The sequence below is a fragment of the Rattus norvegicus genome, chromosome 3 (assembly GCF_036323735.1).
Source record: "Rattus norvegicus strain BN/NHsdMcwi chromosome 3, GRCr8, whole genome shotgun sequence".
NCBI lineage: Eukaryota > Metazoa > Chordata > Mammalia > Rodentia > Muridae > Rattus > Rattus norvegicus.
In genome coordinates this window covers 181,118,071-181,189,856 of record NC_086021.1, presented here as the reverse complement: position 1 = coordinate 181,189,856, position 71,786 = coordinate 181,118,071, and the positions used below count along the sequence as shown (strand labels likewise).

At 46.8% G+C, this 71,786-nt stretch overlaps 2 long non-coding RNA genes across 4 annotated transcripts; both read right to left on the bottom strand.

Moving 5' to 3' along the window:
• Positions 1 to 19,547: 19,547 nt before the first annotated feature.
• LOC120101814 (uncharacterized) lies at positions 19,548 to 26,053 on the bottom strand. Of its 2 annotated transcripts, none has more exons than XR_010065535.1 (4): positions 25,966 to 26,053; positions 24,356 to 25,670; positions 23,709 to 23,825; positions 19,548 to 21,324 (listed from the first exon to the last, which is right to left on the bottom strand). It is a non-coding gene; the product is annotated as an uncharacterized LOC120101814 (long non-coding RNA). The 2 variants fall into 2 exon arrangements; XR_005502802.2 differs by having other exon boundaries at positions 25,908 to 26,023.
• An 11,937-nt stretch (positions 26,054 to 37,990) lies between these two features.
• Positions 37,991 to 43,953, bottom strand: LOC120101813 (uncharacterized). 2 transcript variants are annotated; one of them, XR_005502801.2, is made up of 4 exons: positions 39,020 to 43,953; positions 38,852 to 38,937; positions 38,639 to 38,719; positions 37,991 to 38,228 (listed from the first exon to the last, which is right to left on the bottom strand). It is a non-coding gene; the product is annotated as an uncharacterized LOC120101813 (long non-coding RNA). The 2 variants fall into 2 exon arrangements; XR_010065534.1 differs by having other exon boundaries at positions 38,852 to 43,953.
• Positions 43,954 to 71,786: the final 27,833 nt, after the last annotated feature.

Here is a 71,786-nt window from a genome sequence, read left to right as displayed (position 1 = left end):
TGTTATCGGCTTTCAAGTTACTAGTTTTGCATTGTTCAGATTTGACTTCATGTAAAGGAATGTCCAATGTTGCTCTGGGAATAAACCAGACAGAAGGAGAGTAAGAAGGCTAGGATGGGAGGCAGAGAGTTTCCTGCATGATGTAGGGGCTGGGAAGGCACTGGCTGCACTGTTAGATGAAAGAATTTGGACAGATCCATTTGTAAACAAATGGAAAATTTCTGGACCTGTGTGCTAGAAATCTAATACAGGTTGCCTTCCTGCGCCCGGAGAGGGAGAGCAGGGGTAGGGAATCGATCTAGGGTCAGGGGAGAAGAATGAAGATTATTTGTTCAATCTTTTCATTTTTAGAGGATGGTTATATAAAAAATATTAAGCATAAAATTAACAGTGAAGGGGTAGTTCTAAGGCTAAGGTCCTGTTCCCCAGTTGGTTCTTGATCGGTCAATCCCTGTGCACGGCTGGAGCCAGGGGCAGCAGCATGGCTCCACAGTCAAGCTTGTCCACTAATCCCCTCCCACCACACAGTCCAGCCAATCCTATTCTGCTTCCATGCATTCAGGCACTTCCCCCTCCATAGAGTATAAAGATTATTTCAAAGATATTTTAACTATAATTGCTTATCTAATAAGTGTTTTTCTTTCTTGTTGCAATTCACTTCCGATGTTGTTGCTTGAATACATTACTTTAAAAATTAATTGAAAAGCAAGGGTCGAGTCCTCCATGGCCTTCTGGTTCTTTTCAACACGTGACATTTTCTGAGGGACTGAATACAAAATTCACCCATCCTACTAGTCACATCACTACCAAGGCCAAGGCCATAGACCCATAAAACCAGCCTGGAAGGGGCTACAGGGCAGGGAAAGCAGGCTACACCCACCCCCTTTCTTCTTCCTTTCTCCTATACCCTCCCCCTTCTCCATCTCCCTCCCCCTCCCCTTCTTTCTCTGCACTAGTAACTTTGGTTAATGTAGTAGAGAAAATACAAACACAGACTTGAAGGAGGGGAGAGAGGGGAGGAGGGGGGGAGGGGGGAGGAGAGAGAGGAGAGAGGGGAGGAGGGAGGGGAAGAGAGAGGGGAGGAGCAAGGGGAGAGAGGGGAGGAGAGAGAGGAGAGAGGGGAGGAGCGAGGGGAAGAGAGGGGAGGAGAGAGAGGAGAGAGGGGAGGAGGGGGAGGAGAGAGGGGAGGAGGGAGGGGAAGAGAGGGGAGGAGAGAGAGGAGAGAGGGGAGGAGGGAGGGGAAGAGAGAGGGGAGGAGAGAGAGGAGAGAGGGGAGGAGGGAGGGGAAGAGAGAGGGGAGGAGAGAGAGGAGAGAGGGGAGGAGCGAGGGGAAGAGAGGGGAGGAGAGAGAGGAGAGAGGGGAGGAGCGAGGGGAAGAGAGGGGAGGAGGGGGAGGAGAGAGGGGAGGAGAGAGAGGAGAGAGGGGAGGAGGGAGGGGAAGAGAGAGGGGAGGAGCGAGGGGAGAGAGGGAAGGAGGAAGGGGAGGAGGGAGGGGAAGAGGGAGTCTCCTGACTCTCTTTGGTCCTGACCACATCCCTTACCTGTTGGGCCTGTACTTACCCCACACTGTGACCACAGTGAATATCTAGTGAGTGGGGTTTGCTATGAGGGTAAATGAACTTTTGTAGGTAAGGTGACTATCCTTCCTTGTGCTGACAAGTGACGATATCCTCTTGACAAACCCCATATTTTTGTTCATATTATTTTCTTCTGAGGAGAGGCACAGAAGAAATTGAACAGCCACCTCCCTGGCTTTACCTTGTAACTGTTTTGTATGTAACTGTTTGGTTGCCAATATGGCTTCCAGAGCCCATGGTGCTTCAGTCGCTGGGAAGCTTTTTTTCCAAAAGGCATCAGAAAGGTTCATAGAGTGTGTTCAACTCACAAATGGGCAGCTGTTGCGTTACTCTCTGTTTCGTATCATTTTCCTGTCTGGAAAGGACGCTCGTGCCCTAGTTCAGGATGGAAAAGCATAGAGTTCCCTCGAGATGCTGAGGTTCACTTCCCGCAAATAGCACTGTCAGAGTGAAAAATAGGGGTGCACATTCGCTCTCTGCTGGAATTCTGTGCTTGCACCCAAAGTGATAAGAGAGAAGAGGGGGTCACCCTGACTCCCTGAACCTGCATACCAGCCTCCTTTCCTTTGCCAGAAGGCCAGCTCAGCCTGCCCCTGAAGGAGATCCCCCACTACCTTTCCTTACATTCTAAGAATGGAACTTCAGGGAAACATTTGCATATTCTCTCCTTTTCAAAATATCATTATTCCCTCTGTCTTACAACTTCTGGTGTCCCCCTGCATTGGGAGATGATATTACAGATGCCCAGGGACATCCTCAAACATTAGCGACACAGGAAACAGCAAATGGCGCCGGCCTTCTGCCTGGTGTACCGCACTCATGCAGGAGACTTGAGCTGAACGTAGGTGGTTGTTCTCGTTGCTGTTACAGTGTTCTTGGTGTTGACTGGCATCTTGCTAGCCAGGGCACGAGGTGGAGAGCAGAGGTGGGGGTTTGGAGGAGAGGGCTCCCTTTCAACTCGAATGCTCCTGACAAAGCTTGACCGCTCAAGTGGCTCCTGGATCTATGCGCTTTTTGAAGAGGGAGGGAAGGGAGAGAGTCGGAGCCCAGGTGACGTGGGGTGTGCAGGCAGCTTGTCTTAGCTGGAGCACAGGGGCCGCGAGGCAGGGCTTTGCAAGCATTGAAGTGGGCGTTGTGGGTCATGGCTGAGCCACGGAGAATCTGAATTCAAAACTCAGAAGCACTGGATTGAGTCCCCGGGTCAGTGGTTGATAAGCGTCTTCTGTGATGACACGTCTGATGGATGGTGTTCATATTCACAGCCGTCTGTGGGGAGAGCCAGCATTCTGCATGATCCCGAGTAATTCCATTCTTTTCTCTTCTATGTGAGCGAGGAGATCGGATGATGAGAAATCGAGTTTGGCGCTGCCATTGTGGTGGATCCCACCTGGTTCTACATGGACAAGTGCATATAGAAATGCAAATTCAAATGCAGAGGCCGCAACTACCACCCGCATGCTGGCCATTATATTGTGTTTCTGGAGATGACGCCAGGACCCAGACCGCCTGGGTTCCAGTCCTGACTGCTGACAATCTTGGGCATGTCATTCAATCCTTCTTTGGCTCCGTGCCCTCACCTCCCAAATGGGGAAGGGCAGACTTCTTCATCAGACGGGCATTGAGAGAGTAAATAAGGTGCCGTATATTCCGCACTTAACATGTTATAAAAGCGTGAACTGCCTAAGTCTGTAACTCACGGGGTGTTAGGACCCAGTGATCTCAGCAAAGGGAGTCACTGCAGCTTTGTGAACAGGAATATGGAAGGGACAGTGTGGGAGGATAGTGCAGGACGGAACACAGACACAGGCTGTCAGGTTTGGTGGCAAGCTCCTTTTTATACTGAGCCATCTTGCTGGCCCTGGTCTGGTTGAACAGAGCTGTTGAGCAATAACCATCCCCATGTAAGTTTCATTGCCTGATACTTGTCACTGTCACGTGATCAATCTCAGACTCTCCCCCAGAGGCCTAGGACAATGCTTGAAGCAATTGTCATCCATAGGATACGGCTGACTCCTAAATCCCACCCCTCAGAGTGTATAAAGCAGATTTATAGTGAAAGAAAATGACAGGGAACAGCAAGGCTCACGGGGGAGGAGCAGAGCTCACAGGGAGGAGGAACAGAAATCACAGGAGGAGGAGCAGAGTTCACAGGGAGGAGCAGAGCTCACAGGGGAAGGAGCAGAGCTCACAGGGGAAGGAGCAGAGCTCACAGGCGCTGGAGATGTGAATCAGCAGGTGCTCACTAGAGCGGAATAGATCACAAATTTAATTATGTGATGATTTATGGAGCCCCCTTTTTTATATATGTCTTTGCCACCAAGACTCTTGGCTACATAAAGGGAAGGGCGTGTGCCTGTCTGACTCACTTATAGATCCCCAGTCTACTACAGAAGGTTGGTGCAGATTAGAGATCAATAAGTAGTTCTTGAATGAATAAATGAAGCTTACAGTTTGTTGGGTGAAAACAAAGGTAAAAGGGGATGAAACTCCGAGTTAACTTGAAAACGGCAAGGAAGACAGACATGCGTATGTATGCTCATGGAGGAGCTGTGGGATTTACACCATAGAAAGCTTGGCAGAGCCTTTCAGGGAATGAAAGATGGTGCAATGGTTAAGAGTATTTGACTCACAGACTTAAGGACAAAGTGTGGATCCCATTGCCCGTGTAACAGGAGGACATTTGGTAAATGACTGTAAGCCAAGCTTTGAGGGGGAGGTGAGACAAGGAGGCTGCTGGCTTTTGCTGAGTTCCAGCATAGCTAAGAAACTGGGCTCACGTTCAGGGAGAGACTCTGCCTCAAATAAATAGAAGACACACACCTCAAATCACACACATACACACACACACACACACACACACACACACACACACACACCCCAAATAACTATTTAAAAACAAATTTCAATGCCCAAACCAGGATCTTCCACATCTCACTACTAGATTGCAGCAGACACTCACTCCCACAGCTCTGTGACTGGTGATACATGTGACATGTCAGTATTACATACTTTAAGAAGAACAAGAGAGAAGCCATTATAACCAGCACAGGAGCTGAGCTGTCAGCCGAATTCTAGGTCTGGCAGCTTCAAGGGCAGGGCAGCACGCTGAGATGCACAAAGAGCTGAGGCAGGGAAGAGGAGAGGTTTGCCCCAGCACCAGGAAGGATACTGTGTGTAGGAACCTGAGTTCTCTGGTGCGGGGGATCCCAAGTGATAGGTCTTCAACGTCAGAGGGCCTGGACCGATCTCCCCACTGCTGGAAAAGAAGCAACAGGACCACAAAGCATCCATACAACCTCCCATGTGGTGCCTAGACTGTACAGCATCTACAAGACCTCTGTGTGTGCTCGCCACACTGTCTCATGTGATTAGAGATATCTCAGGATGGGATGCAAGCCATTTTCAATGGAGTTTTAGAAATAATCGCCCAGATAAAATCAGACGCAGTGCTCGTACTCTCTGTAAAAGCATAGGCTACTGTAAAGACGGTATGCTGTCTTGAGAGTGAGTCATATGTATGTGGCTCATTGCTATAAACACTGGACTTGACCTGTTCCTGTCATGTGATACAAATGCTACAAGAACACGCTCTTTGAAAGGACACACTAGTGTGTGAGTGATGTCAGCACCGCCGGTCTTGTGGAAAAACGATTCAAAACTGCAGTGACACAGCCTCTGGCCTGGTCAGAGTAGCAAGGCTCAAAGAAAGCACCCCGCTCACACTATTTTAGCACCGCTCACAAGATCTAACACAAGAAGTCAACCCCAGTATTTGTAAGTGGATGAAAGTGTGACAAAACGCAGCTTACACATAGGAAGGAACAGCCTTTAGCAATAGAAGGGCAAATGATAGAGGCTGTTTATCAATGTGTGTATTAATTTCCCAACTTATAGAAGAGCCGATTGCTGGTCACAATGGGTGCCCTGCTACCTATGGATATTGATGTAGGTTTGTTTCATTTTGTTGATTCGTTTTTTGTTCCTCTTGTCGTCCTAACATGGATTCTTCTCGGTGAGGTCAAAATAAAGCCGACATGCGTGACTCAGACTGATCTCAGAAGACTTTGGGTTTCAGTATACAAGGGCTAGCTTTATCGGTTTTTGCTTTTTGTTTTATGGGAAAGAGGCAGTCAGAGCAAGGGCGTGGAAGGGTGAATGCCTGTGCACCTCAGAAGCGTCTGGCAGGCCAAGGATGTTGGAAAGGGGAAGACGGTGAGGGAAGAGTAAGACGGGGCCATTCTGCAGGGTCTGTTGAAGACCAGATGGTGATGTCCGAATTTCAACAGTGTGTGCTGGGGAAGCAGCAATGCTTTTAAAGTGATAACTAGCAATTAATAATAACACTGAACTAATGTAAAATGACATTTAGTGAAAGCTAAATGAGAGAAACAAGCATCTTAATTTTCTCCTCTTTGGAGAAAGAGTCTCAACCCATAACCCAGGCTGTGCTAGCACTCCCTTGTTAAACAACCTAAGCAGGCTTCGAACTGGTGGCAATCTTCCTGCCTCAGCCTCTGCTGTGGTGTGATTATGAGTGGGAGCCACAGCCCCAGGCTCCTAATGATGTATTATCTTTGCTCAGGCCTCTCTGCCTAGGGGGCATTTCTACACATCTTTACTTCTTTTCTTTTTTAATTTAAATTTATGAAAATCATCACGCAGGAGAGTATGTGTGTTTGCATATGTGTGTGTTTACATGCGCACGCGTGTGTGTGTGTGTATGCGTGTGCTTGCATGCATGTGTGTATATATGTCTGTGTTTGTATGTATGCACACATGCATGTGTTTGCATGCATGTGTGTTTGCATATGTGTGTATTGTGTTTGCATGTGTGTGTATGTGTTTGCATGCACCCATGGATGGCAATCAGAAGATAACACGGAGGAAAAAATAATCATCACACAGAGTAACATGTTTCACTGTGGCATCTGCACACATGTGTCCTTTGTGCGTCACCCACCCTGTCATCTCCTGTTCTTATCCCTTCTAGTTAATCCCCCTCTTTTTCCCAAAAAGTCCCTCCCGATTTCATGTCAAATGTATTCTACTACTCTCTCCTGAGATCTCTGTCTCTTTTCTACTTTCATGCCCTTGAGACTCACATGCATTTAAATCTATGAGCCACTGGACAGCATTTGTCCATCTGCCTCTAGCATTTTCCACTTCCCAGTGGCTTCTCGTTCCAACCATTTTCTTGCAAATGTCACATCATTATTCTCTTTAGGGATAGGTTCCCATTGTGTCTGTGAAACACATGTGTCTTTCAACTGCTCTGTGGATGGACACTGCTGTCTGTGAACCACATTGTATCTATCTATCCCTCTGTGGATGGACACTGCTGTCTGTGAACCACATTGTATCTATCTATCCTTCTGTGGAAGGACACTGAAGTCTGTGAACAATGTTGTGTGTATCCGTCTCTCAGTAGATGTCTGTGAACCACATTATATCTCTCTATCCCTCTGTGGATGGACACTGCTGTATATGAACCACATTGTATCTATCCGTCTCTCAGTAGATGGACACTGCTGTCTATGAACCACATTGTATCTATCTATCTATCCATTGCTCTGTGGATGGACACTGCTGTCTGTGAACCATGTTGTGTCTCTCCATCCCTCTGTGGATGGACACTGCTGTCTGTGAGCCATGTTGTGTCTCTCCATCCCTCTGTGGATGGACACTGGCTGGTTCCGCCCTCTCAGCAGCAGATAAGGTTGTTGTGGTCTGGGCACTCCCTTCATTCACCCTTGTTTCCATGACTAGGATTCAGATCTCATTCCTGGTCTGGTGCGTGTTTCATTTCTCAACCTTGCACTGTGTTAATGGAATCCTCCAGTGCCATTCAAGAAAGGCCTGGCCACACCAGGTTGAAGAGCTCTGCCCAACTTGCATGGTCACCAGGACACTGAGGCTCCATGACTTCTTCTGATCTGGACAATTTTTCAAACTCTCCAGGGGACCCTTATCACCCAACAGCACAGGATAGAAGGCCACAGTCTAAAGCCCAGAATGGAGGCCAGGTTGGTAGGTCCTAACAGAATTCAGCCCAGGGTCATAGATCCAGACGTTTCCATTCAGATCCACCAATTTTTTGGGAACCAGAAGAAATTCAAACAAGGGGGAGTAGTTGGTTGTGAATGACAGTGGTAAGCAGACAGATATGAGTCTCTGGCTCTGAGATTTAACACCATTGTTCTACAGTGAGTTCTATAGCACCCACAGCACACCCCAGATCTCAGGGGCAAAGAGGAGCCTGACTTTATATCCCCTAACACTATAATGAGATTGGTCTTCATTATCTTTCATTTCTTTTGGTTTTTTTTTGTCATCAAATATTTTTATCCTATTCAGAACAGAGTATATAACTTACATAGTCACTCATTCATTTTGGGGGAGAAATCTCTGCTGAGATTTGCATAACATTTGCCAGGTCATTTCCATAGCTGTCAGTCACTTCGAGGGAGCACTCACAAATCAAATCAGTTTAACTCTGTGAACCTGGCTGAGTGTTACCCCTTACTTTTCCTTGAAAGACTGAAGAAACAGCAAGACTTAGAGAAGCCTGAGATGGTGACTTGGCCATGCTTATCTCCCAACACCCCTGTGCTTCCCCATGAGCCAGGAGCAGAAGGTATTTGCTGAGCTTGGGTCAGCTAAGTGACCAGCCCAACCACCCAGGCTAATAACCACAACCATTAATAGCCCTTTTCTGTCATTCTCTTCTGGAGCAGAACATCAAGGGGCCGCTCAGGAAACAGTGAACTGACACTTTAACTTGATAGTTGGGGAGGCAGGAAGTGTTAAGGCAAATTTCTGCCTATAATTTGCTATCTGAAAACCTAAGGAGCCGGGTTCAGGATCCCACCCTTAGACACTTTCCTTAGCCAAGATCCCTGTTACGTTCTATGATGATATCCCTACCCATACTTCTTTGCTGTTAGGCTTTGTCAACTCAACAGAAACTAGAGTTACCTGGAGTCTTAGTTGGGATTTTACTGCTGTGAACAGACACCATGACCAATGCAACTCTTGTAAAGGGCAACACTGAATTAGGGGCTGGCTTACAGGTTCAGAGGTTCAGTCCATTATCAGCGGGAGCAGGAAAGCATCCAGGCAGGCATGGTACAGGAGGAGCTCAGAGTTCTACATCTTCATCTGAAGGTGGCTAGCAGAACACTGGCTTCCAGGTAGCTAGAATGAGGGTCTTAAAGCTCATACCCATAGTGACACACCTACTCCAACAGGGCCTCACCTTCTGATAGTGCCACTCTCTGGGCGGAACATATATGAACCATCGAACCTGGCAGGAAGGAACCCCACCCGAGGAACTGACCCCATCAGGTTGGCTCCTGGGCATGTCTAGGGGACATGTTATTGATTAATGGTGGATGTGGGAGGACCGGGCTGACTCTAGGCAGAACTGTCCCTATGTAGGTGGTCCTGGACTGTATGTCAAAGCTGAATCAACAAGCCATGGAAATCAAACCAATAAGTAGCATTCCCCCATGGTTTCTGCTTCAGCTCCTGCACCCAGGTTCCTGCCTTGGGGTCTCTGGATGATAAACTGGGACCTGTAAGCAAAACAGATGCTTTCCAAGGTGGTCCATGGTATATTTATCAAAGCAACAGAACGCAAAACTGAGTATCCATCTTTACTTGTTATTCCCTCTTCTCTCTCTGAGGTATCAGTAAAGACAATTGGCTTCTACCCCACTGCAAACCCATCCTCCTCTCCTGACCCGGGCTTTCCTGACAGGTGTAACCTCTGTGGAGTCAGTACGATTGTGCCAGCTCTGCCATGTGCACAGGTGTGGGGAAGGAGGTTGGTGCCCAGCCTTCCTCTACCCCTCATGCTGCTCTGGCGATGGGGTGAGGCTGAGGCCCAGCCTCTGATGAATCCATGTAGCAGAGAAGGAGGCCATCAAAGAACAGAGGTGCTCTCAGAGCCCCTGCAGCTCTGTGGCTTTATCTGAGTGCTGATCTGCTCCTGTTACGTTACCCACAGAATGTCAGCCAGACGGCCACAGGATTTCTGTCTGTTTTGGTCTCTGCAGCACATAGAGTGGCACTTGACACACAGTAGGTGCTTCCAAGTATCATTTAAATCAATCAATGAATTTATTTGTTAAAAAAAAAAACCCAACCACTATGTGGGCTGGGGAGCTGGTTCTGTTAATGACGGGTTCAGCAGGAGGACCTGAGTTTGACCTTCAGGTAAAAAGCTGAGGGTGAAGGTGCCTCTGTGGTTCCAGGGCTCACGAGGCAGGGACAGGCAGATCCCTGGAGCTCACCAGACACCCAGCCTAGCCAAATTTGTGTGCTCTAGGTTCATTGAAAGAGTCTGTCTCAACGGGAAGAGGACAGTCCTGGGGAATGACACCTGAGGCCGAGCGCCGGTCTCCACAGGTGTGCACACACCCCTGTACACTCCAGCCACAAATCCAAAGCCATAGCTCTCGGCTTTGACGGCCTTTCCCCCTCTCCTTGTTTAGTTTTTATTTGTAGCTTAGCGATTCAGCTCTTGAGGTAAATTCCCGGGGATCCTGGGATTTATTCGCCGCATTACGGTTTTCATCCCACTTCACTCTCGTTTAGAGATATGACAATTGGCTGCGGCTCTTCCTGGATTCTCCTTTCAAGGCCGTGCTCTTCGCCATGCATCAGATTTAATGGAAACGCTAATAAAGGGATGGAAATGTCTCTGGGTTATTTCATTACAATAGAAGAGACATAAAAGCCCACACCTCTACCCAACTTAGATAACCCTGAAACTCTAACTCAGAGTCTTGTGTGGGAAACCTCGTCCCTGAGGGCTTTCTTTTAAGTTGAAGTTTGAGGAGAGCACCATTGCTTGACAGTAAACATTTCCCAAGCAGTTTTTGATGCCTAGCCTGGTCAACTTTTGCAGATACGAAGGATTTATTTATTGCTTCTCATTTTTATTATTGTTTAAATGGTATCTTCTGTGTTTCAAGATGGCGTCAATGTTGCTATGCTGCCGAGAATGACCTTGAACTTCTGAACCTCCTGCCTCTGCTCTCAAGGGCTACAATCCCAGCATACGCACATCTGGTGCATGCCGGGTTGGGAATCACAGGAAGGGTTCCGTGAATGCAGGGCAAGCACTTTATACACTGAGCCACACCCCAGACCTCAACTACTTAAAAAGTGTTTGTTTGAGAAATCCAATCTTCCTGTCACCTTTTCAGTTTGGCATGATTCATAGCAGCTCCCACACTTACGGACATGCTCTATACTGTCTACTAGTGTTGGGGAGTTGGGGGAACCCTTCGGTCTTTAGCAATGGCTTCCCAAGACTCTCACCACTGGGGCTGAAGTGTGGATGGGGTTGGTCAAGAACGACACTCCTAAAACTGAGGCCATCGTGCAGCCCTGCTGGCCCCACTGCCCATGAGTTTCCTTCCGAGGAAGCAGGATGCAATTCCAGAGCCCGGTGGCTGGAGACTTAAGATTGCCTTGCAAAACCAGACTTGGAGCCAGTGTAATCCAAATCCCCCTAAACTGATTACTTCGGTGTCTTTTCAAGTTTGGGGCTAATTTAATTGACTGCTGTGTGGAACCCCAGGAAAGGGGGTAGGAAATCCACTGAAGTCCTTGCTGTTAAATAAAATCCACCGACAAATGACCAGCCGCTGAGGGCTTAGACAAACCTGGGTCACCAGCCAAGAGCTCACTCTGAGCAATTGTACCCCATGTACAGCTGAAATAAGAGCGTCCAAGCTTCCCTGGTGGGCACCCCCTCCCTGTAGAGCGTCCAAGCTTCCCTGGTAGGCACCACCTCCCCGTATCTATGGCTCTAAGACACCCACACTGATTTTATTTTCAATGTTTTATCTGAGAACAGTGTTTTGCAGCATTCAGAACTGTCATGCGTTCGTATGTGGCTGTTCTTATTTGATTTGATCAATGACATTGATTTCCCTTTAAATGCAAAGAGTCAGCTTTAATTGTGGATTGGGATGCAAGGGCTGGCTCTTGGAGGCAGTTGTTTTAGTTTTCTTCTCATAAATCAGCTGCTGTTGGTGAGCATGGGTTGGGTCTGACCTGCCTTTGTTAGCATCTTCCCCCTTTATGGAGGGCAGGGCAGCCTCTGACCCTGCAGGGGGCAAAGGGCAGAAAGCTTGTGCAGTGTGCCCTGTCAGCGGAAGGAGGTGTGTCATCATTTACTATCCTAGTGAGGTGAGTCCTAACTGAGGACTTGAGCAGGTTAAACCAATGCGGCCCAGGGAGTAGTGTGTGTGTGTGTGTGTGTGTGTGTGTGTGTGTGTGTGTGTAGTTGTGTGTAGTGTACAAGCCTATGCCAGGGGCTAACCTCAGGCTCTGTCTACTGTGGCTAACATTTTTGGGAAAAATGTGTAGATCTGGAAATTATTGTATTATGGGAGGTAATCCAGACCAGAACAGTAAATACTGCATTCTTCTCAAACTTGGACCCTCGCTTTCATGTTTATGCATGTGTGCCTGTGGCTCTAAGTCATAGAGCTGGAAAGGAATGGTGAGGTGGGCGGGTGGGGGGGGCAGGGTGGGTAGGGGAGTTGGGGTGGGGGTAGGAGATAGGTTGAGAAGAATTCCTGTGCCTTGGAGGCAGGGGTGGTGGTGGTGGAAGAGCACTGGTGTTGGGGGCAGGGTTTCAGGGAGACAGAGAAGGGGAATCACAAACAAACAAACAAAAATGGCTTAGTGAAACCTGATACTTTGTACGCTAATTATACAAAAGTAAAAACAGACAAAAAGGCAACTGTGTCCAGGGCTGTATCCTCACAGCAGGGCTTCTGTTGTACACTTTAGGATTAAGAGAGACAGCTCAAAGAAAGCTCTAGAGGGCAGAACTGTCAGAGAGCAGTGTCAAGACAAATGCCCCTGGAGCTCTTGGCCCTGTCCTCACTCAAGTTCCGTTTGCTTCGCTGATGGCTGCTTGCCCTGCCCACCTCCTCCCACAGGTGGAATTGCTTTTATTCTGTGGAGTGCCATCCCAGGCTTGGAGAGAGACTTTTGTTGTAAACACGAGTGATAAGTCATCCTCGTAAACACACCCAAGCTTCCAACAAAGAAGGAATGGCGTTTGTGGGGAGGACTCTGGATAATGTTTCAGGAAACTAACTTTTCTGTTCCCAAGGTGGTGAAACACCGTTCGTCATTTGGGAGTCACAGAGAGTTGGTCCCTTTCACACTGGGCCCTTTCAGATGACATGGGTCGAGTGCTGGCTTCTGGTCACCCTGATCTCCAAGAGACATGAGCTGTATTATCCTGTACGATGCACAAAGAAATCATGAAGAAAGTTCAGGAATTTACCTTCCATTGTTCTTTTGTTGAGAGGGTGGGAGTGTACTCATCTTGGGAGTTCTAAGCTGAAAGTCTAATGGGGTGGTGAGGTGAAGGTTTGGGGGGACCCAAGGGCACTGAATGAATTATGTATTCTATCTACCATGTCTTCATGATTCAAGCAGGCCTGGCGAGTGGTATGTAGTAGGGGCTTAATAAATCGTGGGGAAGTAGACGTGTGTTTGCTTGGAAAATACATTATTAAGCTTCTGCCAGATGTAAGCCAATAGAAAACCGAAAAGACATTCAGATGCGCTGTGCTGCAGAGCCTCCCCAGGGCGGCGTGGAGGCACAGACCTAACACACAATATGCTATCATGGTGCTTTATTAGCTGGGTGGGTGACCTGACAAACAAATGATGCCCCTGCTGTGTGGATCCACTAAGGTGCTAGAGATCTATGAATGACGAGTCACTGTGCCCCAGCTCCTTGGAGCTCAGTTCAGTGCAAGGGGAGAAGGGCAGAGAGTGGGAGGGAGGGGTGAGGAGAGAGAGTGGGAGGGAGGGGAGAGGGGAGAGAGTGAGAGGGGAGAGAGTGGGAAGGAGGGGAGAGGGGAGAGAGTAGGAGGAAGGGATGAGAGGAGAGAGTGGGAGGGAGGGGTGAGGGTAGAGAGTGGGAGGGAGGGGTGAGGGGAGAGAGTAGGAGGGAGGAGTGAGGGGAAAGAGTGGGGATGAGGGGAAAGAGTGGGAGGGAGGAGTGAGGGGAAAGAGTGGGAGTGAGGGGAAAGAGTGGGAGGGAGGAGTGAGGGGAAAGAGTGGGATGGAGGGGTGAGGGCAGAGAGCAGGAGGGAAGGATGGGTCCTCTTAGCCTAGGGTAGTTCTACCTAAGGAATATCTGAAGAACTGGAAAGCTGAGCTTGAATAAAATTGAGCAGGGAAGTTTCAGATTGTTAGATGTCAGGGTGGAAATGTCATTGCTCGCCAGACAGGACAGGAAAGAATGAAGAAAATCAAGCTGGGGACATTGGCAGTGGCCACGTGGGCATTTGGTCCCTGCTGGATTTAGGTATGGGGGTGTGGAAAGCCGTTGGAGGGGTATAACTGGAGTTAGAGCCGATATCTGTGAATGGAAGGAGGCTTAGTTGGTAGACTGCTTGCCTCACATGGGGGAAGCCCTGGGTTTCGTCTCACCTCACTGGAGACGGCAGTATGTGATGGTAACCCCAGCGTTCTGGGGGTAAAGGCAGGAGGATAGGACATTCAGGGATATTCTTGGCTACATTGTGAGCCTGAGGCTATCCCGGTTTATATGAGGACCTGTCTAAAAAGCGAAACCAACCATAAAAAGGGGGAAGGAATTGGTTCTCATTACCTGCTCCAGGTGGGGGACTGAGTGGCCTTTTCAGTCCAGGAGGGAAGGAGAAAGAGATCTATTAAAGAATCATGCTCCCCCTTTCCTTACTACAAGAGCTGGGCTAACTTTCCACTCTAGGAGTGGTAAACTTCATTTCCCCTTTATTTCTTGGTAGTTACGGTCCCATCAACTAATGAGGTGTGCGAGTGGAGCTTTGTGAGAACCTTCCAGATGTTCCTTTAAGGGCTTACTCTTCAGGGTAGAAGGAGACCATTTTTACCTTTCCATTCCCCCACCCCCATGTTCCATGAAATACAGACGTGATAGTCCGACTCCGTGCAGCTGTCTTGTATCAGGCATTAAACAGGACAGTGGAAGCCGTGCGCTGTGAAGACGGCAGAAAGAAATCACCTCTGAACCCATGAATGGCTGTGGGTATTTAAGTTGTTGCTGGGAACTTTTTCAGCAACCCCCAAACACTTGCAAGTGAACTAGATCTGTCTTTCACTTGCCTTGGTAAGCTTTAGTTTTTCTCTGATAAGCAAGGGAAGCAACAGCACCCCTGGTAAATGTTTGTGGGGATGAAGATTGCTGGGGCTGGGGAGAGAGTGAAATCAGTGGGGTTTTGCCATCCAATCATAAGACGCTGAGTCTGGTCTTAAAAGAAAAAAAAAACTTTGTAAAAAAAGCAGGGCATGCCATAGTGTTATATACTTCCAATTCCATGATTGGGGTGGGGGGCAAAGGGAGGGTCCGTGGGGTTCCTGGTCAGCCAGCCCAGCCTACTCAGTGAGCTGCAGGACAGTGAGAGATTCTGTCATGTGAAAACAAGGAGAAAGACTCCTGAGGAAGGCTACCTGAGGTTGTCCTCCAGCACCCACAGGTACAAGGTATGACTGCATATACGGGAATTAAAGGTCCCCTGCATAGAGAGTAGTTAGGGCATTATCTATTGCTTAAAAAGCTGACTTACACAGAGATGCTTCAGTCGTTTATAGATGGCTGTGAAGGAGCCGGTGAGAAGCGGGAAGGTGGACATGGTGCAAATGTGAAAAAACTGGGTCGCCATCCAGTAGAGAGGGAAGGCCGGGTGTGAGAGGCCTTTCTTCAGAAATGAAGGCATTAGAAGAGATGATGGACTAGAAGAAGAGCTAGTTAGTTAGTTAGTAGGGTCCCACTCACATCCAAACTGAAACTATACAGACTGTGGTGGAAACCGGGTGGGAACTTCAAGTATGGCTAGGCAAGGAAGACAAGGAAAGAGATCCCAGCGTCCTTAGCTCTTGCTTGGGGGGTGGGTGCTACCATTGGATTCTGAGATTCTGTAGTGGGGAGCAAGGACTGGGCCCAAGAGTCTGCAAGAGTTAATAAGTTCTTGACTGCAAGCCAAATTGATCATTGCCTTGGTTGTGGGTGGGAAGTTGCTTGTCCGTGTCAGAAGTTGCTGGTTGTTGCCTAGAGTGGTCAGGGTGGAGGGGCGGCCGGGTCCGCTATCATCATAAGACATTTATCTGTAGGGTCTAATGTTCCTGGAACTCTGGTAACTGCAGGACAGAATGGTTCAGCTCAGCAAAGGCAGCTACAAACAGAGGCGGACAAGCTAAACATTATCTGCTTTCTGTTACCCACCAGGCATCTTGCAGCTGCCAGCCCAAGTGACAGCCAGTATCTTTAGCAGAAGCAGTCTTGAAGTCATTGGCTGAGAAGACCCGGAGAGCTTCAGAGCAGCTGGGAGTCTCATGGAGTCATTAGAGTGTCACCCAGAGTCGTGGGTGGTGGGTGAGGATGCTGGTCTTCATATAGCTCCTGGGTGGAGGAAGGCCTTGGATGCTGCCAAGAAGTTCACAGCAGGCCATGGGAAGTACTAAACGGCTCAGGTTTGGCAGCAGCTGCTTGGACAACTTCAGCAGGGCTTATGACATAAGGGATCACTTGGGTTTGTCTGGGACACAGACCTGGAGTGGTGAGATCCGGGAATGGGCTGGCACAGGAAGATCATGAGAATACGGATTTGATTGGATTTGTCTGCATTTGAACACATACCCAGAGGGGCTTCCTCCAAGGGAAGAAGGGGGTTTCGTGATGAGGAACAAAGGAGCCCAAAGCGAAGGATTTGGGCCTTAAGTCAGTATTGTTAAAATGGCCGCCGCCTACAGCAGCAGTTTGTGGTCAGATCCACGCTTTACCTTTACCTGTGGGTTTCATTTCTACCGTATTGTCTACTTACCACCAGCGATTTTGTTCACATGACTTCGCAGTGATTTTTTTTTTTTTTTTGCTTTATAAGTTAAGTTTGTTTTACAAACTGCGGACAGATGGACACACTGGCACCCACGCCGCAGCGCAGTGGATGTGTGTGCTGGTATCGAGGGGTGGGATCCCAGAGGTGGGAGGCAAGGGCCCAGAGTTTGAGCTGAACAGCAATAGTTTCATCCCTGGCATTGCCTAACACCCTCCAGGTTCTCTGCATTCATTGCTATTCGATAGGCACGGGGAGCCCCTGGTGATAGACCTCTGGTCAGTTCCTTGCCAAAAACAAAAACAAAGGAGAGAGAACAGTCTGTTTCAGAGGTGCCAGCATTTCAGGGGATTCCAGCCAAGGCAGTTTTAGCAACCATCACCAGGCGGTCCATTTGGATGGGTTCCTACATCTCCGGTAACCTCCTGGGAGTTGCCTCCTGCATATTCTCCTGGGGCCTCAAATGTGGCAGATAGAGAAACAGGTATGGGGCTAGCTTCCCTCCACAAGCCCGTACCTCTTCCTAACTTGCTGATATCACTCCCGGCTGGTTGGCCACAAACTTGGAGGGTTCTGGCTTACTCATCTCCAGCATCCTCTCAAGGAATCTAGCTTTACTGGATTCCAAATAGATGCCTTATTAAATCGAGCCATGAGTGTGTCTGCCTCTGCCCTTCCTCCCCTCTCATGGTGACCTGGTCCTCTGAGTGCTTGTCTTTCTCCCTTCGTTCCACTCCAATGTGCATCTTCAATCGGGTTATAGCCATCTCCTGCCTCTTCTCTACCAACTCTTCCAAGAGGTGGTTGGGGAGGGTGGCAGTTAGCCCTTTATAATCTCTGATGTGTTCATGGGCTCAAGTAAGGAAATCCTCTTAGTCAAAACGGAGTGGTTGCACACAGACCCGCGCAAGCCCCATTCTCTTAAGTAGCCTTCCTAATAGCCACTATCTTCCTATGTAGAAAGGTCAGACTTCTGTTACTTAGTCTTCTGATTATTGTGACAAAAGTCCTATCAAGAATCGTCTTAAGGGGGAAGCGTTTATTTTGACTTAAACATGAGACAATGCCATTCCTTCGTCCCAGTGGGGAGATGCGGTGGTTGGTTTAGGAAGTGTGTGCTTGGTGACAGGAAGGTTGTTAGTCACATCGATCACATCTACTGTCAGGAAATGAAGGTAACAGCAAGTGGGGTGAGGGTATAAAACTTCAAGACCCTCCCACTCTCCTCCAGTGGGGCTCCACCTCCTGTAGCTTCCACGACCTTCCTGAACAGTGCCACCAGCTGGTCCCAACTGTTCAACTCACGAGCCCAAGGGGAGGCACTGCACATTCAAACTAGAACCAAGATCAATCTCACCTGTTGGCATCCTTTAAACCCATCAAAAATAGTGCTTTCTGTCTGGACCAAAGTCACTTCCTCGGTCATTTGAAACACTCTGTTTCTTAATTTGTGTACTTACTTAATCGCGTGATGATCCAGTATGAAAAAGATGTTTCAGCTGTGAACTCGGAAGAGGTCAGAATGTTCCTTCATCACCTGTATGTGGAGCCCGATTTTATGATGGAAAAACTTGAGAAGCCAAGCAGTTGCATTTTGCTTTTTGCTTCTTCTGTGACCTGCGTCCTCCCTCCTCCAGTTAATTTGCATTAGGATGCATCAAGCATGCCTGAGGTCCTGGACCACTTACTGGCCTTTATAAAAAAGATGGAAAGGGGGAGAACATCTGTTTGCTTCTGACACTTAAGATTCCTGAGGTTTGAGTGGGGGTGGGGGTGGTGCCAGCTGTCTCACGGAGTCTACTTAGGGAAAGGATTTAATGATCCCAACTTAAGCAAGGCTGACAAGGACACGAAAGAAGAAGAGCCCTTTGGATAAAAGGTAGGGATAGCTGCAGCTTTCTTGTCTGAGGAGAAAGACTGCTTCCCTCCCTGCAGCCGTAAGGAGAGTAAAGAGAGCCAGGGACTGGGTGAGCAGAGGCAGGAATACACAGGATGACCCTGGAGGCGAGGGTCAAGCTGACCTAGGAAGTGATCACTGCTCTTGGGTGCAGAGGACACTAGAGAATGCCTAGTCTTGACTTTTAGTAGACAAATAGGTCGTTTTCTTTTATTCTTTTATTTGAAATGATCTCATGCAGTCCAGGTTCTTGGTTTCTTTATGTAGTCACGGATGATCTTGGATTTATAAATCTCTTATCTCTATCTAGCAAGAGTTGGGATTACAGACCTGGGCCACCACAACTAAGATGGCAACTTTACTTCTTAAACAATATTTCAGTGCCATAAACTCCACACTGAAAGCAGTTTTGACTAGTTTTAACAGATTCTGCAATATCGTAGCACAGCGGTGTACGTCAACTGTCCTTTAAAAGACCATTCCTGAATTTTCTGTAGCCTGCTATATCTACTTCTATAGTTTAAATCATGTCCTTCCTTCCAAACTCAGAGCATCAAGACCCTAACTCTAACCCTAACCCTAGCCCTAGTCCTAGCCCTAACCCTAACCCTAACCCAACCCCTACCCTAGCCCTAACCCTAACCCCTACCCTAGCCCTAACCCTAACCCAACCCCTACCCTAGCCCTAACCCTAACCCAACCCCTACCCTAGCCCTAACCCTAACCCCTACCCTAGCCCTAACCCTAACCCAACCCCTACCCTAGCCCTAACCCTAACCCCTACCCTAGCCCTAACCCTAACCCAACCCCTACCCTAGCCCTAACCCTAACCCTAACCCTAACCCCTACCCTAGCCCTAACCCTAACCCTAACCCTAGCCCCAATCCTAGTCCTAACCCTAGTCCTAGCCCTAACCCTATCCATATCCCTAACCCTAACCCTAACCTTAAACTTATCCCTATCCCTATCCCTATCCTTATCCCTATCCCTATCCCTATCCCTTACCCTAACTCATGAGAAGTCCATCTGGTAAACACAACATACGTAAAGGGCATAATTTAATGGTGTAACTAGCCTGCAATCACCCTGGCTTATGGTATTTGCTTTGTTTACCCCATAGATTTTTTTTCCACCTCTTTCATAAAGCAGGTTCTTCAAGGTCAAAGAGGATAGTGTTTAATTCAGTGCCTTTTAGAAAGCATCCCTCCCCTCCAATCAAGATGCTAAATGTCAGCTCAGAAATTCACAAATGTTTCTGATCTATTCTACAATGCTTTTGCATCTCAGCTAAGTGTCATCTGGTGAGGTCAATTAGGTCACCAGTCATAACCAAGACCCAGAACTTTCCACACTCTCTAAATGCTAGAGTCAGGGATTTTGTGCTTGTGCTGAGTGTTGCCAAGGCAATGGAGATTTTCTCTAGTAGGAGGGGCCTGGTTAAGAGGGGGTAGCCCAAGGGGGCCAACACTGAAGCCAGGAATGCTATGGAGTAAAGGGGTCAAGTTTGCAAATCCTCCAGGGGGAAAAGAAAAGACAGTGTCAGGAAAAGGTCGAAAGGAGAGGTGAACTCCTGTGATTTCTACGAGCTGCAGGGTGGTAGAAGGATTCAGACATGGAGTTACATGGGTTCTACTCTAACAGAGCACAAGGCACAATCTGAATATATCAGGAAGCCACGGAACGATTAACATCTGAATGTGTCAACTTCAGTAGACAGGAGGCAAGGATCGAAGGGAGACTGAGGAGGAAGTTCTTCCCCAGAGCAGGCGAGACCTGAGGTGGCTGATACCAGCTCCGGGCAGTGAGGATACAAGATGAGGTGGACTAGGGAGAAGTGTTCATGGTCCAACCAACAGAGACGTCGTGGAAGAGGAACTGAGATAACAGAGAGCCATCAGCCAAGAGTGGCTGCCACTCTGCCACTTTTAGGATGTGGCCATCCTTTACTGAGTTTGGGAAAATGGAAGAGAAGGGTTGGGATGATCAGAGGTTTGTGGGAAAACTCTGAGGTGACTTTATCACAGTGAGGATGCTGCAGGGGAGTACCCTGCAATGAGCAAGGCCAGGTCTCTGTGCGGGTTCAAAGCCCCCCTGTGAATGCAAGCAGATGGCTAATAAAAGGTGTGCGAGGCCTCATGTACCTCCCAGAAGGGATGAAGGGGAAGAGAACAGAATGGGAGACGATCAAACTAGGTGAAGTAAGCCAGGCTCTGAGGCAATGGCACATTGTTTGCACAGACGATTTAATACATATTATGTTTACATATGTTGCAATCACATGACATAAAAGTAGAAAGAGAAGCTGCTGGGGCAGAAGGGTTGGGAGGGATAAGCGAGGGTTCACTAGGATGATCAGAGAGGAGCAGGAGGTGGACGGCCAGGATGATGAATGAAAGAAGTGGTTTGGTTTGCTGGAGGGATGGCTCAGTGGGTAGGGTGCTTTCTGAATAAGTATGTGGACCTGAGTTCAGAGTCCCAGAACTCACATAAATGTTAGCTTTGCCAGTGGGTCCCCATAACCCCAGTAGTGGGTGGGTAGTGAAGACACATGACTGATGGGAGCTCGCAGGCCAGCCAGTCTAGTCAAGATGGTGAGCTGGGCTCAGTGAGAGACTTGATCTCAAAAAGATACGGAGTGTGGCTGAGCAGGACACCTGAAGTTTACATATGCACAAAGAGGCAAGCTAATGGGCACATATATGTGTTCATACACGCATACACCACTCAGACACATAAAAAGTTTAAAAATATGTTTATATTTTGAAACAAAGGGGTGGCTTGTGGGGGTGGAGTCACTGAGGCACACGTAGGATGGGTGATCTGGGGCGTGTGCAGCTGTCTACGTGGCACGAGCCCAGAAAGGCCATGTGTTAGATGCCATGTCGCCTCATTCGGGATATTTCTACCATGAAGGTCACGTCTCAAGGGTTCTCTGTAGAACGCAGATTCCATCTGGGCGAAGGTATCGCACCTAAAACAGCAGCACTCATCAGTCTCATTGTGCAGGCTTTTCTTTTCTCGTGAAGAGAAAAGAAAGTTGATGATAATTTCCTCACAAGATACCACAATTCTGGCAGGCCTGTTTGTGCACAGGGAAAACGTTCAACGGAGCAATGGTGTTTTGAGGAAAGATAATTGCACTGTGTGTGGGATACCGCCAGCCGACTGCAGTAAGATTTAAAAGAATGAAAAATTAAATCGGCAAAAATAATATAATTCAGTCTATCAACCTGTTTCTTCTTCTTGGTTTTACACTGTGGAAAGTGGCTGGGTTTCTTTTTCTCTGTAGTGTCTTAGTTAGGGTTTTACTGCTGTGGACAGACACCATGACCGAGGCAACTCTTAGAAGGACATCATTTAATTGGGGCCGGCTTACAGGTTCAGAGGTTCAGTTCACTATCATCAAGGCAAGAGCATGGCAGCACCCAGGCAGGCATGGTGCAGGAGGAGCTGAGAGATCTACATCTTCATCTGAAGGCTGCTAGCAGAATGCTGGCTTCCAGGCAGCTAGAATGAGGGTCTTAAACCCCACACTCACAGTGCCACACCCACTCCAACAAGGCCACACCCACCCCAACAAGGCCACGCCCATTCCAACAGGCCACACCTTCTAATAGTATCACTCCCTGGGCCAAGCATACACAAACCACCACATGCAGCACTGTGCCCACCACACAGGATTTTTTTTTTAGCTGGGAACAGTCTGGGGTCACCTTTAGTCACCTTCAGTGTTTCCTTGCTACCAATTTCTAACTTCATCAGTAATTCAGGACTAGTGCTTAATAATTAAAAAATCAAATCATAGCCGATTTTTCTACTCCACACTCAACTTATACCATAGGTGGTGTGTGTGCTCACTAGGCTGTGTGTGTGCACACATGTGCAAGTGCACATGCACATATGTGCGTACGTGTGATTTCTTATTCCTATGTACATGCATGGGGGTCAGCCTGCAGAGTTTTCCCCGGTTGCCGTCTAACTTGTCTCTTCAGATTTTTAAAAATCATCTCTAACTATGTCTCTGTGTAGCTAGGAACGCATTTGTTCAGGAGCCCACAGAGGCCAGAGGCCTTGGCTCCCTGGAGCTGGGGTCACAGGCAGTTTTAAGTGGCTGGATGTGGGTGCTGGGAACCAAACTTGGGTTCTCACTCTCAACCTCTGAGCCATCTTTCCAGCACTCGGCTTGTGTTTTCGAGACAGGACCTCTCACTTGGACTCAGGGTCACCGATTAGTCTAGGCTGGCTGGCCATTGCACCCCAGGGATTCTCCATTCTCTGCTTCCTCAGCTCCTCGGCCCCGTGATTATAAAAGCACAGGCTACCACACTGGCCTTTTTATGTGCGTTCTGGGAATCAAACACTGGTCCTCCTGTTTGCAAGGTAAGCACTTTATCTTCTAAGTCATCTCCCCAGCTCTCACAAGACGTTTTAAAAGGACATTTTCTTGTAGCTTGCAGGAGGAGACAGAGAAATATATGATGTGTATTCTTTTACATGTGTCACTGTCACTTGGGTTTTCTGTGTGTCCCACAGATCTGGGCTGCGTCTGAACTCCCTGAGCTGCAGGACTCTTTCCCCATTTCTTGCAGCAGCCCGTGTTCCCCAGCCATAAGTTACTTTGTCATTCGGTGCTGATGGATTTCCTAATCTTTTCCCACCACAGCCTGGACCATCTCTCAGGTTTGTCCTGTGTCCTACGTGAACTTCCTGAGAGAATGATCTGTTGTTTTGTGATCTTTTTCCTCAGATGAGTTAGGTTTCTGTGCACAGATTCATTCTTTCTCTTCCCTCCTCTCCCCTTCCCTTCTTCTCCCCCTTCTCCCCCTCTGTCTCCCCTCCTTCTCTCCCTCCCCCGCTCCCCCTCTCCTCCTTTTCCCCCCGCCCCACCCCTCCCCTCCTCTTCTCTTTTTCAATTACAGGGTCTCAAACTATATAGTTTTGGCTTGCCTCCATTCATGGTTATCCTGCCTCAGTCTCCTTAGTGCTGGGATTAAAAGTTCAATCCTAGCAAGCCTTTGCCGGATTTTCCGTTGGGCCAAGCTCTAGAGAGGAAGAGCTTGTACTCATTATCTTGTTGAATCCATCTGTCATCTGTGAGGTGGGCTCCGCTATCCTGCTAACATCGCTGCTGAGAGGCCAGATGTTCCTCAAGGTCACACTGTTGTCTCAAGAATCAGCAGCAGCAAAATGCTCCGGCAGGTGACTGTCCCCAGGTTATGCTTGGAGGCTCTTCCTGTTCTTTCCCAGGTGGAAGGGACTCTGTTAAGTTACCTAGTTCCAGCCAGCTTCAGCCGCCCCATCTGGATCCTAAGGCTCTGTGCTGAACTTTGTAGTCAGAAGGCACACAGGACTTACGTGTGTTTACGTGGCTCCGGGAACACGGAAGAGCTTTCAGAGGGGGGAAGTGGTCACCCACAGCACTATACACTGTCGGAGTACATGTCCTCATGGGGATTAGATTCTTAGTGACAGCTAAGAATAGAACACAGAGAGACAGTCTTTCTGAGCACAGACACCCAGCTAGAAGACCACAGTCTTTTGCCCTCCCACTCCCACCATTGCGGCTGTTACAGACAATTCCACATGCTCTGGTTGCTTTTTGAAACAGATACTCCAAGTTAGAGGCATTACATCACTTCGAATCTTTGCAGGAAATAGGAATTAGATCGACCCCCTTTCCAAATTCTTGAGCTGATTTGCCAAATAAAATGGTTCAGGAGGCTAGAGAGATGGCTCAGCAGTTAAAAGCACTTGTTGAGGACCAGAGTTCAGTACCCAGCTCCCAAGGTGGCTGGCTTAGAACTGTCTGTGACCCCAGTTCCAGGAGACCTGACACCCTCTTCTGGCCCCTGAGTGTCCCCTGCACACTCAAAACACAGAGGTACACATAAAAATAAAATACAACTTAAACATGGCGTCTGAATAGGGCTGGGTTTTGGAGTCTTTAACAATCATAGCAGTTTGACAGCAATTAAAAATAACCAATGGCCATTATTCCTTACCTTCTATGTACTGCAAACCATGATACAAAAGTCACCAGGCAGAAAGCGTGGCGGGGTCCTAAGCCACACCTACTCTGTGGCAAGAACAAAGGGCGGACAAGTTTCAGTCTTGCTGGCTTTAAGCATGGCTGCCTCCAGAAGTGAACGCACTCTCTGTGCTGCCTGGTTTTGTGTGTCAACTTGACACAAGCTGGAGTTATCACAGAGAAAGAGAGAAAGGAGCCTCCCTTGAGGAAATGCCTCCATGAGATCCAGCAGTGAGGCATTTTCTCCACTAGTGATCAAGTGGGGAGGACCCAGCCCATTGTGGGTGGTGCTGTCCCTGGGCTGGTGGTCTTGGGTTCTATAAGAGAGCAAGCTGAGCAAACCAGGGAAGCAAGCCAGTGAGTAACATCCCTTCATGGCCTCTGTATCAGCTCCTGCTTCCTGACCTGCTTGAGTTCCAGTCCTGACTTCCTTTGGTGATGAACAGCAATGTGGAAGTGTAAGCTGAATAAACCCTTTCCTCTCCAGTTTACTTCTTGGTCATGGTGTTTGTGCAGGAATAAGAACCCTGACTGAGACACTGTCCTGTGGACTCAACCTTAGCCTCTTCAGGGTTTGGTACCAGCTCCTCTACTTGAAGTCTCTCGTCATACACTTCTCTCTTGTGGTACTGTGTCAATCACTCTCTATGAGCTCAAACTGAGTTCTTTTGATAATTTAAACCAAATAACTCTCTTTCCCTGAAGGCTAACACAAGATATTTGAGTTGAGCATTAATCAATCTGATTGGTTAAACTTGGGAAATGTGTCTATCTTTAACCTCTTTGTCCCGTGCCCAGGGAGAAGCTGCTTTTGGTAACCAAGCCTGGCCCCAACCTTCATACTTGAAGCTAGAGATGGGAAAATCAGACCCCATGAGGATCACAGAGCCTAGGAGAAGTGAAGGAAACGTTGCAGAGACAGTTTGGGGGTGGGGTGGAAGGTGCCCCAAGTGAGTGACGTTTGGATTTGGTTCTCGAGCTATTTCCACGAGGCGGTTCATTGTCCCAGGTTAGTTGAGGGCTGCTGCCTTGCCTGATTATTGTTTGCTCCTCTTGGCTAGCCGCTAGATGATCTGGGCTTTGGGCCTAGATTTGGCATCTCTTATAAGCAGCTCTGCCCACTCTGCCTCGGCTCCAACTTCCGGTCCCACAGCTACTTCTCAGGCTCCGAGGATGATGGAGTGTCATGGATACAGAGAGCCTTGGGACTGAGTAATCCCATCAGTGTCCATCACACAGGTCCTCCGAATGGCACCCGGGGATGCAGCGACGCAGGTTGGCTCATGGACCTATTAAGAGAAAATCTTTACAAAACCAATCCATGGGGACTGAAGAGCTGTTGGTCTTTCTAGTGCCCCATCAAGTGGCCTTACGCTCGGCTCGCTCGTGGGGAAAGCGACGCCGCGTTATACATCACAAGAGAGGCTCGCCTTGACATGCTAACACAGCTGGGATATGGACAATGTGTTGTTTACTTTGCTCAATGCACAATTAGTGGGAATCAAAATGTCTCCAGATGCACTCACTGTAGTAAATTATTAGGTGATTAACCTTAATGCCCTCTGCTCTGACGCGCCAACTCACTTCTGCTCGGGATCCGTTGAGAGCGTTTTTTTTCAGGCAGTAGAACGAATATATGGTGGCACTGGAAGCCAGTGAGGAGCACAGGCCTGGAGACGGGGGAGGGGCTTAGGAACTGCCTCTGAGAGGGGGAAGGGGGGTTGGTGGGGGTGGAGTAGACGTGTGGGAGGGTGGCGGGTAGGAAAACCTGGGCTCATTGACTGAGGCAAAATACAGACCTACAGCATAAAGGACAGGACTGAGAAACTGAGGGATGGAGGCATTTCCTTGAAGAATCTCAACCAGGCTTTCTCTCTCGTTCTCTCTCGCACTCTCACGCTCTCTCTGTCTCTCTATATCTCTGTCTGTCTCTATTTCTCTCTCGCTCTCATGCTCTCTCATTCTGTCTCTGTCTCTGTCTCCGCCCCTCACTCCCTCTCTCACTCCGGCTTTTGCTCTCTCAGCAGGTTTAGGCCCTTATCTCGTCATGCTTGGACTGTTTTAATAGAGAGTCCTGAAATGCCCTCTGTCTGTCTGTCCTCTTCCATCCTCTCTACCACATTAATCTTTTGAAGCAGGAAACTCATATCACGCCACCCAGCTCTTAAGTCTTCGGTGGGCCCGCCCTGCTGACACACAGCCATGCACCCTGCTTTACCTTCCAACTCTTCTGGTGTTGGGACCATCACCTCCACTGCGGATGCTGCTTGGACCTTCTGCCCTGCACGTGCCTCTGCCCGGGGCCTGGAAGATGATGGTTAAGAGCTGAGGGTCGGTGGATTTTAACTCCTATGGTATTCGTCAATTGCTGATCCTATGATACGGGGCATGCTGGCTTCCCTGGGCTAGCAGTTTTCTTATCTATGAAATGGGAACAGTGATCGAAAGGATGATAAAGGGCATATTACATGGGTGCCTGGGAAGGTGTCTCACAACAGGGACATGGCCTTCATACATCCAGGTGGGAGGCACCTGGCATAGTCCCTGGGTTGGCTGACCTTCATTGTCAGCTTGATTAGATTTATAATTGTCATGGAGACATGTGTCTTAGTCAGGGTTTCTATTCCTGCATAAGCACCATGACCAAGAAGCAAGTTGGGGAGGAAAGGGTTTATTCAGCTTACACTTCCACATTGCTGTTCATCACCAAAGAAAGTCAGGACTGGAATTCAAGCAGGTCAGGAAGCAGGAGCTGATGCAGAGGCCATGGAGGGATGTGACTCACTGGCTTGCTTCCCCTGGTTTGCTCAGCTTGCTCTCTTATAGAACCCAAGACCACCAGCCTAGGGGATGGCACCACCCACAATGGGCTGGGTCCTCCCTACTTGATCACTAGTTGAGAAAATGCCTTACAGCTGAGTCTCATGGAGGCATTTCCTCAAAGGAGGCTCCTTTCTCCGTGATAACTCCAGCTTGTGTCAAGTTGACACACAAAGCCAGCCAGTACAACATGCCTCTGGGTTTGTCTCTGAGGGTGTGTCTAAAGAAGAAGTGTCAGCCACCTCATGTTTTGCTGCCTACCCTTCCCTGTTGGGATGGGCTGTACTCTTTTTATTGTGAGCCAAAAGAGACCCTTCTTTGCTTAGGTTATTTTTGTCAGGAATTTTGTTCTGGCAGTATGGAGGTGACTAACCATGTATAGGCCTCTGGGGCCTGGCTAGCCAGGGTTTCTAGGATTCTCAGGGAGCCTGTGCAGAGCACTTGGCCTGCAACACTGGGCATATAGCTATGTCAGGAAGTTCTGAATTAACCTGATATGACGTAGTTTTCAGTGTGTCACCAGGCATCCCGGGTAGGACGGAGCACTCTGCTGGGAGGGAAGGGGACTTAGCTCTTTCTACCATACATACGATGCAGTTTGAATGTCTTAAAGATGACCACCAAGATTACCACCCCCACCACCACTACCACCACTACCAAAACAAAATGGCAGACAGAAAGGAATAAAGATTCACCTGTGACCTCTCTAGAAAGGAGTTAGTGCAGTGGTTCTCAACCTGTGGGTTGCGACCTCTTTGGGGACTGAATGTCCCTTTCACCGGGGTCACCTAAGACCATTGGAAAACACAGATATTTACATTATGATTCACAACAGTAGCAAAATTACAGTTATGAAATAGCAACAAAATAATTTTACAGTTGGGGGCTCACAACAACAAGAGAAACTGTCTTAAGGGTCACGACGTTAGGAAGGTTAAGAACTACTAAGTATGTTGGTCAAACACATTTTTTTGTGAACATGGGTTCCTCTTGGATCCTGAGTTTTGGGACGCAGCCTGAAATAAAAGTGAGGTTCAGAGTAACTAAGAAGACGGTGTTGATAAAATGTTCCCATTATTAGGGCAAATATGTATGGATTTTGGAAAACACAGGAAGTCCAATCCAGACGTAGTAGATCTTTCTGGAAGGGTCAAAGTTTTTATGCCAGGCATTCTGAACCCTTGGTCTCAGTTCACGGAATCGAGTCTTCAAGTTCCCAGATGCTAATATCTCCTGTTTTCTGAAAGACTTGCTTCCCAGAGTTCTCTTTTTACCTGTTCATCAGTTATTGGGGATTAAGGGAGGAGGACGGTGTTCTATGTGGGTTTCCTTCAAATTGGAATGTTCTGGCTGGGAAGTTGGGCAGAGACTCATAGGATTCAGAAAGTCACAAACTTCCCTATCTCGGAAAACCAAAACCCATGAGACTCATCAGGGCCCCTTCTCAAGATGCCTGCCATGGGAGGATCCTGACCCTCCAGTCGGAAAGGAGGCTCTCAGACCCACCCAGAGGCTTATGAGTCCTGCAGAGAGCTCCAGGGTCCTAGCCTTTGTAAGCCATCCCCTGTGTTGGGCGGGCCTTGCAGTGATGCGTCTGACCTGCAGCCATCCCAGACTGCCTTAGTTACTTTTCTATTTCTGTGATTAAACCCCATGATCAAGGCAGTTTTATAGAAGAAAACGTTTAATTGGGCTTATGGTTTCAGAGGGTTAAAGTACCCGAGGCAGAGAGTAAAGGCTGGGTAGCAGGAATGGCTGAGAGCTCACATCTTAATCTGCAAGCAGGAGGCAGAGAAAGTACACCACAGATGGTGCGAGCCGAGCCACGCCCCCAATGCCACACCTCCTTCGACAAGGCCACGCCTCCTAAGCCTTCCCAAATAGGTCCACCAGTTGGAGACCAAATATTCAAAAATATGAGTCTGTGGGGGTCTTTCGCATTCAAACCACCACACTCCTGTAAGTAACCTCCCAGCCACAGTGCTGTAAGTAACCCCATTAAATTCATTGGTTCACCAAGTCGGACTTTGGTTCAATCATTAATCTGGTCTGTTGTGGTTTCCCATTCTAGATTGAGTAAAGAAGGTGTGTCCTGTGTCTATAGCAGGATTTACTTAGAAAAAGCAATCCCACACTACACCGGGCACCAGCAGGCCACATGGCACCAGTGTGGTCTTATCATCTCAGGGTCTTATCATCTAGGCAGGCTCTCTGGCCCGGAGCTCTGGAAACGTCTCCACCTGACTCGCTAAATTCTCAAGTGGGTTGCTACCACGCCAACCCCACACATCCAGATTCCGTGGCTAGTTGGGGTGTCCCATACCTTTTTCTTGAACTCAGCTGAGTCGTCGAGTGAAGGAAAACACTACACAAACTTAGTTTAGAATCAACAGGTAACTCACTCGCTGGGTGCAACCACTAACATCCTAATTAGTAAGTCACACTAGATTAAATCCTCTGGTGGCAGATCTGCCTGTTCACCATCTATCCGGGAGCCTCTAGCTCATTACATCTTTTACCCCAAGCTCTCTCCGCCCCCAAAGCCCCAAGTCCCTCTTCTCCTCCTCTCTTTCCGCCTGCGACCTGGAAGTCCCGCCTACTCCTCGCCCAGTGATTGGTCCTCTGAAATCTTTATGCATTAGGGGAAGGTCTTTGCCTCATGTTTCCAGAGGAGAAATCTCACAACACGAAGGAATATTATCAGGCCTCATCGTAGCAAACCCAGATTATTAATTTTACTGCTGTATATAATTGCCTGACTGGGCAAAAAGGCTAAAGATAAAGGAACAACTTGAAAATCACAAATCGATAGAGGCAGGGCTTGCAGAAGGCTGGCCGCAGGCTGCAAACGCCGTGGATGTTAGAGGCTTTTAAGCTCGCAATAATAGTTTTTGATAGCGGATGTAATTAATAGACTCGCCTGTAGCCCTCACATATAGGAGTCTGAGTCAGGAGGATTTCTGTGAGTTCAAGGCAAGAGTGGGCTACCGAGTGAAGCTTTGTCTCGACCAACCAAAGCAAAGCACACACAGCCCAAGGCGGTGACTTTCACCTTTATAGCCAATGAGAGCAGTGCTTCGGCATGCAAGCCTCTGTTCTCATTGGGAACACAGAATCTACACCGTTAATGCCTCCTGCCTGTGAGCAGTCTGCAAGAGGACCCGGCATCTCACCAATTGACTGTACTTTGGTTTCATCTCTGTTACTTATCTGCTGGTGCTGATGGCTGCCTTGTTCCTGTAGGATGGGCAAGGAAGGTTTCATCTGCAAGTTCATGCATTCATTCTTCTCAAATTTTAACTTAAAAGGTGCCTCAGATGCATCCACTTTTGAGGGTGACCCTCATGGTGCCGCAGCAGCCCTCTGAGACATCTGTGCTAAGATAGCAAGAGAGGCCAAGGGCAGGCCAGGGGCAAGAGCACCGGGTGTTCCTCGGCAGATGGCCCAAACCCCAGGCACAGGATGTGACTAGAGTCAGAGCCTGCTGAGCTGAGACCCGGCGAGTGGCAGCAAAGATGGCAGTTCGAGAAGTTAGGGAGGAAGTGGAGGCCCAGATCAAGCCTCATACCACAGCCCTGGGGCACGATGGAACCCAGGTCTAAGCTGCAAAATTTGAGCCTTTGAGGGACTTCAGACAGATCACAGGGGTGGGGCTCCAGGAATGCAGGGTAAGAGCAAAGCTGGAAGAGAATCCAGAGCCTCTTTCTGGGTGGATCTGCTCACCGGCTTTAAGAATACAGACGTTTGTAATTAAGCAAGCTGATGTCTTAATATTGTCAAGTATTTTTAGTTCTTTTATAGAAATAAAGCTGGTTTGTAATTAGACACCTCTGCCTTCTTTTCTGGGCCCTGACCTCTAGTCTAGACGTTGGCAAACTTCTCTGTAGGGCCAGGAGATGGGTAGTTCAGGCTTTTGTGGCCCTATAGTCATATTTTCATCACTCTACAGTGGTATTCTCTCAGAACAGCAGATACCGATGAGTGGCTGGGCACGGCTGTTTCAATAAAGCTTTATTTAAAATCCAAGACCGAGCTTCGCTTAGATTTTGGCCATAGCCTGTTGTTTACTAATCCTCGGAGTAAAAATAAATGTTTTTCAGATAGTTATCTTTCCACTCAGGAGTCGGGGAAGAAGAGGCAGACATGCTGCAGCATCCAGGATCGTTTTGCGTTGTTTTGCTGTGTATTAATTTAAGTGTGCAATACATATATTTACTTTCGTTATGATCACCGTGATTACTCTCTACAATGTTGTTTAATATATATTTGCTCATAAAAATTTTGGCTGAGTCTGGTTCCTTGATACAAATTTTCACTGTTATTTGTGTGTGTGAGTGTGTGTGATATGTGTGAGAGTGTGTGTGAGTGTGTGTGAGAGAGTGTGTGTGTGAGTGTATGTGCTGTGTGTGAGAGTGTGTGATGTATGTGTGATGTGTGTGAGAAAGTGTATGTGTATGAGTGTATGCGATGTATGTGAGTGTGTGATGTGTGTGTGATGTGTGTGTGTGATATGTGTGAGAGAGAGTGTGTGTGTGTAAGAGTGTGAGTGTATGTGCTGTGTGAGTGTATGTGATGTGTGTGAGTGTGTGTAATATGTGTGACAGTGGTGTGTGTGTGTGTGTGTGTGTGAGAGAGAGAGAGAGAGAGAGACAGACAGACAGAGAGAGAGAAGGCCATTGGTTAAGATTGGGGTCAACATCAAATTTTTTATTATCCCTTTCCACCTTAAATTTAGAAGTAGGGCCTCTCACTGAGCCTGAGCCTGCTGACTTGGTTAGGCTGACTGGCCAGCAAGTCCTAGGAACCTCCTGTCACTGCCTCCCCAGTGCTGGGATCATAGGCACCATCCTGGGATCACGGGTGCAGTCCTGTCATGCCTAGCTTTTTATATGGGTGTTGGGGATGTGAACTCGGAGCTTCATGCTTGCCTGACAAGCAATATTAAGCCCCTCCCCAGCCCCTGGGCTTCATTCCTAGGGAATTCTGTGCACACTGAGTTTCCCCTGCTCCTTTGAGACTCTCAGGTGGCAGACTAATCATGCTTCTTAATGTAGACCAGTGATTGTTCTTGATTAAAAGGACGAGGAGGACCCAGGTCTGCTGTCTGTTGTGGTGGAGGATCGCACCTTGCATTTGATCATGGGCAAATGTATGCAGTGAGTGGAGGCTGCGTCTAGGAGTAACCACAGTGGTCTCATGCAAACAGAAGGGCGCAACAACACTCACCCAGCCCCGCAGAGGTTAGAGTGTCCTAGAACTGATTAAAAGCTATCTTCCCAAGTGTTCTTCAAAGTGAATGAATATTCCGACGAGTGCTGCGGTCTGATCTGATTTCCTTTAAGTAGTGGCTTGATTTGCTGTTTTGATAAGTCTGATGAAGTGTGTTTGCACACCAGCAGGGGTTTAGCAGTCATTCCGGCTTGTTTGCACAACGTCCCCAAATTGCAGGAATTATCCTCTTGTCGATGTGACAGTTGCTACTTGGGCAGAGGCACATTGCACGCTTGTTTTAGTTAAGGACAAAGCTAGAAAACAACCCCAGATTAATTAGTTGTCACAATTAAATCTCTTCTCCAGTCATTTCCCATCTAGTCAAGAGGCAGAGAAACTGGTTCGAGGCAGCTGGTGCCACGCCTTTGATTAATTACACCTGCGTTTGGTAATTTACTGTGACAAATCTGTTTTCTTTTTAATTAGGTTTTTTTTTTTTTAGAGAATTTCATATGATGTATTTTGATCATATTCGTTTTTCACTCCTCTACCCACCCAACTTTGTGTCCTCACTTTCAAAAACAAAACCTGTCCACATGCTCTCGGATGTGTGACCTTATCTTAGATCGTGCTGGACCTATAGGGGCCATGCTCTTAAAGAAAACCAACTTCTTCCTTTCCCAGAAGCACTCAGTGACCAATTTCTCCTCAGCTAGGGGTAGGACTTTGAGACCCCACCCCACTCCTTTTTCATCTGGTTTGAGCTTGTGCAGGTCTTGTACTTGCTGTCCCAATTACTGGGAGTTCACAGGTCACTTGCTGCACGTGGTTTCTCCATGCAGCCAAGAGATGTGATCAAGGAGATGTCGGAGGCTACTGCCAGAAGGGTGTGGGCAGCTGGTCACAGTAACCATTCTGTACATGCTAAAATAAGGAGAGTGGGGCTGGGGAGATGGCTCAGTAAGTGGAGGGGTCTGCTAGCAAGTCTGATGACCCAAGTTCTCCATGACCAGTGTGGTGGAAGGATAGATATACAGTAAGAGTGCAAGCCATTGAATCATGCGTTACAACATGTATATACATGTATATATAGTAGTATGTATTATACAACATTCAATGTTATAAATTATATGATTATATATAAATTATATATACATGTAACTTTAAGGTTTTTATTAGCTTACGTTAATAATACAAAACAATGGCTTTCTGATGATGCCTTTGGCGCACACAGATACAATGTGCCCTGCTCATAATTAGGCATTATTCTTTCCCCTCCCCCTCCCTGTTTCCCTCTCCCTTTCATCTTTTCAAGCAGTGCCCCCTTGTGCCTTCATACCTTTCCTTTATAAATCCAAATTTCACCTATGAGAGAAAACACAGTGTCTATCTTCCCAGCCTGGCTTCCTTCTCTGAACATGATAACCTCCAACTCCTTTGTTTCCCTGCAGAGGATGCATTCTGTTCTTCTTCGTGGCCAGGCACTCCTCCATCGGGTATAAATGCTACACTTTCTCTCTGCACCTTCCATTGGCGTCCGCCTTTGTGAGGTTGGCAGTCGGGTAGGCTGGTTGACACTAGAATCACACAAACCGTGCGTGGGCAGCGATTGGGGCTGCGGTGTCACAACCACGGCCGTGTCACCAGGCCGTAGGACAGTGCTAGCTTGCTTAAAGGATCACTGCCACTGGTGTCATCCACTGACTGTATATGGCTGCACATCCCTTGGCAAAAGGAGCATTTACATTCTTTTCATTCCAAAGAGAGGAATGAAAACATTTCCAGTTGCAGGCTTCTCCTTGTGATAAAAGGGCACCCATCTATTAAAGGTGGAACTGAAGGGGTTATATTTTGGTGTCTAACTTTCTTTATTTTGTTTCAATATGAAACAGAGTTTCCCTTCTGTAGCTCAAGGTTGCCAGCAACTCACTATGTCCTCCAGATGTCTCCTAAGCTCACACAAATTCTCTTGACTCAGTTTCCTGAGCGCTGGACTTACAGGCACGAAGCGCCATGCCTAGCCAGGAGTCCACATTTTTATAGTTAGACATTGGCCATTAGACCTTATGATGGGTGGATAGGAGATGGTAGCATGGGCCACAGTTATTAGCTAACAGTGCCACCAAGGGAGGCCTTGGCTTGACAGCAGTGGGCTTGGTTTGGCTTGGTGGCTGTTGCCCCTGGGAGTGCAGGGAGGCTTTCTTAGGGAAATTAGATGGCTCTGTAGACAAAGGCCTTTCCTGTGGCTCCCCACAGTGGATCCTGAGACAGTCAGTGGTCTTAAGGCATTCATTGTCATGGGAAAGTGGATGAGTAAAACCATACCCCATTTCTCAGGGTGAGCCTGAGATTAAATACCTTTTTCATAGAGGAGTGTCTGGGAAGAAAAGGTCATTGGCTAAGCCTCCAGGCCTTTGGGTACCTCATAATGGAGATCTGTCTTGAGTTTACTTGGTCCTGTCCTTTATCTGTGGAGGGGCTTGGGGCATTGCCCTTGTGTGACTGATGGCCACAGATCTATGGAGGGCTGCTGGCTAGCGACAGGCCTGGTTTTCTGGGATTCAGGAGAAATGTCTACAGTCCCTTTCAGGTTCACTGGGTTTTCAAACTTCCTCAACCAGGAACCAGGACACTTTTCACGATCCTACAAACTAATACGGTCCACAGGCAGGTATGGATCAGACACGGTGTCTTTCTTTTCCTCCTTTTATTAAGAATAGATTATTTTCTCATACAATATATCCCGATTACAGTTTTCCCTCCCTCTGCTCTTCCCACTTCTCCCTTTTCCCCATACAGATCCACTTCCTTTCTGTCTCTCATTAGAAAAGAACAGGCTTCTAAGAGATAACAACAAAACATGTGGAAGACACAGGGTGTTGATCCGGATCTTGAGGCATAAGTGACCCTGAAAAGCTTTGGCCTGGGCAGGGTGGTACACGCCTTTAATCCCAGGAGACAGAAGCAAGCAGATCTCTGACTTCAAGGTTAAGCCCAGGCCAGAGCAAGTTCCAAGTAGAGAGAAGCTTAGGTCCAGGTATGGTGGTACACACCTTTAATCTCAGAACTCAGGAAGCAGACGCCTGCAGATCTCTGAGTTCAAAGTCAGTCTACAGAGCAAGCTAAGCTTAGGCAGTGAAGGAGTTGGAAAACAGAAAACTGGTGATAATGTAATAGAACAAGGGGGTCCCGTTCCAGCCCCAGGAAGCAGGGGAACTCGGCAGTTTCAGCCGTGTGGCTCTAGCTTTAGAGTCAAGAACAGAAGGGACTACTAAGACTATTGATGCTGGTTAGCTGGAGCTAAGAAATTAGCTGTGATTTAAAAGAGACCAGCAACACTGAGGTGAAATCTGGGAAGTGTTTTCTGAGAGCACAAAGAGGCTGAGTTCCAGGGATAGCAAAGGTTGTACCTCATGCTGCAGCTGGACTTGGTAATGTGCAAGAGTCACCCAGGTGGTACTGGTTTTGAAGGTATGAAGGGGTCACAGAGAGAAGCTGAGGCTGGGCACTGTGAGAGGCCAGGGAAGGCCATTGGTGAAGGTGCAGCCTCAGTTGCAGTTGATGGCCCAGCACTGAAGGGGTCGTGCAAAGGAGTTGAGGCTTGGCACCATGAAGAGAGCCTATGAGAGGACATTGGTGAAGCCTCGTTGCAGCAGAAGACAGCAGTGTATTGGAGATGCCAGTACCATGGGATGACCACCAAGAATAGCAGCGGAAGTGGAGTGGATCAATCTGAGCTTAGAGTGCTACAGAGGGTAGAGCTGGAGAAGTGACACCGGCCCTCTGGAGGAGCCCAGAAGATCATGTGTGGATCCCAGATATTGGAGTGAGAAGTTGTAAAGTTGAAGTTGCCTTGGAAACCTCAAGATGTTAGAGATGTCAGAGCTGTGATACCTGCTGAGGAAAGCTGATAACTGGGAGTGGAACCAGCCCAGGAGAGAAGTTTGTAGCAGTCAATAAAGATGAAGGAGTGGGAGATCTGAAGTGTGCTTTGGAGTCAGACACGGAGATGCTGAGTTTGGAGACTGCCCAGCTGGTTTCCTGTCTGGCCTTTTCTGTCTTGGCCCAGGATTTCCTCACCATGACACTTTGGAATGGTACTTTATATCCTACATGATGTTGGAGGTATGTGGTCTGCTTTTTTATTTTGATTAGGGGATTATAGTTAAAAGACTGCATGAATCTCAGAGGAGACTTGAACTTTGGACTTTTAACATTGTTGAGACTGTTATGGGAGTTTTGAAGTTGGACTAAATGTATTTTGCATTATGCTATGGCTTGGTATGGCCATAGACTCATATATTTGAAAGCCTGAGGGCCAGGAAGTGGAATGGGGTGGTTTGAGTATGCTTGGCGCAGGGGGTGGCACTGTTAGGAGCTGTGGCCTTGTAGGAGCAAATGTGTCACTGTGGGGATTTTGAGAGACCTTCCTCCTAGCTGCCTGGAAGCCAGTCTTCTCCCAGTGGCTTTCAGATGAAGATGTAGAACTCTCGGCAGCTCCTCCCCAGGCCTGCGAAGATCCTGCCATGCTCCTGCCATACTCCCACCTTGACAATAATGGACCGAACCTCTGAACTTGTTAGCCAAGTCCAATTAAATGTTGTTCTTATAAGAGTTGCCTTGATCACGGTGTCCATTCAGAGCAGTAGAACCCTAAATAAGACACCACCTGAGTGATGGGGGAACTACTGTTGGTTAAACTACCCACTTTGCAAGCATCCGCGTTCAATCCCCAGAACTCACCTATGAAAGCTGGAGGTGAAAGCTACGTGCTTGCAACCCCAGCCCTGGGGAAGCAGAACCACGGGGAACCAGGTTGATCTAGGTAGATTTCTGGGGTCCACCGGCCAGCCAGCCTGCCTGTCCCTACTTGAAGAGCTTCAGGCCAGCGAGAGAACCTTCAGTTGCTACTTTGTCTATGTTGTGTGTTGCATATACTGTAGGCAAGAAATTAGGCTTAGAGTGGTAACTCCATCAGTGTCTGTAGGAAATACACTTTTCTGGCCCAGTTTTAAAGCATATGTTGGTTGGAATAAGATCAGCTGGGGAAGAGAGGGATGGTTTGAGGTTTCTTCAGTGCTGTGGCTCTCTGACAGGCTTTTTCTTCTCTTGTAACTATGCCCCCTCACGCATCTTCCTGTAAGCAGCTCTGTGGAATCCATTGGTTCAAAAACCAAAATAAGTAAAAGCTGGGAAAGTAGACGAGGCATTGTTTGGGAAGAGGAATATGATCAGTAGAGTGTGAGAGCGAGCGGGGGAGTGGAGGTGATATGATCAGAGCGAATTATTTTATTATTAAATTATTTTATTTATTTACATCCCAAAAGTTGCCCCCCTTCCCAGTCTCCCCTCCCTGAGTTCTACACCCCCTCAGCTCTCCCCAACCTCTGAGATGGTGCTCCCCCACCTCTGAGATGATGCTCCCCAACCTCTGAGATGATGCTCCCTCACCTCTGAGATGGTGCTCCCCCACCTCTGAGATGGGTGCTCCCCCACCTCTGAGATGGTGCTCCCCCACCTCTGAGATGATGCTCCCCCACCTCTGAGATGGTGCTCCCCCACCTCTGAGATGGTGCTCCCTCATCCACCTACCTACCCCCACCTCATCCCTACCAGCATCTCTTTCCCCTGGGATATCAAGCTTCCATGGGACTAAGCACATCCTCTTCCACTGAGGCATAGAAGGCAGTCCTCTGCTGTACATGTGCCAGAGGGGGCTGGGTTGGGAGGGTGGGCACGATCCAGCCCATGTATGCTCCTTGGTGTAGTCTCTGGGAACTCTGAGGGGTCTGGGTTAGTTGACACGGCTGCTATTCCTATGGGGTTGCAATCCCCTTCAGTTCCTTCAGTCCTTCCCCTAACTCTTCTCTAGGGATCCCCACCCTCAATCCAAGGTTAGCTCTAAGTGTCTGCATTTGTCTTGAGGGCTGAGAAGCACTTAAAGAACTGTTCGATATCCTTAATCATCAGGGAAATGCAAATCAAAACGACCCTGAGATTCCACCTCACACCAATCAGAATGGCTAAGATCAAGAAATCAAGCAACAGCCCATGCTGGCAAAGATGTGGAGAAAGAGGAACACTCCTTCATAGCTGGTGGAATTGCAAACTGCTACAACCCCTCTGGAAATCAATATGACAGTTCCTCAGAAAATTGGAAATAGCTCTTCCTGAAGACCCAGCTATACCACTCCTGGGAATATATCCAAAAGATGCTCTATCTTACCACAAGACACATGCTCCACTGAGTTTATAGCAGTCTTGTTTGTAATAGCCAGAAGTTGGAAACAATCTAGATGTCTCTCATCTGAAGAATGGATACAGAAAATGTGGTTCATTTACACAATTGAATAGTATTCAGCTAAAAATGAGGACATCATGAATTTTGCAGGCAAATGGATCATTGTGAATTAAACTGTTGAAATATCACGGAACTTACGTGTAGTTGAAATATGCCAGTCAAGACTTGAAACACACAAATTGCACATGATGAGAGTATTCATTCTGAAGCAGAATGGGGAGAAACTGGAAGAGGAGAGACTGTTTACCAAAGACGTTGGTGCAGAGAAGGAAATGTAGACTCTTGTTGAACCAGTGAGATTCTGACCTGAGAGACCTATGAGCCAGCCGTTGCTGGAATAAATCACTGGGCTTCTTCAGCTTTGAGGACACAGGTTCTGTCAGGGAAATTTCCATCCTGCAGAGTCTGTGAGAAGAAAAGAAAAAAGGGATCTCACAGAACAGTCAGGCAGACCTCTCAGTGAAGCCACTTCAGATCTGGATCCACTCACCCTCGAATGTCTTACACACACACACACACACACACACACACACACACACACACAGAGTCTTTAGGTTTATGAACCAATAAATATCTCATTTTCTTTTATACAGCTGAGCTGTGTTGTATCCCTAGAAACTAAATACACTATAAGCAGAACAGAGAGTTCTAGAAATTTCTGTGACTTTACCCCCTCAGTACTGCTGTATTCCTCCACATACATACTTAATAACTCATTTTGAAACCTCTCTCAGCCTTTGTGTGTAGTTTAATTTCTATTAGATGATCATCTAATGCTCTTTACACGCTAAATCTTCCAAACTTTCAAACTTATGAGCTCACAAACTCATTTTTTAATGGCAACCTGACTCTTCATTTGAAATCATTGTATATGGTAATTAGTAATTGGAAAGATAATTTTAGTTAATTTTAAATTTAAAATCCATCATGCAAAACGAACGGATCAGAGTGGAGCCTCCAACAAAGGAATGTATCGGGGTGTGAGAAGCTGTCTGTGGGCCTGGAAACGAGACTGAGAAAACTTCTCAGGGAATAATCATTGTGTAGATTTTTTACTTGTAATTATAATTTAATTATGGACCCACTTTTGCAACATTTTAAAAGTACATAGTTAGGATTTAAGTGCTTTCCATATAATTATCCGTTATTGAACCTGCTCATTATAGACTGGTTGCTGCATAAATTACTATGCTTTGTGTAAAAATATTTTTTACTTAAAATTGACTTGGAATGAAAGAAACCCCATCATCTGGATGGTACTTAATGGATCCCCAATACTGCTGACACTTCGAGTCCGGCTGCCTTGCCGCGGAAGTCTGATGAAGCCAGCCTCCCTTTGCTAGCTTTCTTCCTAGGAATCGACTTCTTTCTCTGTTGTTTTTCTTGAGTCAGTTCTAGGGAAGACAGATAAGTCCTGCTGCAGACATGCCCAGACCCTTCAATAACCTGCTGAAAATCTACTTTGGGACTGGGGAGGTGACTCAGTAGGTTACATGCGCGGTGTGAAATTCCGAAGACCCAAGGCTGATCCCTAGAACCCGTGTAAAGAATCCAGTATTAGTAGCACGTATTTATAATCCCAAGTGGGTAGATCCCTGGGGCTCACAAAAGTTCCTGGCCAAGGAAAGAAACGGCCTCAAAAATAAAAATAAAATTAGAATGAAAATAAAAAAAAACAAGGCTCGTGCTGATGACCGTTGCTGTAGCCAGTGTTCTAATGCCGTTGAGCTAGCTAGCAGGTTCCGAGGTTCAGTCCATTCTCACCAAGGTAGGAAGTGTGACATCATCACACAAGCAGACATGATGCTGAAGAGGTAGCAGAGAGCTCCACATCTGGATCAGCAGGCATCAGGAAAGAGACACTGGGCCTGGCATGAGCATTTACAACCCTTAACGACTCATTTCCTCCAGCAAGGCCACACCTACTCCAACAAAACCACACCTACTTCAAGGCGGCCACACCTACTCCAACAAAACCATGCCGACTTCAGGCCACACCCACTCCAAAAGGCCGCACCCACTCCAAAAGGGCCACACCCACTTCGATGAGGCCACACCTCCTAATCCCTGTGAAGCATCACCACTCTCTAATGACCAAAGGCTCAAATACAGGGGCCTGTTGGGGCCTTTCTTACTTAAAACAGCATTACCATGAAATGTCAACAATCCCCCTTACCAACCAACCAGACAGAAAAGAAGACTATAGAGGAACCCAGTATCATCAACACACAGAGCTTTCTGAGGTCATGCAAGACATTATCTGGCAGCAGCAAAATGCGCATCTTCAAAAAGCGCCGCGAAAATGTAAAAATAAAAATACCAGGCCCAGCGTCTCTCTCTGCTGCTGCCTCTTGATCCAGATGTCAGTGGATGCCATCCTGAGAACACACCAAGGTTGTCCTCCAGACTCTTCACGCATGCGCACATGCACCTCCACTCCAAATCTACGGCGTCCTCAGAGCACCCACTCAGTGTCCTGAGTGAGAGAAAGACATCGGTGATATTTGCAGAAGGATCTTCCACATCTTTTTTTTTTCTCATTTAATTCCCGCTAACCTACTCTAAGTGAATCCAGTGATGAGCTGGGTCATCCCCACCCAATCTCAATCCCACTTCATGGGTGACAAGACTAAAGACCACACCGAGATGGACAGCTTGCACAAGGTTGCAAGGCTGGGGGACGCTGACCCAGGACTTAAGGCAAAGCAGTGTTAGCAAGGAGTGTGCACACCCACAGCTGAGATCCTCCCCAGAGGTCTGGATGAAGACGTTGGAACCGCTGTGGGGACTGTAGATGACTGAGTTGCAGTGGGGGGAATTCTCCAGTTCCGCATGTACACGGTGCTTCTTGTATCCTCAAGGGAGCGATAGTCCTCAGTCAGAAGATCTGTAGGTTCTTGTTTATTAGCTGCTTTTCTGGCTGTCATGACCAAATCCTGGAGAAGGATCGTTGGAGAGTTTTTTTCTTTTTCTTTTTCTTTTTTTTTTCCCCCGGAGCTGAGGACCGAACCCAGGGCCTTGTACTTGCTAGGCAAGCGCTCTACCAGTGAGCTAAATCCCCAACCCCAGAGAGTTTTTTCTTTTCTCTCTCTCTCTCTCTCTCTCTCTCTCTCTCTCTCCTTCCTTCCTTCCTCCTTCCTTCCTTTCTTTCTTCCTTCCTTTCTCTCTCTCTCTCTCTCTCTTCCTTTCTTTCTTTCTTTCTTTCTTTCTTTCTTTTCTGGTCAACTTAACCCAAGCTGGAGTAATCTGAGAGATGTGACCATCAACTGAGAAAATGCCTGCACCAAATTGACTATAGCCAAGCCTATGAAGGCTTTTTTCTTGTTTAATGATTGATGCACAAAGGCCCAGGCCACTGAGGGTGGTGCCATCCCTAGAAAGGCTTTCACTGTCCTAGAAAGCAGGATGAGCAAGCCATGGGGAGCAAGCAAGTAAGCAGCACTCCTTCCTAGCTTCTGCTTCAGCTCGTGCCTTGCGTTCCTTTCCTGACTTCGCTGGAAGCTGGAGTGTAACCTGTAAGCTCAAGTAATCTCTTTCCTCCCCAAGTTGCTCTTGGTCGTGGTATTTATTTCACGAATAGAAACTCTTAAGACAGAGCTGAAGTTTATTTTGACTGACTGACTGTGGGATAAAGTCCATCATGGTGGCAAGGGGCTCTGTGGTGTCAGGAATGAATGGCAGCTTCTTGGTCAGATCTTAGTACATCACTGAGTGGCTAGCATGCCCATCTCAGTGACCCCTTCCCTTCTAAAGAGGAGGCTCCATTTCCCAAACAAGCCCAGAAGCTTGGACTCACGGGCCTGTCAAGGGTGTCTTACATGACAACAGTGACACTTCACCTTTGTCCTGATGACTCTCTGCTTTTCAGGGAACCTCAGGTAGTATCAGGGCTGTTTCTGGCATGTTGGGTGGTATTGGCATCTGTACCCATGTACACGGATCCCCGGGGCTCAGCAGTCTGTTCGGGTGCAGCACATGGAGATGCATCAAGTGGGGTTCATTTATTCAAACCCATAGATCGAGTACACCCGAGCGCTGCCATCCCATATGAACACTGTGTTATACACTTCAAAATGCATTTTGAGTTTTAAGAAGAAGGGGTTGCCACCTTCAGCGATGTCGAGGCCTGTGTGATCTCTGCCATTTCTCTTACTGAGATCAGAACCCACGGGAAACGAAAAGGAAACAAGCACCAACATTTCTCAAGAGCGCATGCGTGCCAGATGGCCAACCAAATGCGATCGCACATAGAGCAGGCGCTCAAGGATTCAGTTGGCTCCTCTTTTGTAGGTGAGAACTCCCAGGTCTCGCTAACTCATCACCCTCAGGAGCTGAGTTGCGATTTCACTCTGGGGGAGCAAGGTGGGGCTGTATGATCCCCCAACCTTCCCTGTAACCAATCCTACAGAGGAAGAGGAGAGCTTCAGGCATGAGGTGGTTAGGATAGCTGTCTAAGTCCTCTTTTGCCTCAGACGTGATTGTCTGCTGATTTCTTGTTCAAAGAAGACCTGTGGGAGCCTGAGGCAGGATAGGATTCTAGCCCGTTCCTTACTGGATTGTCACGGACTTGGCATAGGAACTATGGCTGTATCAATGAAGAGACAACTTTAATTTGATACCTAGCACCACCAGAGTTGATCTTGTATCATTGGGGACATTCCTGTGCACTGGCAGGCATGACATAACACTCTATTCTGTGCTATCAAGCTTCTGTCTTTCCATCACACCTGGCTCCTGTCCCCAACGAGAGCTTGGTTGTCCTGAACTCTATGAGCCATCTTGGACAGCAGATTTGAAAGACAGATGGCGACACACACTGTCCTCATGACTCGGCGACTCACCTTCCCATCTTCAGACACAGCTGAAGTAGGCACAAGTCGTACGAGAATGGTTCTGGCTACCCCTCTCCCCCCTCTCACAACGTAACACCTGACGTATTAGAATTTTATGTATTTATTTTCAGTATGCTGGGTATAAATATGCAAGTGCTGACATGGGCTGCATTTTTCAATTTTATGGCCAAGTGGCGTCTACAGCCGACTGATGAATGGAAGCTTCGAGGTAGGACAGGCGGGCTAAGATTTTCCTCTCTCTTTCCCTCCAATTACTCAAAAGAAGGAGAAAAGTTTTAGACAGAGATGAATGGAAATTATCCAGTGCCTCCAAATATCTGACTCCCCAGATCTCCTGTCTGGATAAATCAGACTTTCTCATGGCTACAGATAATGAGATAATTAAAAAGTAGTAAATATAAGTGTGGACTGCTGTCTACCATTAAGCCCAGAAAGGGCTTCTGATCATGAAACACCGACTCTGTATTTTGAAACATCATATCAATTGCAAGAGACACTTTTACAGATCTCTCTAAGAGATATTTACATAAAACTATATTTCTATACACTACAGAAAATACCCCAAGTATAGATTTAATCAAAACTGTAAATAAGACTAAAGGTAGGCTGTAAGTGTGAAATACGCAGCTGTAAAAATCTTAGCAAAAATTTAAATCAGTTTCATTCTGAATTATATTGGCCTTCACATCTCTTACATCTATCTCCCTCGGCCCCTAGCCTCCTCTTCGACTACTTCACCTTAATCCGCTTACACCGGAGATGAGACATTTAGGGGGATAAATGTCACGGTGGCTTTATGCTCGCTTCTGTGTTTGTGGAGGAGGGGGTTGAAATGTGGAGAGTGTATTTCTTACTCTACATTGCACTGTGTTGGTCCTTAGTCATTTATGAGGAGCTGTGAGTAACATGGTGGCGAATACAGGTTTGGGTGTAGGCTGACTATGGGATAACTCCTGTTCGAGACCAGCTTCTTATGCCAGCTTTTCTCTGTGGGAACAAGACTGGCAGACAGTGAAAGATTTCACGCATTGAGCTGTGCTACAGAATGTCGAGTCTGTTTAGTACACTGCAAGGTGTTGCTGGTTGGGCAGCGCAGAGCTGCAGCAGTCTGAGGCGGTGGGTTGTGGGGTCTCCGTTTGGAGAGCACTTGGGTTTCCTAGTGTGCTATTCCCATCACGTGAATGAAAGCGGTCCAGACAGGTTGGCGTTTCTACACCATGCATGTGATCTCTAGAGTTTCAGTCTCTGCCAGTCGGATGAAGGCTATACAAACGAAAGCTATGCAAATGAGGGCATTTCTGATTGGTCCACGTTCTTATCTTAGACAGAAGCTTGGAGTACAGCGCTCCAGCACTGAAGTATTGGTCCGCTGTGCTCCTCGGTCCCTGTTTGGTGAGAGGTGAGGACATTCTGGTTGGGTGTCTTGCCGTGTGAATGCGGAGTGTCCTCCACAGTTTTGAACACTCGGTCCTCAGATGGCTGTGCTTTTAAGGAAGAGACTGTGAAACTTTAATAGGTGGCAACCCCATTGGAGAAAATGGATCACTGGAGGTGGGCTTTGAGCTATATAGTCACGACCCACTTCCTGTTCATTATTCGGGGAGCAAAGATGGAAAGTGGCCAGCCGGCCTCCCACTTATGCCTTCCGTCCCTATCAATGTTTTCCTTCCATAATGGAATAGCCCGACTGTCAATGATCTTCCAGCTGTCAGCCAGAGTAAACATTTCCTTCCCGATCAACATTATTGGAATACCGTTTTCCTGAATCTGGGACTTCCAAGATTATGCTGCTGCTGCCAGGAGGAAGCACAAGTGTCCTGCCTTAGGCAATAAGTCTTAAGTGTTAACTTAAGCCCAACTTTGCTGAGACTGGAGTTGTCTATGAAGCTGCATGGCCTCTCGCCTACACATCCTCTTGTTGAATGAATGAAACAGAAAGTGAATGAATAAATAGAAATGAAAACCAGGATGAGAGACACAGTTTTAAAATGAATCAGATGTAATGGTGGGACATGGCCATCGAGCCTGGTGTGAGACATTCATTCTAGGTCTTTGAGGATGGGGTACGTATGTTTGTTCACACATCTGTGGGTAAAAACTCCTGTCTTCCACTTATTTATCGAATACCTGTGAGTAAATCCTGGAACCTTTGTAAGCTTTTGTTTCCTTAACTCCATTTACGATCACTGCCACCACTACCACTGCTGCCACCGCTGTCGTTGTTGACATCATCATCATCATTATCATCATCATCATCATGTCTATGAATATGCACATGTGTGCATGTGTAGTTATGTGCGTAAGTGAAACTGCTCAAGGAAGCCCGAGATACTGGATGCCTCTGAGCTGGAGTTAAATGCAGATGTGAACTTTCCTACATAGATGCTGGGAACTGATCAGGGGTCTTCTGGAAGAATAGCCTGTACTCATAACCACTGAGCCATCTCTCTGACCCCTATCTCCCCACACTTTTTTTTGTAGGAGGGGGCTTACCACAGTCCAGCCTGGCATGAAAGGGTCCTGAGGAAAGGCAGTAATGGGGTAGGGAGTCATAGGTGAAACCGAAGTTTATCTTTAGCACTTATTCTGTCTACAACTCTTTGCTATTCTAAGGCCAAAAGCCTTTGTTTTCCAGTAAAAAATCTCTTGCTGTTAGCATCATGGGGCTAGAAAAAAAACTTAATTGTTAGGGCTCTCTTCTCTCTGGCTTAAGGACCTCTTGCTCACCAGGTGAGAGGCCAGGACTTGTTAGCTCTTTATGAGCTAGGAAGACAAGAGAAGAAAAGAAAGAAAATATTTCATATAGGCAATATGCACAGGCACACATAGACTCATACATGCAGGCATTCTGGTCAGGCCTGAACACCTGTCTCATCAAGCCACAGGTGTTCATGCATACTTACACACATACATATATACCTACACACGTATGTATAGACAAACAGACATATACATACATACATTTGGATGGATGGGACAGAGCCCCAGATGCTACCATTTTATTTCTTCTCTTTGGGCTCTTTATACCTTCTTAGACAAAAGGTCTTTTTTTTTTTTTTTTTTTTTTCGGAGCTGGGGATTGAACCCAGGGTCTTGCGCTTGCTAGGCAAGCGCTCTACCACTGAGCTAAATCCCCAACCCGGACAAAAGGTCTTTAGAAACTTACCTCATAGATAAAATATTACACAGAAGGGGAGTTACAAAAGGATGTTGATATTAAGTTCAAAGCAGTGCTTCACTGTATAAGCTCATTATAAGTTCAGAGCAACAGTTTCACATGGCCTTACTTTATCATAGTGCACACCTGTGGCTTCATCTTTGGATCTGACCTAGAATGAATGTTTTTCCTCCTACGCAAATTTGTCCCACGCCTATATCTCTTCTCAGTGTAATTTATGAAAGCCCATTGTATTTTTTAAATTATGTTGCCTTTATGGGGAATGGGCACATTCTATTCCCAATTCTAACTATTACATCTTTCTAACAAAGCAATTAAAACCATCTCTTAAAACTTTCTTCCTAAAATTATTTGAATCAAATCAGGAATTGTATAAAATCATTAGCTCAACTAAACTGCATTAATTCATGAAAAGTTCATCGTTAGGTTGATCTGTAGGAAATCTGCCGAATAGGATGGACTAATGCCCAAGAATCATTAGGTTACATAATAATGACAGGAAAGGCATATCAGCTGCAAGAAGCAATTCTGAGATGACGTCTCTTGTGACCTCTTGTGATAAGCCATGGTGGGCAACCTCCAGGAAAGCCAGCTGCTAGCCTTAGTGGCTCCTGGCAGTGGGTTGACTAATTTTTTTTTAATAACAAAATAAAGTCTAAGAAAATGAAACAAAACCATCACATCAAAGTTGGATGAGGCAACCAAACAGAAAGAAAACAGCTCAAAGAGAAGGCACAAGAATAGGAGACCCACTCATTCGCACATTCAGGAGTCCTATAAAATTACTGAACTACGAGCTACTGTATGCGTGCGGAGGACCAGGCACAGACCTGTGTCGGCTCTGTCTTTGCTGCTTCAGTCTCAGTGAGTTTGTAAGAGCTTTGCTTGGATGATTTAGAGGACCTTGATGTCCTGGTGTCCTCCATCCCCTCTGGCTCTTATACTTTTTCTGCCTCCTCTTCTAAGGGGTTCCCTGAGCTCTGAGGGGAGGATTTGATGGTGACATCCTAGTTAGAGCTGTATGTTCCAAAGTCTGTCTGTCTGCCTGCCTGTCTGTCTCTCTCTCTGTCCTGTCTGTTTATCTTTGTCTGCCTCTGCCTGTCTCTGTCTCTGTCTCTGTCTCTGTCTCTGTCTGTCTGCTTGTCTCTGTCTGTCTCTCTGTCCCTGTCTATCTGTCTGTCTGTCTGTCTCTCTCTCTCTGTCTCTCTCTGTCTCTCTCTCTCTCTCTCTCTCTCTCTCTGTGTGTGTGTGTGTGTGTGTGTGTGTGTGTGTGTTTCTCTATGTGTTATGTCTGGCTGTGGGTCTCTGTATTTGTTTCCATCTGCTGTAGAAGGAAGCCTCTCTGATGATGGCTGCATAAGACACCATTCTACTGGCAGGAATCTCCTTAACTCTTAAGTGGAAGAATTAGCGTGCTACCTGGTGATCTCCACCTGTGTGTCTGTGTGTCTGCAAAGATGGTGTTGTTAACTTCTAGCGCTCTCTCTCTCTCTCTCTCTCTCTCTCTCTCTCTCTCTCCCTCTCTCTCTCTCATACGTACAGAAATTCCCACCCGTCTCTCTCCATGAATGCGTTCACACATACACAGGGCCCCATCAGTGCACAGGACTGATTAGAACGAAATCAGCTTCGTCTTTTCTGACTTCTTCATTTCCCCTCCAGAGCTTCCCTTACCCAAGTAATGACAAGGCCTAATAAAATGGTTGTTCTTTTAATGCCTCGAAGCTGTGAAACTCCATGAGTTTTCACATAGAGAAAAAATATATTAATAAAATATAACTCTAGTGCCTTAGAAATTTACATCAAAAAGTCCCCATAAGGACCTAAATACTCTCTGTCTAGGTTCTGTTTTGACCGAAAGCAAACAAGAGGCTAAGTTCCAGGATTAGGGTGCTGGGCATCAGAACACGTTTGATGGCCTGCCACTCATGCTCAGATGCTGCAGCACTCAAAGGTGCCCGGTGTCTAATGTTATCTATTGTCTTTCTGAATGCGCCAAGGGCCAGCGAGAGCTCTGCCTTGTGCATGCCATCCAGAAACTGGTCTTTCTAGGCAAGCCTGTATATGGCTGTTTCTGGATAGTTTATTTTAAAATTTGGGCAAAAGAGAACTGGAGCACAGAGGTGTATTAACTTGTGATTTCCCTCATCTCTCCTTCATCCATCTGCCTCTCCTTCCTCATCACCGGAAATCAGCACTGTGCAGCAATATTTATTACGAGTGTTGTGTCAACAAATGTCTACTCACCCAGATAGGGAACCCATGGCAGAACAAATAAGTTTATCACATAGTCCAGCTTGCTGATTCTGAGCTTTACCTGGATCACTTATGGGAGCATGGGGGACAGGTTACTTACAGGAATAGAAATGGCAGAGGGAAAGAGAGAGGGAGAGAGACAGACAGACAGACAGACAGACACAGAGAGAGAGAGAGAATGAGAGAGAGAGAGAGAGAGAGAGAGAGAGAGAGAGAGAGCGCTACATCACAAAAGCTCACCACAACATGGATGAAAGCTCACAAAAGCTGGAAACCTGGTGCTTACAGCACAGCCTGCAGGCAGCTCAACATGTTGGAGAGAGTCCCTACTAGGCAGCTCAGCTTGTCTGAGCCTCTTCCAGGTGGCTCAGCTTGCTGGAGAGTATTTCTCAGTAGTCCTGATACCTTCTTGGGGAAAGGGGGAGCCTAGTGAATCTGGTAAGTTTCAGGGACTTCTTGGGGTCCTTAAGTTGTTAATATCCTCAGCTTTAACAGCTCAGACAGAATGTTTTTCCAAGGAGGAAATTGCTACCCAACATGCACTACTAGGTGACTGATTAATTCGATTGCTTAGTGCCTACTGTGTTCTGGTGATGAGAGGGTGGGATGAGACAGCGGCAGTTCACGACTTCCTGGGAATGTGAGTTAAAGAGGAAAGAGCCATTAACAAAATGACTCCACGGATGCCTTTATAGTAATGCGTGTAATTCATATTTGATAACTCTAGTGGAAGAAAGGCCATGCACCAGGAGAGACTGGTCATAATGAAGAAAGGTCATTTCTTCATTGGGATCATTCTTCAAGGCAATGAAATTCATGACAAGGGACAAATAAGAGGTGGAAGGTCGTGAGAAAAAGAAGAAAGGCCCAGGCCAACCTTATGGGAGGAGTTGTTGGATGGGAAGGGCTGGGATCTTGGGTGTGCCTGTAGGAAGGAGGGAGAAAGGGAGGTGGAGGGGAGGGAGGGAGGGAAGGAGAGAGAGAGAGAGAGAAAGAGAGAGAGAGAGAGAGAGAGAGAGAGAGAGAGAGAGAGAGAGAGAGATCAGGAGATGGTGAGGGATGCCAAGGGAAAAGTGGGCAGAAGGGACCCTGGAGAACAGAAGAGGCCATTTGTAAGAGTTTGGTGTGACTTGTACTCAAAAATGTACCAGAGAGTTTCAGGAGACATATTCATCAGGACAGGGAAGGATGGGTTAAAGAGAAAGTGGGGGTCAGGGAGATGGCTCAGTCAGTAACATGCTTTGTAGAGCTCATGTCAGTCCCCAGTGCACAGTAAACCATAGGCATGTAGTTCAAGCCTGTAATCGCAGCACAAGAAGAGGCAAGAGGGTCACTGGGACTTGCTGGTCAGCCTCTCTAGCCAAATAGGTGATCTGTGGGCTTGGTAAGAGCCACAACTTCAAAAAAGTAGGTGTAGAGAAACTGAGGAAGATACCCAACCTCATTGTCCAGCCTCTTTATGCATACTTGCACATGTGCATATGTACCTGTGTATATGTGGGTACATACACATGAACATCACACATGAGAGCAGAATGGAAAATGGAGCAGGTAAATGGAGGAGAGGCTTTGTTAGCAGTTGTGGCCATTCTTGGCTACTATATGGGTTCTTCTTCTGCCTTTCTTCACTCCTTCTTCCAACCTTTACCCCCTAACACTGGATAGGAGAGAATAAAGGATAGAGAGGTAAGGAAAGAGATCCCTGAATAAAGTCAGGGGTCAGAAAGGGGGACAACATTATCATTAGACTACTTCCTGTTGATAAGGAATCAAATTCCTTGGTGGAAGTTTGAACTTTGCCATCAGAATATCTAATTTCTTCTTGTTGTTGTTTCTTTGCACATGACTACTTAACAAACTGAGACCAACAGCCAATAGCCAACAGCCAACAGCCTATAGCCAACAGTCAACAGCCAACAGCCTATAGCCAACAGCCAACAGCCAACAACCAATAACCAACAACCAACAGTCAACAACCAACAGCTAATAGCCAACAGTCAACAGCCAACAGCCTATAGCCAACAGCCAACAGCCAACAGCCAACAACCAACAGCCAATAACCAACAGCCAACAACCAACAGCTAATAGCCAACAGCCAACAGTCAACAGCCAACAGCCAACAGCCAACAGCTAATAGCCAACAGCCAACAAACAACAAACCACCCTGCCTCTCAGAGGATCTAGCATTTATATATATCCTATGAAAAGTCCCCAGAATTCCAAATGTCACACAATTGGAGAAACTATCTGCAGCTGGCAAAACTACGCCCCTGCTAGAGCACAGGGCAAATCATAGTCAGCAATCTGAAGTAGGTCCATATCTCACCTGTGGGATTAAAACAAAAACATATTCATATAATATTTCTGCATTTTTTAAAGAAATCAACACTCCAAAATTGTCACTACAATCAGTCCACAAGGGGAGGCTGGGGACTTGAGCTAAACATTTGTTAAAACCCAAAGGTATGGAAAAGAAAGCACTTCATCCCAGAATTCCAGAAAGCATTTGGGACAGAACTCATAGCTAGAGAAAGTGGTTTATGAACAGCCTCAGACAGTGTATTAGCATGTACTAGTTGTGTGTGTGTGTGTGTGTGTGTGTGTGTGTGTGTGTGTGTTTGTGTGTGGTTTCAACAAAATATGAGGCAGCTTAAGGAAGGAGTGTTTCTTTTGGCTCACAGTTCGAGGGCTCAGTCCATCATGGTGGGGGGAAACATGGCAGCAGGAGTGGAGGAAGCTGCTTGTATTGCGTCCATGCTTGGGAGGCAGAGAGTTGAACATTGGTGCTGGGATCACTCTTTACTGCAGGTCAGGACTCTAGGTTAGGGAATGGAATCACTCACATTTCAGGTAGATCTTCCCACTCTCATGAACCTCGTCTAGAAACAAGCTCAAATATGTGCATAGAGGCGTGTCTCCTAGGTGAACCTACTTATATGTACTTTGCGGAGACCCTTGTTGATGGACTTACCATGTGTGTATGTTCTAGCCTAAAGTGGGGGGAACCTCCTCAAAGGAAGAATTTCCAAGTCCTGCGTTTACCTGGAGTTGGTCATGTGGATCTGGGGTCATTTTATGTTTTGAGAGACATTAACTGCTCATCTGTTGCCTTACAAAACAGTACTAAAGCTATCATATGAATGGAAGTGGAGTTAGGAAGAAGAAATTTGACTTAGTTGTTTTCCTTAATTTTGGAGACTTATGATTCAAGAGGGGTATCTAGCTTAGAGCCCTTCAAGTCCCATAAGATATTTTTTTCCATGTTCCACTCTGAATCATTTCATCCTTCAAGTTCTTTTCTCAAATTTAATTTTATGTTCTTTTTATTTTATCTTGATTAAGCTTTGAAAGGACTTGCCCAGAAACTTCTCCTGCCTGATAATTAATTTTAAGGTATTCTTCCCCAGTTCATAATAGCTTTTGTTATTGTATAATTAAAAACAAAATTAAAATATCTCTGCCCCCTCACTTTCATGAAGCCTGTAATCCAACTCCTGGTGATGACTGGGCCTTCACAATGAGATGAGGAACCCAGAATCGTTCTCTCTGTTGCAACTAAATTAAAACTCCAATAAGAAGAAACAAAGTAAATATTCAATCATCTCACAGAAATGATGAGATTTTTGTGACAAACGAATTCCTCCCACCATTCAACCTTCTTTAGTCTTTTCAGGGTCCTAGGGCAAACAGTACCAGAATTAAATTGCTATGGACCCTTGTGTGGGTGGCAGGTCCCCACCAAGGTGAACAGCACTCATCTTCCGGGGAAGGAGGATTTAACAAAAGTATCTGGTTTGTATCTTCTTGCTTGTGCTGCTCTGAGTTTTACAGGCAGGCTTTGATGGCAACATTCTATGAGTTTTACAGGCAGGCTTTGAAGGCAACATTCTATAGGGGCTCCATCCAGGACTCTCAAATCCACACCATTCAATAAAACTGATCTAGTTGCCGCAGGGAAGGGGCTGCAGCAGACGGGAATTCTCGGGTAATTTGCCCCTTTGGTTTATTTTGACTCACACTTGAGAGTATAAAACTTACCACTGCGGGGAAGGCGTAGAGGTACGAGTGAAAGGCAGCCAGCCACATGACATCAGCAGCCAGGAAGCAGAGAGACTCGAATTCTAGTGTTCAGCTCTTTCTCCTTATTCAGACCAGGACTCCAAGATACACAGATAGGAAGATTGTTGGGAGAGAATTGCCAATCAGGTAAAAAAAAAATAGACATGTCCTCTCTGGTTGATGGCACAGTAGGAAGTGAGAGGTAGCCACTCACACATTTTCCAGAGGGGCTTAAGTGCAGGACAGCAGGGCGTCCTGCAGATGGAGTGAACCAGCTCACGATCAGCAGATGCTCACCACCTAGAAGATGAGAGAAAGGCTCAGCTGTAGCCAGCAAGGAAGGGAGAGCGCAGCCATTGACTCACAGAGGAGGGACGTCTGTTGCTGAACTGAACTATACAAGAGTAGATATTGCCTCGTGCTCTCTCCACTCGGGACTAGAACCACACCAACAGTGAGTGTGGGGGACCTCCAGTCAGAAGCCAGCCACTGCCTATGCTCTTATGACCTCCAGACCTATAAAACTGGGAGAAAGAAATGGGTGGTGTTTTTAGTGCTTAAACTTAAGGCGATGGCCCAGAATTGATAACTAGTTTAGGCCCGTGAAAGTCAGTTGAGTAAGGCCACATAGAAGCCACAGTGATTAGACTTGGAAATACATGTTGCAGAGTTCAGGACCAGTCTCTCAGGATGGTGGAAACGTGGTTGAGCAGCGGCTAGTCACATGTAAAACCTGAATGCACATGCTATCACGTATATTCAACTTGGAGTAGTCGTGCATGCATGTGTGTGTGTTCCTGTGCATGTATGTGAGAGTAAACAAGTACACATGCAGGAACATATTTGTGAACATGTAATGTGGAAACTGGAGGTCAACACTGGGTGTCCCTCTATGCCTCTCTCCTTGTGTTTTGAGACAGGGTTTGTCACTTGATCTGGAGCTCACTGACTTGGGTAGACCAGCTGGCCAGCAAGCTCGAGGGATCCTGCCATCTCTGTCCCTCAGGATGTGATTACAAGAACAGGCATAGAACATTGTGCTCAGCTTTTTTTTACAGGGATTCGAACTTGGGTCCTCAGGCTTGCTCAGCAAGTCCTTTTTATTGCCAGTTAGTGATGACACAGGCTTCTAATCTCAGCACGTGGGAGGCAGAGGAATGTGGATCTCTGAATTCAAGGCCAGCCTGGTCTACAGAGCAAGTTCCAAGACAACTGGGATTGCACAGAGAAACCCTGTCTTGAAAAACCAAAAAGAAAAAAAAAGGAGCTTTTATTCTTAATGAATAAGTAAAAGAACAACCATAGCACTCAGGCCAATGACAGGCAGCACATATGACGGTGGTGCAAATTGTATTTCAGAGTGGTATCATATCCATCTTGATTTGAGCAGAAATACCTCCACATAATAACAGAATCACCTAAATGCATTTCTCAGATATATCTCCCTCATTAAATGGTGCATGCTTGTTCAAGCAATACATCTCTCTCAGCTTCCTTTAAATATTTCAGTGACGCTGTTCCCAGAGGACAAGAAGCACAGCAGTGGAGATAAGAAACGTATATATTTTTTTCTGATAGCGTTCTGCCACGTAGCTCACACTGGCCTCCAACTCATGACCCTGCTGTCTCAACGTATCACTCCTGGAAGAAAATAAAGTCCCTTAATGTTCTTTCCCTAATGAAGGGGACACATCCATCTGATGGCTCCCAGTGAAAAACACCCAAGACTCCACAGAAGGAATGTCTGCCCCATCTCTAGACAATGTTGGTTGTAACAACTGGGGTGAGCTTTATTGGAAGCAACTGGGAAGAGGCCTGGGGTGCTATTCAGGAGTTACAGTGGCAGGTGGCTGCCCCCATATCCACATACCCATGGGCTAACAGATTGGAAATGCTAGCATTACCGAGATTCACAGTCCTAAATTAGAGAATCTTTATTTCTCACTGGAATGGTTTCCTTTTTGCCTTCTTCCCCATCATGTCACGATTTCTACAGGTCCCTGGTCTTGGTGGTTTACAAGAAAATGTTACCACATACCTTGATTACAGCCCTTGACGTCCTCATGGCTTCCTGACTTGGTCACTGTGACGGGGCCTTTGACAGCTGACTTGCATGAGTAATTATAAAAACTGAGATGAAGAGGCTGACTCCCGATTGTGTGGTACCCAAGAACTGGGGAGACAAAGGGGCTTATGCAACGTTGCCCTGACCAAAAGCAACTCAAGAGAGAAAGTGTTTACTTTAGCTCACAGTTCCACATTCAAGTTCATACCGTAGGGCACTCAAGGCAGGGACTTGAAGCAGTGACACGTGACCGTCAAGAGCAGAGGGAGAATGAATGTATGCATGGCTACTGATTAGTTCATGATGTCTATTCTTACAGTCTGGGACACAAACCTAGGGAATGGTGCCACCGGCACTGGGCTAGGTCTTCCTACCTTGGTAACATCAGGACAGTGTCCCAGGCCAACCTGATCTAGATAATCTCCCACTACACTCTCTTTCCAGATGATTCTCCAGCATGTCAGGTTGACAGGGGAAAGAAACCATCACATGATCAAATGTATATTTTTAATAAAATAGTTCTGTTTGGTTGTTGTTATTAGCATTGCCTTCTTGACATTCTGAAACACAAATTCTGTTGTACCCATTTTACAGATGGGAAAATTTGAACACCAAAGAAATCTAGGCAACGTGCCCAAGAGTAAAGCGATAGTTGATGCTGGAACTTTGATCCTATGACCCTACACATCTTCTTTGTCCTCCATAACTGTTGATGCTTCAACACTTTGTGTTTGGAGATGGAATCTCACCCAGTCGCCCTGGCTGGTCTTGAACTCACTTTGTAAACCAGCTGGTCTCAAACTTGAGAAGATCCACCTGCTTCTGCCTCCTGAGTGCTCATAGTGATACCATGCTCAGCCTTGCTTCAAATTTTAGTTCTAAGGCTCTGAGGATTTTGCTGTTCCGACACTGACCCTTAAATTCTTGTCTGCTCAACTTCCTGACTCTCCTTCCATTGCCTCTAGGCTGCTGTCGCTCAGCCTCTATCAGCTCGTGTCTCTGGGATCAGTTGGCCACTAAGGGTTGTTCTAGCAAAGGAAAATAGAAAGACAAATTTATTATTTATCACTTTCCACAGAACAAATACAATCATTTTTCCTCCAAATATGTTTGAGTGTAGTTCACCACTGTTCATAAAATACTTCAGTGGCTCTCGCTTATTAAGATATCTCCCCGCAAGTCTTGGTTGTCTACATAGTTTGGTTCTTGCCCACCTCTCATGGTGTCTCTGGGCCAGGAACATAGGGAATTCAAGTAAAATGTCACAACCAGTGGGAGTTTGTGACTTGCTCAGGCAATAGCCCAAGTAGATATGACTCGTTGGGCAGCGGCATTCCTGGGTTTCCCTGGGTCCCTTCCAACCAGCGCTCCCCTTCCCTTGGGGCAGAGTGTTAGAGATAGAGGAATACTCCTTTATAATCAGGGGCACCTTGCTTCCTTCTACCCATCGAATAGATTTCAATCACATGACAATCCCTAACTGCAAAGGAAGTTGGGGAGCCATTCATTTGTGTGCTCTGAGGTAGGAAAGAAGGAGCCCTGTGGGCTGCTTGACATCTTTCTGCACGTGTCTAACTTCACAGTTATCGTCCCCTTGCGTGCTGAACCTACAGTGTCCCAGAGTCCTCAATCATTTCTACCAGGATATTCACTTCCTGTGGGTTGACACGCAGAATTCATTCGCCTAATCCAGTTATTTCTTGATTTCTTTGGCTCTCAGCTCCTGTACCCCTTCCATAGTGAAGGCTTCCTCATTTCCGCAGAGCCATCCCACCCACCAGTTCCTTTCTGTTCTGTGTTCTTACAGAACGTCCCAAGTTCCTCCACATAAATCTACAATTAGAAACCCCCAAGTGGAGCCGGAGAACGGGAAGGGGCAGCGTTTGCTACTCTGGTAAAGGACTCAAGGGTAGTTTCCAGCGCTCACATTGGTGGTAGACAGCTGCCGAAACTCTGGGTCCTGGGGATCTGATGTTCTCTTCTGGCTTCTGCAGGCACTGCATGCAAACACATACAAGCACACACGCACACATGCACACACGCCCACGCACACACGCCCACGCACACATGCATGCACACACACACACACACACACACACACACACACACATGAACATGCACATGCACATACACAAATAAAAGATTTTAAAACTCCATGGTTGTGTGACAGTTTCATTACTTTCAGATTTGCCATCTACACCATAAATGCCAAGACAGAAGAGACAACCTTTCTTATACTGGATCTTAACCTTAAAGTAGAACTTCTATGGTCACTCATTAACTATCTATCAAACTACAATTTGACAAATGTACAGTGATTGACAAACATATAATGAGGCAAATACATGTACATAATATACATTATATGCATATACATTGTACATATACACATGCACATATATATACATTGTATATATGCATACACATTGTATTTATACACATATATGCGTATACATTATATATACATACATATGGAAACATACGTTTATTTCCACCAACAGATTCAAACCATGATGCACTGATCATATTTTTGTTCTGTGGCTGTTTTATAAGCCGCATCGCGTGGGCTGTGTATCTTCATCTCAACACACCGTGTGATCATTTTAGTCCCTTCGTCTTATTTTGTGTCCTGCCTGCCTTTCTCTGTTTATTTATTCATCAAACATATACTGACTCTATACGAGCCCAATCCATGGCCCTGAATATATGCAAAAGAATAAGCCAGTCTCTGTCCTCAGTTCTGGATAGCACAGGAAACAGACTCACATTCAACATCTTAAATGACACCATTATTCTTACCGCAATAGAAATATGGATGAAAGGAGGTGTTTGAAGCCTGAATAGTAGAAATGATTGTGTTGGTTGAACCGATTTTTCACATGGTCTTTGTTGGTAAGCTATGAGGAAAAATGGTGCTTGTTACTTTACGTTTCTGTTTTGCAGAGGTATACTATCTCCTTTTAGCTGGACAGACACAGGACTAGACCTGCCAAATAATGCTAACTTTTTCTCACTGGGGTTTGGGGAGGCATGGTTAAAGGGGAGCTCAGGACAATGTCTAGACTTGCCTAGTTTCTCCTGGCCAGCAGTGATCAGAGGACAGGTGCCAAAGGTCAGGTGATTAGGTGAGTTTGTTTTCCAGTCAGAGTTTGATGTACCCCACACTGGGTTTGAAGTTTCCAAGAAGCTGAAGATGACCCTGAACTTCTTATCCTGGGGCCACCGCGGCTCACTTGTGGGGAGAGCAGTCACGTGACACTGCCCAGGGGCATGTGGTGTTCAGGATCAAACTCGGAGCTTCGTACTCCACCACTGAGGTGGATGATTTGATTCAAAAATTCCCCCACTTGGTCTCTAGCTGACGGCTATTTAGGGAGGTAATGAAACAGTCCTGGGGTGCAGCTCTGTAGAAGCAGATCACTAGGGGCGGGCTTCCGGGGTTTGTAGCCCCGCCCCATTTCCTGCTCTGTCAGTTTCCTATAAGCGGTTGAGATGTGATGTCTCAGCTGCTCCTGCTTCTGTGCCTTCCCCACCATTATGAATATCTGGTTGTCTGGCACCATAAGCCCCACCCTCCCCGCAAAAGAGAAAGTAATACAGATATACACCCTTATCTCATCCCAGATAGTTATTTCTGATTCATGCGCAGTTTGCCACCTGAAAGTGGTTACCAAAGAGCTCTGGTAACCCACTTTCTCCAGCAAAGCCACACCTCATAATCCTTTCAAACAGTACCACTCCCTGGTGACTAAGCGTTCAAATATATGAGTTTATGGGGGTCATTCTCATTTAAACCATGTAACTGTGAAAGGAAAGTGGACTTTCTCTATTGCTGTCTCCAAAAGCTCCTAGTGTCCTATTTAGGGGCAATGGCGACCTTTTCCACACCATTTTCAAAACCTTCACCTAAAACCCACACGGTGCTAAATCCAAGCAGGGATTTACTGTTGGAACACATCTGATGCCTGTGTTTTCTGATTAGCATATCTGATTTGCATATCTGATTAGCATATCTTGGAGGATTCCTGTGTGTCATAATCTGTGGCTTACTCAATCTTACAGCTGCAGAGAAGGAGTTTGTGGGATCACATTTATCCAATCACATAGATGTGTACGCATCTATAATTAAGCCATATGTGAAATATTTATATGTAAAGTGCATGAACAGTCTGCCCGTAATATCTGTAAACGAACACAGACTTCTTCTTTATCCATAAGTCACCTTATTATGTCCTAAGTAGGAAAAGTTCAGTCCAAGGGCCAAATGCAGCTTGCTTTTGTGAATACAGCGTCACTGGAACACACAACACACCCCTGGTCTGCGGAGCAGCAGACTGAAGCAATGGGATGCCCTTGGGAATGAGGGTGCATGCTGCTGGACCCCGGGAGTAAGCGCTTCCTCCTCCTCCTCCCCCCCCCTCTCCTGCCTCTTCTCCCCCTTCTCATTCTATGCTGTTCCTCCTTTTCCTCTTCTCCTGCCTCCTCCTTTCCTCCTTCCTCCTTTTCCTGCCTTTTCTTCCTTCTCTTCTAACTTTAGCTTCTTCCTGCCCTTGTCCCCTGCTTTCTCTCTTCCTGCTGATCCTTTCCTCTTCCTCTCTATTTTCCCTGTGTCTATCTTCTTTATGGTACTGGGGACAGGTCTCATGTTTACAAGGCAAGCACTCTATCACCAAGCTACACATTTCCTTGAAAAGTTTTCCCATTGAGCAATTTGAAATACATTTAACCACTTTACTCTCGATAGACCCTTATTTTCTTATACATCGGGATTAACACAAGTTACTTTATGTTATTAAAACTGCTTTGCAATGTAAGAATATTTTCTGTAAAATTAAAGTAGCGTGTGTGTGTGTGTGTGTGTGTGTGTGTGTGTGTATGAGAGAGAGAGAGAGAGAGAGAGAGAGAGAGAGGGAGAGAGTGAGTTTAGAGGAAGTCCTTTAATTCTCTTCAGTTCCGTGCCCTCTTCCTTGCTCTAAATCAAATTGTCTTTCTTAGAAATGGCCACTGTTACACTGTTAGTGTGTGTGTGTGTGTGTGTGTGTGTGTGTGTGTGTGTGTGCCTATGTGTACATGCTTGTGAGCATGTGTGTATCTTTGTATAATAGAAATGCAGGGGGATGTAGCTCAGTGGTAGAGCACTTGCCTAGGAAGCGCAAGGCCCTGGGTTCGGTCCCCAGCTCCGAAAAAAAGAACAAAAAAAAAAAAAAAAGAAATGCAGATGTACCTATGTTTATATGTTATTTTGCTAATCACTTGGATAGTCACTTATATTTATGAGAGTTAGGAAGTCCACTTAAATCACTTTAGTTCCTGTCACTCTGTATAGGAAGGCCGCTGTCCCTGTGAAGAGGATCAGAGAATCATTTCCTTCCTCTAGCTTCGCCTGGGTTCCCTGGAATCTAACTCAGCTCAGCAGACTTGTACGGCAAGCATCTTTACCCACTGACCCAAATCGCCAGCCCAACAGTCTACATTAGAAGATGCCGCCGCCGCCATCACGTGGCACAGCCATCACGCTATACAAGCTGGACATTGGTGGTTCCTTTCTCCACGGTGGAAGGATAAACGTTTCGTCTTTAGCTCAATCAGTCTGCATGTGGGGAATAACAGGATGTTTGCACGAACATGTAGACACCATCTAGGGTCTCAGGAGCCTGTGACCTCGCGACCTGTGGGTAAGCGAAGCGGATGGGGATGATGTCCAGCATCAGAGCTCCTATGTCTTTCATCTTCAGCAGAGCTCTGTGATCGAGACTCGACCTCCCCTTCATCTTCTATGAATCCAGTGAGCATGGCCTCTGCACGTGTTTCAGGGTGTCTTGGGGATGATTTCGAATATCTCTGAAGCAGGCTGGGGCTGGGGCTCACTTGCCCTGTGCACGTAGCCCTGGCTTTGATCTCCAGCAGAATCAGAAATTCAAAGTCATTCTTTGAGGGTCTCTCCCCATCCTTATGGACCATCGGCTGATACAGTCAGTGAGGGCAGTGGGAGCAGACGTCAGACAGAGGGTTTAGAAGGCCCTGTTAGTAGGCATGGCGAATGACCTATACCGGGACCTGCAGCCAGGAGGCAGATCAACTTTACTTAGGGTGATTGAAGGCTTATAAAGTTTTGGGGAACTGAGGACACCCAGGATGGATGAAGGTCATTGGCTGGGGGGCTTAGCTTACCTGGAATGCCTCATTAGTATGAGGAAGCACTTCAGGAATTGCAGGCACTGGCTGAACAAGTTTTGTCAGGAGAAAGGAAATTAGTCTTATAAACTAATTGAGAATATGTGAAGTTCCGGTGGAGGCAAGGCTTAGAATTCCCTGAACAAGGTCAGAGAAGGAGAAAACCTGTTAAAGAAGGGAGTCTCCTATACCACACCAATATCTGGTCATGGCGGACTTTGAGTTTCCCCATGGCTCTCGACCATGAACCTGAGGCCATCTCAGACTATACAAAGGCTCACTTAAAGACAAAAGTCCTTAAAGTACTTTCCCATGCTGTCTTTTGGGAATGGTAGTGTGCCCCTCTTTGGAGTGACTACACATTTAAGGGGTAAGTCTGCCGATCACAGATTGGCCAGCCCGTGGTTGGCTCTCAGGGGGCCACTGTTCTCTTATAGCATGTGAATTTGCCTGTGGACCTCGTTCTTTGCCAATAGTTTCCTCCTTGCTAATTATCTCTATTTGTATTCATCAAAGCTGTCAGGCATGCTTGGCCCATCTTCCCTCAAAATAAAACATGTGAAAAAAATAAATGCCCACTGTAACTCTAGTGTAGCATATGTGTGTTCTGAGGCCAGAGGAGAGCACCAAGTCCCTTGGAACTGGACTTATAGATGGTTGTTAGCCATCGTGTGAATGGTGGGAACCAAACCCGAGTCCTTCGCCACGGTAGCCAATGCTCTTAACTGCTGAGGAACATGGCCCCGGGATCCAACTTCTTAAACAAAATTCCTAACCCAAAATGATAAACTGGTGCCCCAACTTGTTCTGCCTTTTGGGTACATAGAAGACAATGCTGATTCAGGAAACGGCTTATCACGACACATGAGGACTGTCAACCCATCACAGGCCAGCCAGTTGCTAGAGAAGGAAAGAAACAAACACAGGAGTGAACACAGCTCAACACCACAGCACAAGCCTTTAAACAGAAGCACAAGCTCATTTTTGCTGAGAATGGGGAAAGCAGGGATTGGAGGGACTGTGGTGTCACGCCTATGGGGACCCATAGTCCCACTAATAGTCAGCTCCACACCGAGCCCCTTTGAGGGGAGGTCTTTGAAATGCATATTTTCTCCGAGATTGGTAATTGTGTGTGTCATCCCTGGTGAGAGACCAACAGGAAGGATTCTCCAGCTGGTACTTAGGGAGGGAAAACCCCAAGGGGCCTCAGGGTGGGAGGAAACACTTGGAGGGTCTAGGATAAATGAAACCATTTTTTTTCTCCTTGGATGTTAGACCACAGCAGTGCCTTGGGCACCTCTTAGCAGTCGCCTGTCCTTTGGAGAGATCCCAGAATGGCCCTGGGTACAAGGCTGTTTCTTTTCTACAAAGGCTTCCTACGAAGCTGGGTGGCCTCGACTTGAATTACAATTCTGCATGGGTTCCTTGCCCGACTCTGGATGCTCCAAGCGGATCTTCTGATGTGTGTGCATTTCCCCAGCTTGGATGTTTTGCTGGCAAATTGCACTGTTGGCAGTGGGCACAGTGCCGGCTTCAGCAGAGTTGGCAGGGAACAGGGTAATGTGCTCAGCACCCACAGAGCCCAAAGTCACTTGAAAGAGACAATGGTGATCTGTAGGTACCGTTGGCAGGAAGATGAAAGGGACCTCAGGCTTCCACCTTGGCCATGTTGGTTAGCTTCGTGAAACTGATTGTCTCAGCAAACATCTCACCCACTTCAGGCTTAAGGATGAAAATGACTTCCCGAACCAGGCGGAAAAAGATGATTAAAGATATGAGTTACAAGGAGGGGAGGAATTGAAGGCAGCCACGTGCGTTTGGACTGTCAGCGGGCTCTGTTCTGACCCCTTCACCCAGAGACTCCCATGGTATGAACCAGAAGAGCTGTAGCAACGGCTTGACAGAGGACATGCTGCTGGCAGACACGGCTTTTACAAGGACGTCGCCATTTGTCACTCAAACCAGCAAAGTGCTCAGCAAGTTTGCCCTGAGCGCCTCACCTCATGAGGTTGTAACCAGGTGTGTGTGTGTGTGTGTGTGTGTGTGTGTTTGTGTGTGTGTGGTGTGTGTGGTGTGTGTGGTGTGTGTGTGTTTGTGTGTGTGTTTGTGTGTGTGTGTATGGTGTGTGTGAGGTGTGTGTGTGTGGTGTGTGTGTGTGTATGTGTGTGGTGTGTGTGTGGTGTGTGTGTGGTGTGTGTGTGGTGTGTGTGTGTGGTGTGTCTGTGTATGGTGTGTGTGTGTGGTATGTGTGTTTGTGTGTGTGGTGTGTGTGTATGGTGTGTGTGTGGTGTGTCTGTGTATGGTGTGTGTGTGTGGTATGTGTGTTTGTGTGTGTGTGGTGTGTGTGTATGGTGTGTGTGTGGTGTGTGTGTATGAGTGTGTGTGTGTTTGTGTGTGTGTGGTGTGTGTGTATGGTGTGTGTGTTTGTGTGTGTGTGTGTGGTGTGTGTGTGGTGTGTGTGTGTGAGTGTGTGTGTATGAGTCTGTGTGTTTGTGTGTGTGTGTGTGGTGTGTGTGTATATGTGTGTGTGTGTGTGTGTGTGATCCCATCAAGTAGAAGAGGTAGAGGCAGGAGGATTGCTATGAGTTTAAGGCTAGCTTGAGCTACCTAGTGAGTTCTAGACAGGGCCAAGCAGTGAGACTTTGGCTTAGAGACAAAATAACACCCCAAGTGCCATTCTCTCAAACAGGCAAACGTGCTGGCTTTTATGTATTATGGTCCAGCTGCTGCTCTGTCTCCCAGAGGAAGCAGCCACAGGCTAGTTAGGCTTTCCTCCCCAGTGCACATTGTTTTCCCCCAGCCATTTTTTCACTGGACTCAAAATTGCCTCATAAGGAGAGAAAGGAGCTGGGGAAATGTAGTTTGAGAAGTGTCCTCTGTAGGCTCAGGTATTTGAACCCTTTGTCCCCAGTTGGTGCCACTGTTGGGGAAAGGCTATGGCATCTTTAGGACGTGGAGCCTTGCTGGAGGAAGTGTGTGACTCCGGGCAGGATTTGAGAGGGAATAGCTTTGCCTTCTTTCCAGTTCACCTTCTGTGCTCTCTGTACGCTGTGTTAAGGTGCAGTCTCTCAGCTTCCTGCTCCAACCACCCGCTGCTCCAACCATTACGTGGATTATTGACTCTGGAACCTTAAGTCAAAATCGTCTCTTCTTTGAGTTGCTTTGCTACAGTGTTTCCTCACGGCAACAGAGAAGTAGCCAATCTGAGAGGGTGAGGTACTTACCATGAAAGCATGGAGATCTGAGTTCAAATTCTAAAACTCCCATGAAAACCCTGACGTAGTGGCACACCCTTTATTCCTAGACCTGGGCAGGCAGAGACAAGTGGCTCCCTGGGGCTCATTGGCACGCAGCCTAGTCTAGTCAATGACAGACCCATCTCAAAAAAAAAAAAAAAAAAAAAAAAAAAAAAAACCAAAAAAAAAAAAAAACCCAAAAAACCCAACAACAACAAAAAAAAAAAAAAAAAAAAAAAACCAGGAAGATGGTCCCTGAGGAATGGTACCTGAGGTTGTCATGCGAGCCTCCTCATGCATGTGCATACTTCAACATGCCCTTGACCTCCCCCCACAGAGACACTGTAGAAGCTACAGTTACCTTCATTGTGGATGACCGATCTCACAGTGATTTTACTCTCCCTAGTCAGCATAATAAGAGTTGTTAGGTAATCATTACAAGCGCTCAATACTCATGCATTGCATATAAGTGCACTCTTTTTACAATCTTTGAAGCAATCCTGTGAGGTAGATATGATGGTCCCCATTTCTACGTGGGATGCTGAGTCAAATAGAGATTAAGTAATGTGTTCAGGAATACACACATCATATTATAATACATATGTATATATAATACATGTTCATAGACATACATACATGGGTAAGTAGATGCTGTATGGTTCTTAAACTATCATGGCAAAATTTGATTATGTAGTAACCTGGTCTAGTAGGTCAGTCTTCGGTGACAGGGTCCTAAGTTGGAGAGTCAGGAGATGAAAGGATTAAGAATATCGAAAGCTGGGGTCTTGCACAAGTTACGTCTTATGCCAAGCAAGCGTATTAGGAAGTACAACATCATATATCCTATTTCTAGGGGAGAAATGGGACAGACTCAGCAGAAGCTACCATGCAATGGGACAAAGTCAGCAGGAGGTTAATCAAGCAGCGTTGTATAAGGGGAAGACTGGATATCTCAAGGGCATCAGAGACTGAGCACACAGCGGTCTTGGAACTGATAACTCCAGTAACTTTATGGGGTGTGGGAAGCCAAATCTCAGAAACAGAAATCTTAACTCCTTTGGGGCCCCAGCCCTGGCTCCAGAATGGCCTTGCCAAGTCTGTTCCTGGGAAGGGACACAGAACCAGATTCCTTTTGTTCTCTGAGAAAGACTTGGGTCAACTTGGCTCTCAATAGTTTTGAAGTGTGGCGTGTCTATGACTTGCTCAGAATGGAACCATAACAGTGCCTCTTACAGTTGATGTTGGCTGTACAATTAAGTCTGCACCCATCCCCAGTTTTTAAATGATTTGCTTTGAAAAAAATTTCAGGCTTAGAAATAAAGTTGGCTAGAAAGGCCATGTTCCCTTTCTCCCAGTTCATAAAGTCTCGCTCAGCTCATGAAACAGCTACAATGCTGTGGCCTAATCCAAATCTTACTCAGCTTTCACACACACACACACACACACACACACACACACACACACACACACACACACCTCCCTCCCAATGTGCTTTGCTCTGGGTGACTTCCAGTTCGTGCTGCATCTGCCCTCATTGGCGTCTGTCTCATCTACAAGTCTTCCAAACACATGCCCCTTCTTCACGACTGCCTGGGTTTCATAGAACTGTTGGTATAAATCCATGCAAATTTGACGGTTGGAGTCAGGAGGCATTCGTTCTCTCTCTGTTTCGAGCAGCAGAATCACAGGACTTGGGCATCATCGGATGGGTTCCTTGTGGAGACACTATGGGAAAACTCGTTTCTTGGCTGACTTGTACCTTATGATACAAGTTAGTTGATATTGTTCTTCCTGTGGGGTTGTGAACCTTTGGTTTGGTTTACAGCGGCAACCTCTGTCTTCGTTTTATGTGTCTATCTTCTTTCTGAATCTCCATGTCTTCTTCGCCTTCTCCCTCCCCCTCCCCTCCCCCTCCCTCTCCCCCTCTCTCTAGTTAGATGTAGGGTCTTGCTATAAAGCCCAGGCTGGCTTTAGTCAGCCTTCAGGCTGCTGTGATGGGGCTACGAGCAGGTCCCAGCACTTCACTGGTTTTTGGGGGGAGATGGGGAGGGTGTCTTTCACAGACATGTGTTACTGGGTGTTAGCTTCATCTTACTCCAGTACACCTTCACCTTGGGATCTTTTCTTCAGCAATGACCCGTCATTCTGAATAAGGTCTCGTCTGGATAGGGCCCTCAATTCCACCAGCTTCCTGACCCTTTTGTGGGTTCACGACAGCAATTTGTGAGAACCTCAACTGTGGATGGTCTCATGTTTGTCTGATAGTTTCTTATCCGGGGATCCAGATCACACATTTTTGAGAAAGCACCACAAGTGCGATCTTGTGCCTCGCACCAGGAGGTACGTTGTGTCAGGTGGTTCTCTTCTATTCTTGGTGGCGTTTACTCCGGTTCCCTGCTGAAGACGCTGATGCGCTGGTTTCTGTGTGGCGACTCCTCCTTGTTCTTCGAGGTTCATAACTGCCTGCGCTGGAGGCTTTGAGACCCTGTAAATATCCCGCTTCCTGTTGCTCTCTCTTCTCTCCGTTTTATAAATACTTCTTTATTGAAATGCAACCCTCATGCCATGAGACTCACTTCCAAATGTGTACAAATCAGTGACATTAAAATTATATTCATGGACCCCAATGGAGGAGGTAGAGAAAAGACCGAAGGAGCTGAAGGGGTTTGCAACCCCATAGGAAGAACAACAGTATCAACCAACCCGACCCCACCAGAGGTTTCCAGGGACTACACCACCAACCAATGAGTACACATGGAGGGACTCATGGCTCCAGTCACATATGCAGCAGAGGATGGCGTTGTCTAGCATCAAAAAGAGGAAAAGCCCTTGGTCCTGTGAAGGCTCATTTCCCCAGTGTAGGGGAATGCCAGGGCGTTGAGGTTGGAGTGGGTGGGTGGGAGTGGGTACATCCTCATAGAAGTAGGGGGAGGGGGAGGGTGTATGGGAGAGTGGGGAAAGGGGATAATGTTTGAATCGTAATGCATAAAATATCCAAGAAAAAATAAAAATAAAATAGAAAGTTATATTCACAAAGTTGTGGGGCAACAGTCACTACGTAAGTCCGGGATGTTTTCATGACTGGAAGATGTAACCCAAACCTGTTAGCTGTTATTTCCCACTTCTCCCTGCCTCACCTACCAGAAACCATGGCTCTCTTCTCTCTGGTTATCCTGTTCTGTTATCACTAACTTTAGTATCTACTGATCATCCTGCAACAGGGCTTATGGTGGTATTCGCTAAATTGCATATTTCTGAACCCCACCCTTCGAAAAGCAGAAAACGTAGCGATTCAACCTATGAGATCAAATTGCAGCCACAATTTGACATGATCTGCACGGCTGGGACAGATTCCCGGGTGAACGATGTCTGTCACTTGTTTGGTCGATGAGTTGGGCGAGCACTGCGGTCATCTGTCACTCAGGTTTCGGTAGTTATCTGACACTGTTGAGCAGAGTGAGTTCACGTTTGCGACCAGAAGAGGTTCTTAGATCCAGAAGGATTTGCAAGATGTGCATTCCTTTCCTGGCCACATTTGAGTGAAATTATTCTTGCCCTACCCATGTGTGCTTACGTGATCAGGAATCTGCTCTGCATTTTGTATGTGGCTTCCTTTTTGATTTGTGCAAGACATCGGGGTGTGTCTTGCTCATTTCTGCCCTCAGCAAATGTCACCCAAGTCTGCCCCATGTGAGATGAGGTACCTGGTGGGTTTCTGCACTGATTTCTTCTAACTGGTGCGGATCTAACTGGAGTTACAATAAAGATATATTTTACACAGTGAGGATGGTCCCACAGTCATCGCGATTCTTCATGACTGAGGTGAGGATGGTCCCACGGTCATCGAGATTCTTCATGACTGGCACTTTTGTTGTCTTGAAATCTATAATGAGGGACCCACCGTCTTGCCTGTATTTACCACACATCCTTCCTGGCAGCCTCACTGAGATGTTTAAGCTTTCTTCTCATGAATCACCCTAAATTAAATCTCCAGATCTTATGTTGCTGCATCTGGGTTTTTCGACACTATTTACATTAACTTAGATAAGTGTATTCACTTTGATTTAAGCCAATAATTGCAGATATTAAAGATATTTAGCTTGAGTTCTTAACTTGGGATAGCCTATTAGTTTGTGCATAACGTAGGCTTACCGAATCAAGTGTCCTTGTGCAATGGACATTCATTAATCATTTACTATAATCTAGGAATTGTGTTAGCTATGCTACATAGATTATATTAATATTATATTATATTAATATTAATATATGCAAGTATATAGCATATTTATGAAAATCTGAATTCACCCGAGTTTCTTCGTAGTTCAACATGGCTGGGTGCAGTTTCCTAAGTTGGGGGACATACCCCAGATAGCTGTGATTTTATTACAGTCCCGTTGGTTGAGGGTCTGGGTCCTTTTCAAAGTACTCTGGGAGATAACCGCAAGGCAAGAACGGTTGTTCTCCACAAAAAGTGTAAGGACTGGGCTGTAATTAAGGCAGTTTTGGTATGACCACACAGGGCTCTGTCTACAGCAGGTGGAGAGTAAGCACCTGCATCTGATCATTATCATCTGGATCATTGAGGGGACCGGTTCCGTGGAAGGCGGAGGTGGTGGGAGGCTCTGAAACACAGAGCTCTCTCCACGGTGACTGATGTCGCCTCCCACATCTCCCTGCTGAGGACTGACTTCAGAGTCTACAGTTGGCAGGCAGTGTGTGTGACCAAGGCTACCAAGGCACTCTGAGGATCCCACCTAGGTTCACTTACTAGAACACTTTCAGTCCTTGACAGAACCTTACAGTTTGTTTGCTCAGGACATTCTTGCTATCCAACGACACTTACCATTTGTTTCAAACAGAAAAAACAAAATCACTGAATCTGGAGGATGACTGGCCATTATGATGGATCACATAGGTTGTATCTAGGGTTCAAACCACCTCACATTTTCTGCAGCTCCTTCACGTTTCGTGCTGCATCGAAAGCTATGTAGTGGACTTACTAAGATAAATTTTGTCATGGTTTCCGCCCTCATTATTTATTTATTTATTTATTATCTAACTAAATAAAAAATGTTTAGCTTGGAGTAGCATCCAGATAAACTAGTAGGAAGGGTCTTTATGGCTGAGAACTGGGCTCAGGAGTGGTCTGGGCAGTGGTCTGTGGGGTGCCATCGCTGGGTTCAGGTCATGGAACTGAAGCGTTGTCTTGTGGAGTGGAAATGGTAGGGTAAGGATGGCGTGCCCCTTCCTTCCTTCCCCGCCTCCATCAGATATTGGTCATGGGTGGGGCCTGGACATCAGTCATGAGCTTGAAGAACAGCGTCAGTGGACACAAACGAGGGATGACTTGTAGGCAGAACTGTTTCAGGGGTTGGCCCTCAGGATCCGAGGTTGATAGCACACAGTATGGTTTTGAAGGTAGAGAGTGGATTTTCACCATGACTAACGCTGTCCGCGTGTATATCGCCCCATCCTAGCTATCCTGAGCTGCCTTGCGTTTCATATACTCCCCTCTGGACTATTTTTTCTCTCCTACTGTGTTTGTTCTCACTCTGTTTAAACTCGTGCTAGACAGTTGGAGATCCTTGGTTAGGCTCTTGCTTATGAGATGCCAAATTACACAGGACCTGGTGAGCTGTGCCTGCAGTCTCGGGAGCTGTGGCGAGGCTCTGCCTGCTGTCTGGGGAGCGAGGCCTGTTCGGTGTCAGCAGCTTCCACCTGCAAAAAGGCAGAACTTCAAAACACCCTAAAACGACTGCATCTGCTCGCCATGTCTCCAATGGAGGGTAGAAACATCCCAAGCCGGTCTGACAGACAGGCAGCAGAGAGAGCCAGTGAGGCTCGGACAGATTAGTGTAATTTATGCAACAAAACCTTTTAATGTGCTGAGATAGAATCATAAATCTCTTTCAGTTATTCATATGCAAATGTCGAGAGACTCCCAGGCTCCGGTAATGGATGACACTTGGTAATGATCCTGCTCTATTCAAGCTTAATGGAAAAGAGATAAACACACGTGTACTTACACCACCCAAGTTTCTATGGGGGTGATTATAACACATACATAAAAGGTGTCGGCGGGAGACATACATGCCCCTTGGAGTACAGGTGCTGAAGAGAGTGCACGGGAAAGGTTCAGGAATGAGGTAAGGACAGACAGTCAACAGCTCTCACTGATAGATGGGCTCGGCCTCAGTCACTCAAACCAGTCCGTGACTTCCCTGCTTGACTGCATGAGACAGTGGACAGGGGCAGGAGCCAACAACAACAGCTGTGCTTTGCTCTTGTTTTCCTCAGCGCCACGTTATACATTTCAAATTGCTCTTGGAGACATTTATTAATTATTTCCTGCAGAAGCCTTGGTCGTAAATCAGCTTTCAAGTAGTTGCCGAAACTAAGTGGCTTGCTCTGTGGTGGTAAGCTGGAGAAATACAACTCCGAAATGGCCATTTTATTATTGTTGTTGTTGTTGTTATTATTATTATTATTATTATTATTATTATTAATTTTTTAAGTGTTAGGGCTACAGTGTTAAGAGCACTTACTGCTTTTACAGAGGACCTGAATTGACTTCCTAGCATTCACACATCTGGTTGCTTACAAATACACAGGGGACCTGACACCTCCAGCCTGCACTCATGTGACACACTTAAACACAGGCATACACACATGTACAAAGTCAAAATATTAAAATCTTTACGTTTGCTTATTAATGTGATAGTTTGCATTATGCTTGGCCCAGGGAGTGGCATTATTAGAAGGTGAGGCCTTGTTGGAGGAAGTGTGTCACTGTGGGGTGGGCTTGGAGACCCTCCTCCTAGCGCCTCCTAGGATGCTGAGGCTGTTCTTGACTTCTTTCAGGGGAAGATGTAGAGTTCTCAGCTCCTCCTGCCTGGATGCTGCCCTGCTCCCACCTTGAAGATAAAGGACTGAACCTCTGAACCTGTGAGCCGGCCCCAACTAAATATTGTCCTTATAAGAGTTGCCTTGGTCATGGTGTCTGTTCATAGCAGCAAAACCCTAACTAAGATACTTAGTATATACGTATACATGTATGTATATATTTGTTATGTGTATGTGGGCTTTGTTTGCATGTAGGTCTGTACCACGTGAGTGCTTGGTAGCTGCAGACGGCAGACGAAAGCATGAGATCCTCTGGAAGTGGACTTGCATGCACTTGTGAACCACCACGTGGATCCTGGAACCAGAACCTTGGTCCTCTGGAAGAGCAGCCAATGCTTTTAAGCCTTGA